The 72,089-nt window shown below is 41.6% G+C and overlaps 1 long non-coding RNA gene across 1 annotated transcript; it reads left to right on the top strand.

The window, feature by feature from the left end:
* Positions 1-34,641: 34,641 nt before the first annotated feature.
* Positions 34,642-61,839, top strand: LOC101441979 (uncharacterized). Its single transcript, XR_011646444.1, has 2 exons — positions 34,642-34,711; positions 52,103-61,839. It is a non-coding gene; the product is annotated as an uncharacterized lncRNA (long non-coding RNA).
* Positions 61,840-72,089: the final 10,250 nt, after the last annotated feature.

Here is a 72,089-nt window from a genome sequence, read left to right as displayed (position 1 = left end):
AGAAAGTTTGTGGAAAGAAAATTTTTATGATTAAAATTGAATAAGATCAATATACAAAAAAAATCTTTTATCAATAGCTTCTTGTGCTTTAACCTCATCATTTCCTCAGTGTTTAAAGAAGAGTCTTACCTCTTTTAAAAGAACATTTATGTTCTAAAAATCAAATCCTGAAAAGTAGTTTTTTATTTCAAACTAACTGCAAGAGATTCATTCTTTTACTTTAAAGGAAAAATTAAGGTAATAAGTTCATTTAATATAAGTCGAATGAAGGGTATTTAAAGGTGTTATAAAATTAATAGGTTTTCAAAAAAAATTAATAAAACTGTAAGAGTTAAAATCATTTATAAATGCATTTATGTTATAAAACAGTGGAAAGGTAATAACTAAAATTATAGCTGGGTGAATTTAGCTTGAAATTATTAAGTGTAAACTCTAAACTAACCTTTCCTTTGTTTATGGTTACTTCAAGGCTAACCTCACCCTTTGCCTTTGCCTATGGTTATTTCATAATTGAGAAGAGCTGGGACATCACTGTCTCCTCTCCTGGTATTAGTAACCCTTTCTCTCATGAATTCAAGTGTAAACTAAATAAATTACTGCCTGATAGAATAAGGTTAAATGACCACTGGAGTTTTATTATCTCCAAAACCAAAAAGGGGGGTAGAGGGGGAAAAGTCTCCTGCCTTGACGGTGAGTGTTCCTAAGAGGGGCAATTCATGAGAGAAAGCAGTCTGTCTCCCTGAGGCTTCAAATAGTCTCAGTAAATATATATAAAATTAATCTTGTTGCTTATCCAAAATTCTGCTAATTTCAAAGTAAAATATAAAGTTCTAAAACAAAATGGTGCTAAGGCATTGAGAACATTTTGGTTATTACAATCCATTAAGTAAGAAAGAAAATTCTTGTGGTAAACTGCATGGTCATAGTGCAAATTAAAAAGAGTTTCAAAAGTCTTTGAAAAGTTTAAAGTAACTAAAGTCATGTTGTTGTGTCAAACTATTCATGTCTGCCTATTTGCTCAAATTGTTAAAGTTAAATATGCAGTTATATAAGTAATATGTATTTCTGAACCCCTAATTAATTAAGCTAAACAGTATATAAAATAATGCAAATTATAAGTAATATCAATGAGTTATGTTTGTGTCTAACTCTTTGTGTCTGCCCATTTTAAAAAAAAGCTCAATGTATGTCTTCATACATCAGGATAAATATCAAATTAACAAATAAAAATTCTTAAAAGAGGTCTATTCAAATTGTTAAAAATTAAATATGCAGTTATATTTATAAATATTCTTAAAGCCCAAATTAAACTAAGCAGGATGAAAAAGTCATAAAAATCTGATTATGGAAACAATTGGGAAAGGGCCTCCTCTTTGCAAGAGCTTTTAAGGCAAGACTAGGTGTGGCAGATTAAACCTTTCTACTAGGCTAGGGAATTAAGAATCAGTTTGCCTGGTAATTTCCCAGTTTAAACCTTTGTCAGCCATAAAATGCAAAAAAAAAAAAAAAAACAAAGATTAAGTTAATTTTCACATAAGAAAAATGTTGATGTAACCTGGTGGCCTGCTGCCTCAGTCTCCCACTCCCGGGTTGGACAGCAGTAGAAGAGACCAGTTTAGGCCAGTCCTATGGGCAGTGGAAGGATGCCCAAGAAGGAGCTAAGTCGGTGCCATTTCAGCACTAAATTCTATTCCTTATTTGACAAAGGGGGGAGCAGGTAAAAACTAAAATGGTTGGAATGTGATAGAGGAAGCAGTTAAATCAAACTTTTGCATGGGAAAGTTAAAATCTCAAATAAGCTGTAACTTCTAAAGTATCCAATCTATAGAAAAACAGAGGAAGAGCTTGCATGCTAGGCTTAGGGGTATAAATTGTGTCATTTTTCTTTGTTCGTGGCACCAGCCATATCTGGCTCTCTGCCCCTTCTTGCAAGATTAAAAATAAATTATTTTCTTCTCCACAATCTGGTGAGCCTTATTTTCTTCCAGAAGATTTCTTTCCAACAAAATAAAGGTAATTAGTGGCTCTATTAACAAATTTCAGTAAGTAAAGGAAAGTCCATAAAAACTATGGAAAAATCTTTCCTGGGTTATGATTTTAAAAAATTAAGTAATTGTGTAATGTGTTTTAAAACCTGGTAGTCAGTATGCATGTGTTTTAAAACCTGGTAGTCAGTTATGCTTTTAAATTAATAATTTTCATAACTTAAAAAAAAAAGTTTTTAGCTTCCTGTAAAGAAAAAAGAGAACATTCCTTGCATAAACTATTATGGTTTCAATTTTATTTAACTTGAGTGTAATCTCCCATAGTTAATTTATAAACTAAATTAACATTATGTACAAAATCTTTAGAGTAATGAAAATTGTAAGTTCACATTAGTAAAATTAGGCTAAAGGAAAAAAATTGTAGATATGCTCTCAAATAAAGAGTAAATTTCTTTAGTAATTGTAATTTAATAAGTTTATTTAAACATGAGGTGTCTAGTCAATGCGGTTATAGTCAATTATAAAAAATTTGTAAAACATCCTCCAACTGAAAATGTTTAAATAGTTCTAGTTCTAGAAAAGTAATTGTTAACTAAAACTTAGATTAGTTATTGGTAGCAGAAATAACTTCATGATAATAAACCTGTCTAAAGGCCACTGCAAAGTACACATTTAAGTAAATGATAATAAAAAGTTATCTTGATTATATTAGAAGTCTTCTGTTTTCATTTTAACAATGAAAAATAATATTTTTCCTCTATTACTAAAGTAAAGTACCTACTGTTATCTTCATAATAAAATTGTGTAAGTAGACAGTCATTTAATATATGATGTGTTGCATTAAATTGTTTAAAATATATATATATAAACAAGGAATAAACGTTAACATTATCAAACTCTTGTGCATTCGAACCAGGCCTTGTATACATTACAGGTGGCCTCTCCATGTGAGTTATTAGCTAGGCTGGTCACTGACCCCTCAATTAAAAATATGTGCTATATCAGTCTCTGGTTCTGCTCCTGAAGTCGATAGAAACTATATTGCAGTTTCAAGCTCCTGCAGCCAATAATGACTCGGTACAGCCAAGTGTACAATGGATATTGCCTCCAGACTGGCACTGTTTCATGGTGCCAAAGAGCACTATGCACCAGGCTAGTAAAATACTAGAAAATCTCTCTAAAATTAAGGATGCTGCAACTTGCTCACTGCATTGAAGAACATGCTAAGTGGAGCCATGATACCAGGATACTGTAAGTGAAACTTAAACACAATTGGCATTATGGCCTGCTCTCATGGAGAGATAACATGTAAGGTATTACAAACCTGAAACTCAAAACTAATAATTGCAACTCTGAATCCTTATGCATTAAGTAATACATTAGTTAATATTAAGTGCTGTACTTTTATCCTGTACTAAATATATGCCTAATAATTGTAATGTTATCTTTTCTATTTTGGATCAAGTGCAAAAGTATATTAGACATGTTAAATTCCTGGTAAAATCATTTTCTAAACAGTTAATAACATGTCTATAGAATAAGGTGGCAGTCTCAGCCAGTCTCAGTCAACTTCTATATTCTGCTGTACTCTGCTGTGTAGCAAAAGTGAGGCTTGCTTGCTGATGGTGAGTCACCTATTGAACAAGTCAAAATTGCTAGAAATTGTACAATGAAAACCAAGGTGTAAAAATCTTTATTCTGTAGTTCTGATCACTCCCACAGGTGAAAACTAAGAGTATTTCCAAATTAGTGTTCTAATCCTGAGTGAAGCCAGTTGCCCAAGGAGTGCCAGTTCACCAGGAGCATCTGACAGAGCGAATGAGTGTCAATCATTAAACAGCTTGGAATGTGTCTTCAGACAAAGCTAAGTGTCTGTTGCAATTTCTCTCTAAAGATGGATAACTTAAAAAGGAATATATATGCTGTTCCCACCAGCTTTTAAGGAATGCCATCTTTATAGGCACCTAACCTTGTCTACCTCTGTAATCCAATGTGTCCTCTTTTAAAAACAGGTATTCCAAATTTTTAATTAAGTTTGTTTCTTTCAGAGTGAACATCTTATTAACCATATAAAAACTTCATCCAACTTCATACAGAATGCCAGATCCATCTTCCTCCAGTTAAAATAAATTAAAGAGTTTTACACCTTATTAGGCAATGACTACAGCCCATGGCCAGCAGGAAGCAGTTACAGAAAAGAGATCGTCTCCCTTCAGCACCCCTTTTAAATTAAAGGTGTAAACTCTTTAAGAGTAAAATAAAAGTAATAGATGGATCTGGAACCTGACTGGAAATCCACGTGAGTGCCAGTGGCAGCAGAATAACTGCGGGAGGCCCCTGCCCAAGATTCTGCTGTCCAAAATGGAAAGTTCTAAACTTCTAAAAACAGTCCTGGATGCTGTACTAAAGACTGATAAATAATCAATCAAGACAACAAACAGCCATCCACCTCATAGCTCCAACAATAATTATGCCAAAGCTTAGCAAGTAAACTTTGGCAAAAGGGGGGGAATGATGTGGGCTATGGGTGGAAGGCTCTGTGTCTCTTCAGAGATAACTAAGTTGTTTGACTTGTGGGTGTGGAATGGTAAGAGGCTGCAGTCCTGCCCTTAGGGACAGTGGCAGCTGCTCCAGTCCCAGGAAATGTTTAACAATGCAAAAGCTATAAACTTTAAGTATTTAGGGGAAACACAAAAACCAAATACACTAAAGGCTTATCTAGAATGTCTGGAGTCCATGCTAAAAGCTTACCTAAGATGTGGAAGATATATGCTAATTGAAGCCTATTGAGAACTGAAACAAAGGGACCATTTGGCCTTTCCTCTCTGTATAAAAGACATTTAAAAATCTTGTTCAGGGCTCAGGATTCAAACTAAAAGCTCCCGAGTCCGGCCGGCCGTCAAACCATTTTTCCTTCTCAAAATCATTCCTGAGTCCTGGCCTCTCTATACTCAAATAATTGAACTTCTCTTAAGTTCCACAACAAAACCTCTTCAGAAGCTTTCTTCTTCCTCCCTTTGGCCCCCCCCAAAACCCCTGAAAACCTCAACTTTGAGCCAGCTGATCAGGCTCCTCCTGCCCCTTCTCCACATATATCTCTGACTTCACCTCCACCCCCACCCTCCTTGTCCTCTGACTCCCCTTCCCCCTCTTCTGGTCCTCAACACCTTTCACCCCAACTTTCTCCCCTCCTCATACAGGCACTGGGGCCAACGCCCACCTCCCCTCCCCACCCCCTTCTGCACACACAAACCCTTCTGGCTCAGATCTCCCTGTTCACGCCCCTCCTCCAATGCCATATGCCTATCAGCTCACCCTAAACTAACCCCACTTTCCTCCCATTCCCCCACAGCTCCCCCTGAACCCACCCTTTCTTCCCACCCACCAGCCATTCTTGAGCCCAACTACCTGCTCTCTAGTTTCCTTCCCAGCGCCTGTCCTCCCGCTCCAGGAAGTGGCCCAGGTGGAAAACCTTATGCATGTTCACACCCCCTTCCCCCTCTGATCTCTCCCAAGTCAAGCACCATCTTGGGTCCTATTCCTCTGACCCCTCTCATTTTATCAATACCCAGCTGTCCCTAATAATCTTACTTAACCTACAATTGCTCGCCTCTTACAAATAAGCTTTTGGCTGATTCCTAAGTCTGTCTAAGTGAACTCCTAAAAGCAATAATCAAAAACGTATGTGCTACGGCAGGATCTATAGTGTCCAGCTGGGCATTATATATCCTGCCATAACCCACTGACTGGACTGGGGAGAGTGTAAAGTACAATGTAAACTATAATCCATGTGGTGCAGCAGTGCTCCAAAATGTATTCACCAAATGCAATGAGTGTGCCACAATGATGAAAGAGGTTGTTGATGTGAGAGGAGTGTGGGGGATGTGTGGAGGATGTGGGAAACTCATATATTTTAATGCAACATTTTTTATAATCTATGTATCTTTTTTTAAAAAGACAATAAAAATACACTTTTTAAAATGTGTTACATACCTGTCTAAACTGCTAAATTAAAGGTTAATTCCAGAAAAAAATCTTTTATTAAAAAAGATTTATTTATTTCCCCCTTCCCCTCCTCCCACCCTGCTGTTTTTGCTGCCTGTGTTGTCTTCTCTTCTCATTTTCTCTCCTCTAGGGCTCAGCAAGATTTGATCCTGGAGACCTTTGATGGGGAAAGAGGTTCCTTGTCAATTGCACCACCTCAGTTCCTGGTCTCTGCTGTGCTTCACCTTGACTCTCCCCTTATTTCTCTTTTGATGTGTTATCATCTCGTGGTGTGACTCACTTGCATGGAGCACTGGCTCCCACACAGGCACTTACGTGGGCACTGGCTGACTGTACAGGCACTCATGTGGGCACTGGCCCACTGTGCTGGAACTTGTGTTCACCATGTGGGCACTTGCACTCACCAGCTCACCACACAGGCACTCACGTGGGCACTGGCTCACTGCACAGACACTTGCACTCACCGGCTCACCATGTGGGCCCTCACACAGGCACTGGCTTGCTGCATGGGCACAATTTCTCTTCTTCTTTTTCACCAGGAGGCCCCAGGGATCAAACCCAGGTCCTCCCATATGGTAGGTGGAAGCTCTATCACTTGAGCCACATCTGGTTCCCCAGAAAAAAATCTTAAAGGCAGTAAAATCAAAGATATAAAATAATGAAAAACCTAAAAATAGCCATACCAAGGGAGTAAGAATTATGAGTCAAATTAATGAGCTTTATGTTTCTGTTAGTGTTGTAACATTTTTGTGTGTGTGTTTGTCTGTTTGCTCAGTGCCAGTCTGAAGTTTAATATCTCAGGATGATAATATTACATTGAAATATTAATGAAAATTAATAAATATTAAATGAAAATTCCTAAAAGAACTCTATTCAAAGGGCCAAAAATTAAATAAGCACTTATATTAATAAATAAGTATAAAAAGTTTGTAAAAGAATTGCTTAAACTGAAATATTCAAATGACTAATTACAGGAAGTCACTATTAAACAGAAACTGAATTGATGATTATCTCTATAACAGGAAAACCTGTCAGAAGCCACCTAAATTTGCATATGAAAGTGATAGGATCTATTAACTTTAATTTTAAAAGCTTTATTAAAAAAAGAAAGTGATAAGGAGAAGATAATTTTTATTCCATTGGGAATCTTAGATTTTCATAAAATAAAGAGGAAAGTAGTTTTTTTTGCACTGCCAAAATAGAGTATCTGTTAATTAATGTAATTACGGTAATGTATGTTGTAAAAAATTTCCTTGTGGCAGTTCCCAAAATCATTTTAATAACTTATGTATGTAGGGTGTATAAAATGCACTTTTAAAAAGTAATTTTGTCACAAAATAAAATGAGTGCTTATAAAGAAAAGTTAAAATATAAAACAAAACCTGAATGAATACAGAAATTTTTGTAGCTAAAGTTGAGTAAAATTTATCGTGTCTATCTATAAAGTTTTAAAAGTTGTAATATCAAATAGTATACTCATGCAAAGTTAAAATTTTGTTCTTTCTCTGTTAAAATAACAAAATCCCCCAAAGGAGTGGTCTATTTCAGCAAAGGTTTGCAAAAAGTTTTTCTCCTGACTAATCAGTATACAAAAGAAAAATCTCTTTTATCAAAATAGCCTTTTAGGGACAACCAGCAAAATGGTGGTGGAGCAAGGCCTCCTGGAGTCAGCTCCTGCTACAGGGCAGTTAGCAAACACCCAGAGCTCTCTGGAGCTGGCTGAAACACCTGTTTGGAGGCTCCAGGAGACCAGAAGAGCATCCTGCAATGTTCTTGAAGAAATGGAAGGAAGAGACTGCCCATCTGCAGAGATGACCCATAAGTAGAGGCTCCATGCCCCAGAGGCCAGTGCCATCCTCCACTGGAGGCACAAGCCACTCAGGAGCTATTCTGTGGCTGGAATCAAAAGCTCCCCTTCCCAAAAACAGGGGAAGAAGAGATGGTTGGGCACCAACTTCAGCTATTGATGAGTAAATTCAGCTAAAGCATAATTCTGAGAATAGCTCAATTTTGAGCCTGTCCAAGACAGAAAGAGGCTGGAAGCTGCCATCTTAACTCCATGCCTGGCATGAGGGGAAGTGGGGTGGACTAAGAATCACAGTACTGGTGGGAACTGGCTCCTTTCCATCCAGGCCAAATTGCAGCTCTAGCGTAGGCCCCAGCCCCACCTTCAACAGAGAGGAAGCTGGGGGACCTGCACCAGCCTCTCCAGGAAATTATTGGCCAAGCTGCAGAGGCCTGTGATTATCCTACTTTGGCAGCACAAGCTGCCCCATGAGCTATTCTGTGGTTGGAATTGGGAGCTCAATTTCCCAAAAACAGGGGAGGAGGAGACAGTTGGCCACTGATTTCAGCTACTGATTGGTGGATTTGGCTGGCTAGAGTATAACCCTAAGAAGAGCTAAAGTTTGAACTTGTCCAGGTCAGAAAGAGGCTGGTGGCTGCCATTTTGACTCTGCCCCTAGAATGAGGGGAAGCCAGGCTGACCAAAAATCCCAGTGATGGTAGGAACTAGTTTCTTTCACCCAGATTGGTCTGCAGCCCTAGACTAGGCCTCAGCCCCACCTCTGGCAGGGAGGAGGCTGGGGGGCCCTGCACCAGCCTATCCAGGTAACTGCAGGTACCTTTGGCTGGCACAGACTGAATAATTAAAAGTCTATCAGGGAAACTATGGTCATCTTGGACCCACACTGCATAGACAGCTGCCCACACCTGCAGCTCCATCCCTTCCACAGGCAGGTGAGAAGGGCATGAAGTTTCTTCAGTCTCTTTGGGCAACTACAGTCTAAGCCTGCATGAATTGAATTATTCTGCACAGATATGTCCCTACCTCTGGCAAAGGAGAAAATTGGGAAAAGATTCATTGGTCTCTGGGGCAATGAGGGCAGCTTGAGCCTCTACAGCTTAGAGCACCAATTACATCCTTGGTTCCTTCTGCACAACCAGCAAGAGAGAAATGGAAGGAAGCCCTAAACTAAAGAGAAAAACTACACCCAGAATAAATAGTAAGCCAGGTACCAAGATACTAACAAAAAATTAAAATCCACACCAAGAAACAGGAAGATATGGCCCAGTTAAAGGAACAAGATAAGTCTCCAGATAACATAAAGGAGTTTAGACAACTAATCATAGATGTCCAAACAAATCTCCTTAATAAATTCAATTAGATGGCTAAAGAGATTAAGGATATTAAGAGATACTAGATGAGCACAAAAAGAATTTAAAAGAATACATAGAAAAATAGCAGATCTTATGGAAATGAAAAGAACAATAAATGAAATTTTTTTTAAAAAACATTGGAATTATATGATAGATTTGAGGAGGCAGAAGAAAGGATTGGTGAACTTGAAGAAATGGCCTCTGAAAGTGAACATACAAAAGAACAGATGAAGAAAAGAATGGACAAAATTGAACAAGGTCTCAAGGAACTAAATGACAGAAAAGGCATGCAAACATATGTGTCATGGGTGTCCCAGAAGAAGAGAAGGGGAAAGGGGGAGAAGGAATATTTGAAGAAATAATGTTAGAAAATTTCCCAACCCTATTGAAGGACATAGATATCCATGTCCAAGAAGCACAATGTACTCCCATCAGAAAAAAATCCAAATAGACCAACTCCAAGACACATACTCATCAGAATGTCAAATGCCAAAGACAAAGAGAGAATTCTGAGAACAGCAAGAGAAAAGCAATGCATAACATATAAGGAATATCCAATAAGATTAAGTGCTGATTTCTCACCAGAAACCATGAATGCAAGAAAACAGTGGTCTGATATATTTAAGAAAAACTTCCAGCCAAGAACCTTATATCCAGCAAGATTGTCTTTCAAAAATGAGGGCAAGTTTAGAATATTCACAGAGAAACAGAAACTGGGAGAATTTCTAATCAAGACACCACGTTTTCAGGAAATACTGAAGGGTGTGGTAGAGCCTGAAAAGAAAAGAAAGAAGAGAGACGCCTAGAAGAGAGTTAGAAATGAAGATTATATCAGTAAAAGTAATTAAAAGTGTTAAGAGTGGTGAAAATATGACAGATAAAACACAAAGCAATAGGAATAAACTTAACCAATGATGTAACTCAATGCTAAAAGAAAGAAAAAAAGGCCTAAATAACTGGAAGAACATTCCATGCTCACAGACTGGAAGACTAAATATCATTATCAGTTCTACCCCAATTGATATACAGATTCAAAGCAATCCCAATAAAATTTCCACCAGCATTTTTTAAAAAATTGAAAACATGATTATCAAATTTATTTAGAAGGGTAAGGGGTCCTGAATAGCTAGAAAAATCTTAAAAAGGAAAAGCAAATTCTCCTCTCTAGGCTTTAAATCATATAACCTAGCTATAGTGGTAAAAACAGCATGGTACTGACCTAAAGACAGACATAGTAGACCAATGGAACCAAATTGATGGTTCAGAAACAGACCCTCACATGTACGGTAAAGTGATTTTTGACTAGCCGGTCAAACCCACACAGCTTGGGCAGAACAGTCCATTCAACAAATGGTGCTGAAATAACTGGACATCCATAGCCAAAAGAAGGAAAGAGGACCCCTATTATACCTTACCCAAAAATTAACCTAAAAATAAAAGCAAGAACCATAACGCTCCTAGAAGAAATTGTAGGAAAATATCTTCAAGACCTGGTGGTAGATGGTGGATTCTTGAAGGAGAAAAGAGGAGGACTGAGATGGACTACTGCGGCTGCTTGCTCGGTCGGTAGAGGTGGGGTCTGGCTGCGGATGAGGGGTCGGTCCAGCTCTGGACGAGGGGTTGGTCCCGCTTGGGACGAGGGGTCGGTCCCACTTGGGACGAGGGGTCGGTCCGGCAGCAGACGAGGGGTCGGTCTCACAGGGGTTGCGCGGTTCGGCTGACGGGGTCGCCCAGCAAAGCCGACGACGAAGGGGTCACCCGGAGAAGCAGGCGACGAACTGGGGACAAGGGAGGCCAGGCCCTTGTCGGGGGCTCCCAGGACTGGAGGGCGCACGGCAGAAGAACCACCGCGGAGACAAGGTAAACATGCAAGTCCACTTTATTGAGGGAGAGGCAACAGTTTTATAGGGGCTGAGGAAGGCTGATTGGTCGAAGCCATGCCCTGTTCTGATTGGTTGCCGGCGAAAGGTCAGTGGGCGGTGCTGGATGGGGGAGGGGTGGTGGTTAGGGATTGGCTGTCGCTGTTGCTGGGGGAAGGGGCAGGGTTTAGGGATTGGTGGCTGCTGTTGCTGGGGTGGAGGGCAGACTTGAGTTTCCCGCCCACGCCTGGCTGTTGCTGCTGTCGGGGGAAGGGAAAAGGGCAGACTGGAATTTTCCACCCTGCGCCTGCACAGGGAGAAAGAAGAAGAAGGGTGCCGCCCCACAGGCATCGTGTGGCGCCATCTGGGAGGAGGGGCTGCCGCGGAAGCATGGCTGCTGAGAAGGGGAGACCCGAGGGCACTCTGCGCCCATGCCGAGCTCCCTTCAGGGGTGGCGGTGAGTCCGACCAGCCACCCTATTATGGGGGCAGCGGCTTGGCCTGCCGCGGCTGCTCCCCCGCCAGGCCAGCAAACCACACTTCAGCCCGAGGGGTGACTGCAGACTACTGATGTTTAATGTATGTAGAAGTTTTAATTAGCTTTACTGTAAAAGTGTAGAAATGGATAGAATGGATGGTAACACATAGTAAGAGCTAGTTTATAAGTAGGGATGTGGCTGAAAATGGTAGTCTAGGGATGTAAATGCCAATTGACAGGATGCTAGAGTATAATCTAGGAACTGAATAGCTCAGTAAATCAAGAGGTGGATGAGAATTGTGGTTGATGGTACAGATGCAGATTGTCTTTCTATGAGCTAGAGCAGATGTACATCACTATTGCAGGGTGGCAGAAATGTGGAGAAGCATGGGAAAAATACAACTGGAGATGATCTATGGACTGTAGTTAGCAGTAATAATATAATATTTTTGCATCTATGCCAAAGATGTACTGTGTTGATAATGGGGCAGTATGGAAAATGTGAGCCTAGTGTACACCACAGACATGGTAACCATCAGATGATATTATATTATTTGTAACAAATGTTCCACCACAGTGTGGTGCATTGATAGAGGGGTGTTGTTTGGGAATTCTGCACATGTGCATGATTGTTTTATAAGTTTACAACTTCTGTCATAAAAAATATATTTAAAAAATAATAATAGGGTTGATTGGGGGGAAAATATACCAAATGTAAGAGAAGGACTATACCTAGTAGTAAGATTTTGAAAATATTCTTTCATAATTTGTATCAAACATCTCACAATAATGCAATGTGTTGGTGGAGGGTTGATGTTTGGGACCCCTGTATAAAGTTATGCATTTTTGCTTTGTAAGTTCACACCTTTCAGTTATTGTTCATGTATGTACATATATAAGTGATATAAAGATAATAATAATGGGGGTTTGGGGAAAATACTTTGGTTAGTAGTAAAATATTGACAATGCTCTTTAATCATTGTTAAAAAGGTTTAACTGCACGATATTGGTGGTAGGCTGAGGTGCGAGAGTCCTGTATGATGTTATATATGTTTGTTTTGTAAGTTCACAACTATTACTGTACACTTATTATGTATGTTTATGTATGAGTGATATACTTCAATAAATTTTAAAAAGAGCCTTTTATCCTTTAACCTTATCATTTCCTTGGCTGTTTAAAAAAATAAATCTTATCACTTTTAAAAGATCATAATATTCAAACCTGTCTTCTCAGGGTCAAATCCTGAAAAATATCTTTAAGTGTTATGAAATTAAAAGAGATTCTTTAATCCTCTGTTAATCAAAGTTGTATCAGTAAAATGTTCATATGAATAAAAAGTGTAAAAATTCTTGAAAATCTAATTTTCTCCCCCATAATATTAGATATAGTCTTGTTAATCTTGGCTTTATTTTTTAAATGGTATGTGTCAGAGAAACAACCTCTTGGCCTAAAACTCAAGGTGGATGCTGTAGCTCATGTTCATCTGATCTGCCTCACCTCCGCTAAAGAAGCTGCTCTCTGGCTGCAGAGAAAGAGTGGCCATTGGGGAGGCCAGAGGTGGTGCATAACAGTAGATTATTTTAGATTGAAATAACAACACTGCTGTCTGCAGTAATCCCACATATTGCAAGTTTGCTGCAAAAATTAATTTCCAGTTGTGTCACTATCATCATGTTTTAAAACTTGCTAAGGCTTTCCTCAGTATCTCTTTGGGCAAATCAATCCACCTGCCTTCACCTTCATATGAGAAGGCCAATGGTGGATTCTGCAGTGCTTCCCCAAGGCTGTGTGCATAGCCCAATCATCTGTCCTGACCTGGTAACAAAAATTCTGGCTGCCTGCACTCAAAGCAGTTAATTATGATAAAATTAAAGAAATTTCACAGAAACCTGATAAAAACCCAGCTGCTTTCATGACTAGATTAACCAAGTCTCTCCTTAAAAACACCAATTTATTTTTTACTTTTATTTTTTCAGATAAAATAATTTAAAAAAATTTTTAATTAATAGGTCACAAGGAATGTTACATTAAAAAACATTTTAAAAAATGTAAAAGGTTCACATATAACCCACTCCCCATTCCCCACCACATCATTTCTGTAAATTGTATTTTTTGAAGATATATATTACCAAAAAAAAGTTACACTAAAAAATATGAGGTTCCTGTATACTCCCCATTCCCCCACCCTACTCCTCCCACTCCAACAACCTCCCTCATCATTGCAGCACCCTCATTGTGCTCAGTGAACACATTTTGGGGCACTGCTGCACTACACAGGTAATAGTTTACCTTGTAGTTTGCACTCTTCCCCCAGTACATTCAGTGGGTTATGGCAGGGTATATAAAGTCCAGCATCTGACACTGCAATATCATTAAGGCAACTCAAAATCCCAAAAATGCCCCCACATCACATCTCTTCTACCCTCTCCCTGCCCTCAGCAACTATTGTGGCCACTTTCTCCACCTCAGTGCTACAATTTCTTCTATTACTCATCACAATAGTTTTATAGTAGAATATCAGTAAGTCCACTCTAGTCCATATTTTATTTCTCCATTCTGTGGACTCTGGTCACTTGTACCTGCACACACACTTTATCACACAATCTTATCAAGATGTCCAGACAGAAAGAAGTTCCAAAATTAGAGGATGGCCTCAAACCCCTCAGAAATACCTAATTAAAGTGGCATTTTCTAGGTCTTTAACAATAGAGGAAGCCAAATTAGAAAAACATAAATGAGATCAGGCCAAAGCCTCCCCCCTAGCTGCTGCCCTCGGGTTTGAGTCTTGAAAACCTAATCTCTCTTCTTTGCAGCTGCCTCCTGGACCCTGTTTTAAGTGTGGAAAGGATGGGTACATCCTGCCTGCATCCCAGGCCCCCACTGGGACCTTGCCCAGTGTGTCATCACAAGGGTCACTGGAAGTCAGACTGTCCTGGAAACCCCATTTCCAGGAAAGCTCCTCCAGCACATCTTAAAAACCCGGAGCTGGGGCCCTCCTTTCCAGACTTCTTGGATTAACGCAGGATACTGATGTGTCCCTGGTTTGAGACGGGCCTACTCTCCATCGGGGAGTCCAGACTGAGGGCAATCACCAAGGTTGGAGGAAGCCGACCTCCTTTTGAATTGACACAGGGCCACATATTCAGTCCTCCTAGAATATTCTGGACCTTTATCCACTTCCTCAGTCTCTATTGTGGGGGTTGATGGTACCCCTTCTCCTTTATTACCAAACCAATCATTTGCTCGATAGAAAATCACACACACTTCCATCAATTCCTTACAATCCCTGCCTGTCCCTCCCCTGCCTTAGGTCTGACATGTTGTCCAAACTCCACTCTTCTGTTCCTTCTCCTCTGGTCCACCCCTCTGCTGCTCCCTAAGTCCTGCTGACATTCCTCCTGTGCTGCAGGCAGAAGCAAGCCCTAGGACTGGAACACTAATTCTCCTGCAGTGGCAACTCACCATCCAGTTAGAATAATCTTAAATAACTGTCCTCCTTCCCAAATGTTCCTCAGTATCCCCTGTCCCTCAGTTCCCCACAAGGCCTTAAACCCACTGTTGACAAACTCTGCTGTTGATCTTTTGTGCCCAACTAATTCACCCGTTAACACCCATCCTGGCAGTAAAAAAAACCAATGGGAGGGAAGTGGTTGTGGCTCAATCAGTTGGGCTCCCATCTACCATATGGGAGGCCCTGGTTCATGTCCTGGGGCCTCCTTGTGAAGGCAGACTCACCTGAGTGCCACCCAGCCCACAAGCGCCATGGAAAGCTGACTCAGCAAGGTGACACAACAACAAAAAAGGGAGACAAGCAAAAACACAGAAGAGTGTGCAGCGAATGGACACAGAGAGAAGACAGCAAGCAAGCTGCAAGGGTGGGAGGGGTAAATAAAAATAAATACAAATACAGAAGAATGCACAGTGAATGGACACAGCAGACAGCAAGCAAAAACCCACAAGGTTGGGGGGCGGGGAGAAAACCTATGGGAGCCATCACCTTGTACAAGATCTTGAAACTGTTAATAACATCACACAGCCCATCATGCCTTTAGTTCCTAATATGTTTGTAGGCACCTTTTCTGGGTGTGTTGAAGCATTTCCAGTCACCTGTGGGCTGATGTTGTAATTAACATCCTGTTAACAGAAATAATTCCCAGATATGAACTTCCCTCCTCCCTGCAGTCAGATAACAAGACAGTCTTCACCTCAGATCACAAAAGGGGTTTACAGTGCCTGAGGAATTACTTGGAAGTTACATATTCCTTCCAGACCACAGTCCTCCAGAAAAGTTGAGCATATGAACAGATCCTAAAACACTTCACCAAGTTAGCAATGCAGGTTAAGACACCGTGGACTGAACTTCTGCTCTTAGCTCTTGCCTGAACCGGTGGGGCAAGTCCAGGGGCCTGTGGGAAGAAGCAGGGGTAGGGGCAGGAGTCGAGAGAAGAATGGAGGCAAGACAGGGTTCTGATTAAGCCTCATTTATTGGGGGTAGAACATGGGAATTTATACTGAGGGAAGGGAGCGTGTCCATAGGTGGTAGGCTGGTTTTGCGGGTGGCAGACGTCCAAGGAGGGGATTGGCTGAAAGTTTGTGCCGGGTCTGCAGAGTTTTGCGCCTTGCGCATGCGTGCTTGCTGTGGTCACCAGAGTTGTGGCGGGAAGGGGAGAACAAAGAAACAAGGAGGAAGAAGAAGAAGGAAATGGAGGGGCAGAGCTGAGGTAGTTGTGAAATCCGCCCATGTTGTTGGAGGCTGTAAATAGATTTCACAGCGGGTAGCTCCCCACAGGTCTCATGAGAATTCGAGCCCTTCCTTGAAAACTGCACCTCCTGAGCCCCTTTGGAATCCTGTATGGATGCCCTTCCACCCTCGTCAATACACCAATCATCAGATTTCAAAACTAATATAGTCAGCCTAACAAAAGCGTTCATTCCTGCATCAGCTAACTGACTTCACTCTTCCTCTGCTGGAACCTTCTGCCCCTCGCTGCCTATTCATCCAGGTGACAGGTGCACCTAAAGGCCTGACACCACAGCCTTTAACCCCAAAGTGGACGGGTCCTTTTCTTGTCCTTCTAACCACCCCTACTGCAGCAAAACATTTAAACTGTCTGTCATGGATACACTTTTCCAGATTAAAGCCTTCTCCTCTGCCTTCTGTAGATAGCAAATTACAAGATCCTGAAGCTTGAGATAAGCACACTTGTGAACCTCCTGGAGACCTTCACTTGAAACTCACAAGAAACCAAGGTGGCAACCTTCCAATTACTAGTAACCCCTTTTCCCTCTAATCTTTCTCCCTTTTTCTTCCTGCCATTCAGTCATAACTACACTTAAATCTGGATGCGCCAATTCCTAAGGTATTACTCAAGGTCAACACATTTTGTATCACTCTCTCCTCACACTTAACTTTGTCATCCCTCTACCCTTTCACTCGAGCAATATCTTGACATCATTCAGGACCTGTGGTTACAAGATTTTTCTGATTTTTACCTGGAGAAATCCTCTTCTTTGCCACCCTATTCCTTTCCTTTACTGATTAAAGTCTTTCTAGGATGGACATCTTTTATTTTACCCTTCCACTCCTCTTTGTACTAACTTCTCAAAAAGCCCCTTATCATCCCCTTACAGACATTATCCTCATTTCTCTCTTACTTCTCCTCACCCCTAAAGTCAATCCTTTTACCCATTTTAACACCATCACTGATAGTATTGCTGCTTCTCCTTTTCGGTCCTTGTCTCTTACAGCTTCTCATCTGATTTATACACTGAATCATGTAGTCAAAAGCTCAGGAATATGTGAACAGCATCTCTTTGCTGTGAGAACAATACCAACCACTGTGGGACCAGAAGCCAAAAGCCATTGGGCAGGTCAGAAGGGAACTGCTCTCCACCCCAACAGCAGGAAGTAGCCAGGTGGAGCTGACGTCCCGAATCCCATCACCCTCCTGTTCTGCCCAGTACTCCCATTACTCAGGTCCCTCATCATATATAGGTATAGTCAAAGAGTTAGAAATGTTAGGGTTTCCCCTTACAAGGTGTGTCATAAGACCATGACTCAACACCTCTGGGACATAAATTGAAGAAAGGCAGCCTCCAGCCAGGAACTCCGCAGCCTGTGGGCCAGGAGCAGCCCATCCCCTCCAAGAATGAACAAAGTGGAGCAGACAAGAGCCTCCACCCCCTTGGGCCCAGGCACCACCCACCCCTCCTGCATTCCAAGGCTTCCTAGCCCACTTCCCCTGGTCATTTGACCCCAGGCTGTACTGAGTTTCCCACCTATTGATGTACTGTAAAAAGTCATCTCCACCATCCTCCAGGGGCAGGTTGAAGTCTCTCTTCAGACCCCTGCCATGCCAGTAAGGGAGCTAAAGTCTGTGCTCCAGACCCCCTCCCTTGGGAGAGCTGCCCAATAAACTTCCTGCCTGTAATCATCAGTCTCCATGTCCCAGCGAGTACTGTTTTTCTCTAACACTTTCACTGTAATAAACCGTAACCATGTATAGAACAGCTCATCTGAGTTCTGTGTATCATTGAACCTGATGGTGATCTTGAGGATTCCCAAACTTGCAGTTGGTGTTAGAAGTGAGAATAGTTTTAGGTTCTCCCAAACTCTACAGGAACTAGCTGCATCTGGTACTGAGAGGGACATAGCATTCGGGTTAGTAGATGAGTGTTACCCTAGTGATTGAGACCAAGAGGAGAGAACTACAAAGGAAAAGGGGCAGGCTTAATACAAAATTTGAGAGAAATGCTGTGACCCTCCCCATGACCTGATGGATCTCAATAAGAACACAACACACATGAGCTTGGTAGGGCTGTGTTTCTTGTGGGCACTTGATTGGGGCAGGGTTTGTAGTTGTGAAGCAGACTAGTGAGATAGGGAATCAACTGATGGATCTGGAACCTGGCAAGAAGTTCATGTGGACATCAATACCCCAAGATGGCTGCTGGAAGACCCCCACCCCCAAGATTCTGCCACTCAGAAGAAGATTTCCTCTGGAAGCCAGGAGAAGCCCTGGATATGCCCCAAAGACTTTATCATTGGGCCCTCCTTGGAGACTGATGGGAGAAATAAGCAATGAAAATGCTAAACAGCTGGAGCTCCTCCCCTGCCATTAGCAATGGGGTGGGATAACCAAGAGTTCAAAATGGCAGACACCAGGCTTGGGCTCTCTCTCTCAGGTGCTCTCCAAGCTGAATTAGTCAGGGTTCTCTAGGGAAACAGAATCAGCAAGCCATATCTGTCAATAGTATGCAATTCTATGAGTCTTTCACACAGCCATGGGGATGCACAAGTCCAGGTTCCACAGGCAGGCTGCAACCAGGGGCTGCAATGAAAGTTCAATGAAGTGTTCTTGATGAGTTCTGGGAGATACTGGCTGTCCAAAGACAAGCTGAGAAATTCTCTCAATGCTGGAATCAATCACACTTCCTGACTTCAAAACATACTACAAAGCTACAGTAGTGAAAACAGCATGGTACTGGCATAAGGAGAGACACACAGACCAATGGAATCGAATTGAAAGTTCAGATATAGAACCTCATGTATATAGCCATATAATATTCGATAAAGCCACCAAACCCTCTCAACTGGGAGAGAATGGCCTATTCAACAAATGGTGCCTGGAGAACTGGATAGCCATATGTAGAAGAATGAAAGAGGATTACCATCTCACACCTTATACAAAGATCAACTCAAGATGGATCAAAGACCTAAATATAAGAGCCAAGACCATAAAGACCTTAGAAAGCAGTGTAGGGAAACATCTACAGGACCTTGTAATAGGAAATGGCTTCATGAATATCACACCAAAAGCACGAGCAGCAAAAGAACAAATAGATAAATGGGACTACCTCAAAATTAAAGCCTTCTGCACCTCAAAGGAGTTTGTCAAGAAAGTAAAAAGGGAACCCACACAATGGGAGAAAATATTTGGCAACCATATATCTGATAAGACACTTATAACTTGCATATATAAAGAACTCATATATCTCGAAAACAAAAAGATAAACAACCCATTTAAAAAATGGGAAAAAGATTTAAACAGACACTTCTCCAAAGAAGAAATACAAATGGCTAAAAAGCACATGAAAAAATGCTCCAAATCCCTAGCTATCAGGGAAATGCAAATCAAAACTACAATGAGATACCATCTTACTCCCATAAGATTGGCAGCCATGAAAAAAACAGTAGAATACAAATGCTGGAGAGGATGTGAAGAAAGGGGAACACTCATCCATTGCTGGTGGGAATGCAGAAGGATCCAACCATTCTGGAGGACAGTTTGGCAGTTTCTCAAAAAATTATCCATAGATTTGCCATATGACCCAGCAATACCACTGCTGGGTATATACCCATCAGATCTGAAAACAAGGACACAAACCGATATATGTACACCAATGTTCATAGCAGCATTGTTCACCATCACCAAAAGTTGGAATCAATCCAAAAGTCCATCAACAGATGAGTGGATCAATAAAATGTGGTATATACACACAATGGAATACTACTCGGCTGTAAGAACCAATACACTACAATCGCACGTGATAACATGGATGAACCTTGAGAATCTTATGTTGAGTGAAGCAACCCAGGCATTGAAGGACAAATACTATATGACCTCAATGATATGAAATAAGTTAACTGCCTCAAAGAGCTAGAGTCTGGAAAAGTGGCTTACTGGAAATCGGGGGGTGGAGGAAGGCTGTGAGTTAATGTCTGTAGGGGTGGAATCTGTGATGAGCTGGGGGTAAGTATGAGCACAAAGAAGGGACAAAATGGGGGCAAGGGGTTACCTTCGGGTGGGGTTTTCTGGGTTTGAGGGGGGCTGGGGATGGGAAGAGGGGTAATATGGTCCAAGAAATAGGTGGGAGGGAGGGGCAACATACAAACATGGGAGAGTGCCAGAAGTTCATTGAGAACTAAATGTTGAGTAAAACGTATCAAAGTATAAGTAGGAGGGTTACCTGGTTAGGACGCTCAGGGGGTATGGTCTGATGCGGGACGGACTCCGGAGGGAATAGCTGAAGGCTCATTTTGCCAAGGTGGGTTCTACCATTGGGTGGGGTGGACCCATATCCTGGGGAAGACTAATGCCGTCGAATAGAGAGAACTGTATCTCTCGTGAGAAAGGACGGCTCCCAGGGCATTAGATTGGCAGGCATTGTGGGCCCTAAGGGGAGGGGAAAATGGACGTGCAATGGATGGAACAAAGGTAAATAAGGGGGCAAAAGAGGAGTTATGTGAGAGTACACGAGGATGAATATAAAACAGCTAATATTACACCAAAAACATATAGGGGACGACAGACTAATAATGAAAACCATAAGACAAAACATAGGATAACTAAAAAATTTAGAAAACTGTACAACCTAAAGTATGGACCACATAGTAAGCACAAATGTTACCTTGTTTGAAAACTATAGTTTCGGAATCTGTACATCAGTTTCAGGAAATATGATATGAATAAGTTAAAAGATTATTGCTGTGGAAGGGAAAAGGTTTTATGGTGGATCTGGGGAAATACTGTATATTGTATATATGAATTTTTGTGATCTAAGACTCTTCTGAAGCTGACATTATGTTGGGATTCACTTTACGGGAAGTTTTGGATCACAGAGTGGTTCAACAATGGCAGCGGAGGAATACTGATATGGGATGTTATTGACAGGATATATATGGTTGACAGGGAGTTATACAGGGCATATGCCCAGGGTATATGGTAATGTCTATATATACTCATAGTGGAAACAATTAAAAACAACAGCTGGGGGGGTACTGGGCTCCTGGCCAGGGGGTCACTGTTGTGGGCCCTAGGAGAGCAACGGCAATCCTCCAGGTGCAACGGCAAGAACCAGGAAGGAAGGAGGGCCCAACAGTGGGCTCTTGATACTAATGGCTACACTTTTGAGCCTATGCACCTGCAATAAGAACAAGGCCTAGAGTAGCATTGTGCCTGGGGGTTTCCTCCTGACAGCCTTCATGTTACTCAAATGTGGCCACTCTCACAGTCAAACTCAGCGTATAGATGTGATGCATTCCCCCCAGCGTGGGACACGACACCCGGGGATGAGCCTCCCTGGCACCGAGGGATCACTACCACATACCAGCTGAAGAAGCAACTAGAAAATGACCTTGAATTAAAGATTCAATGCAGAACAGCAGAATATACCTGTCTACATATAATAACATGACTTCGGGAAGCGGTTTGACCTAATGTAAGGGGGAAATGGAAAGGAGAAATGAGATTATAAGGCTGTGAGTCTCTAAAAAAGAGTCTGGAGGTTGTCAGAAGGAATACCCCTATGTACAACTGAACAGAGTCTAAGAGACAGATAAGGTAGATACAACCCCAGGTATTGGTTCTTTTGAGGGAGAAAGAGACCCACGGGTTCTATGGTCATGGCAGAAGGGGTTCACTGCCATGACAGATGGCCCTTCTTTGGAGCTGGTGTTTCTGCGTGATAGAAATGGACTCAGAGGGGATCTCTTTTCACAAGACTTGCATGCTACTTTATTGGAATTGTAGTTGGTGCTGAGTTTAAGATATTTGTAGGGGATTTGAATCTCTGGACTGATAATATGACACCCAGGCCCAGAGCCTCAACAGACTTCAGCTCCTACACTTTGACTTATTGGACTTACTCCACTCAGCTAACATGGAGTTGAAGAAGGTCAACCACCACAACATGGAGCCTAGAGTGTCTACAACTAGAAGCGGGAAGAGTGTATCCAGTACCCATGTGCAATCTAAGCCCTCACTTGACATAGGTGTGCAATGGACACAACCAATCCAATGTCCACAGAGAAAATGTGGAATGGGTGTGGGAACGGTAGCCATGGGGGTTGCTGGGTGTGGGGAACGGGAGGAAGAGATGAGATGTGGAGGCGTTTTCGGGACGTGGAGTTGTCCTGGATAGTGCTTCACAGACAATTACGGGACACTGTAGATCCCCCCAGGGCCCACTGGATGGAACGTGAGAAAGTCTGGGCTATGATGTGGACCATTGACTATGGGGTGCAGTGATGCTCAGAGATGAACTTACCAGGTGCAATGGATGTATCACGATGATGGGAGAGAGTGTTGCTGTGGGGGGAGTGGGGGGCAGGGGCGGTGGGGTTGAATGGGACCTCATATATTTTTTTTAATGTAATTAAAAAAAATATATTAAAAAAATGCTGGAATCACTTTCCCTTTTAAGACATTCAACTGATTGGGTTAAGCATCACTCATTGCTGATGGCAATCTCCCTGATTGATGTAATTATAACCAGCTATCTAGGATTTACCACTGCAGTAAAGTCAAAGGTGACTAAAGTCCATAAATGCCCTTGTATTACAGTTAGCCCAGTGCTTGCTTGACCAAACAAATGGGCACGATTATCTAGCTGAATTGACACAATAGCCTAACCATCACAGTCAACCCCTTGTCAACTCAGCAACCATATACATTACCTTAAACCATACTTAGTCTCTAAGTAAAAACAGTAACAGACATGCATATATACATATATACATATTTCCACCTAACAACTTTCCTGTGTACAACCAGGAATGCATTAATTCCATAAAGAATAGGGTGCAAGTTCTTGGGTATTATTCACTCTTAAACTTGACATCCTCAAGTATTATGACAGGAAACTAATACAACTTGTTATATGAAAAGGGAAAAGTTTGGGGAAGACAAAGAAATTCATTTTGTGTACATATACAATCATCATCATAAACAAGGAAGAAAGATTCATGACCATTATAGTCCTCATTTCTGTAACTGGTCACGTGGCCAAAGTTCATATTTATCACTACCTTCTTCCACTACCCATTCCATGTTTCCATTACCCTCAGCAAGCACTTCAGCTGGCCATGGTTCTTTGCCTGGTGAGGTGACCCACACTCATTCCTGAAGATTCTGGGTCATTGTTAGTCCTGCTTGAGTTGGGTTGTTGCAATTTTCCATTGACTTTTTTTTAAGATTTATTATTTATTTATTTCTCTCCCTTTCACCACCCCCCCACCCTGGTTGTCTGCTCTCTGTGTCTATTTGCTGTGTGTTCTTCTGTGTCTGCTTCCATTGTTGTATTATTGTCAGTGGCACCAGGAATCTGTGTCTATTCTTGTTGCATCATCTTGCTGCTTCAGCTCTCCATGTGTGTGGCCACCACTCCTGGACAGGCTGCACTTTCTTTTGTGCTGGGCAGCTCTTCTTACGGGGCACATTCCTTGTGTGTGGGGATCCCCTATGTGGGGGACACCTCTGCATGGCAGGGCACTACCTGCACAACATCAGCACTGTGCGTGGGCCAGCTCCACATGGGTCAAGGAGGCCTGGGGTTTGAACCGTGGACCTCCTATGTGGTAGGTGGATGCCCTACCTATTGGGCCAAGTCTGCTTCCCTCCATTGACTTTAATAATAGGGCATGGCAGTACTGGGAAATGCCCTAGAGGATCTCCTATATTCCAGGCAAACTCTTTTTTTACCCGTATTAGGTAGATGCAGTCCTATTTCCCCTTGATAGTCAGGATCAATCACCCCAGCCAGTACAGTAATTCCCTTCTTTGCCTGTTGGTTCAGAGGTAAGAAGACTCCAAAGTGACCAGGTGGCAGTCTTAACTTCCAGTTCAATGGAATCATTGTTGTGTTCCCTGGTGACAGCACTCCTCCTTTTGGGACTAAAACCTGTAGACCAGCAGAGTTTGAGGTTGCAAGGACAGAAAGCAAAAATTTTCCTAGAGTGTCACTAGGGGTAATAGTGAGTGCTGCCACTCCCATTTCCATCCCTTGATCCCTGGACCCATGGATCCTGGTCATGGGAGAAACAGCACCATAGAGTGGAGTCTGATTTAGAGCATACACAGCCTCCTGCAGAACATTGCCCCAGCCCTGCAAGGTATTGCTACCTAGTTGGCAACATAATTGGCCCTTGTGGACCCATCCTGCCCTCTGCACACTGCTCTTGTCATTTTCCTCTGCCATGTGGCCATGCAAGTAAACCTAGGCATTTATAATCTATAATGGGGAATCGTAGTCTGTAAATCAGCCTGCTTTACCACTTTTCAGCCCCTTCTTCTCTACCTGGGACCCCTGATCTGTTATCTTCTCCCATTTCTCTTCCCTCTCTACCTGAATAAATTACTGGCCTAACTCACCTGACATACTCTTGAAATTCATTTCTGCAGCACAGTCAAGAACTCAAATAAAATTTGATAACAGTAGGGAAAGGCCCTGCATGTTCTGGTCCCCATCACCTGTCTAAATCCATCCCATCCCATTTCCCCCACTCCATTCCAGCCATACTGGCCTTCTCAAACTTGCCAGGCATGTTCTCACCTCGGGGCCTCTGCAATGATGGTTCCCTTTGCAGGGAATCCTCTTCCCCCAATTCCTGTGGGCTCACCCCTCTCCCTTTGCAGCTCTTTTCTCAGAGATCACCTCCTCAGTGAGGCCTTCCCTGACCTATTTAAAACTGCAACCACCCCACCCAACACACATCTCCCATCCTCCTTCCTTGCTTTATTTTCTACCAAGGCATTTACTGTCATCTGATACATGATGTATTTTATGTTTGTCTGCCCCCACTGGACCATAAACTCCTTGCCTATTTTCTGCTATATTCCCAGTCCTTAATATATTGCACATAGCAGTAGTCAGTAGGTGGTTGTTGGAAATAAAAGATTGACATGGAAGTGAACAAGTATGAATGAACCATGTATGTATGGTCACGAACCATACATCAGGGTGCATCAGGGTGCATTTTCTGATTCTTGAGTAATCCTTTCTTATTGAAAGAAAAAAAATCTGGGATGTTTAGAAAAGTATGAAACTAAAATAAAAATTTTAAATCCAGACTCTCACTTGCCAGTAGCAATCATTGTTAATGTCTTCCAGTACATTCATCCTATCAACAGAAGTTCAACGAGCATCTCAGTTGTCAGGGACTTTGCTTCTTTGTAAGGGTCTAATGGTGGATACCATAGACAGTGTGTTTGGCCTCATGGAAATGGACATCTAGAAAGCATGATAGGTGTTTATCAATCATGAAAACAGTCAACCATAATAGGGAAAAGAACAGAGCAGAGAGCTGCACAAGGAGGAGGAATCGATCACGGGTGTAGGGAGTGGAGACTGCTTGATGCAGGGATTATGCTGATGCAGGAGGCGATCTGGAGCAGACAGTGAGGGAGCAGTGCAGGGAGAGGTGGACAGGGGATGGGTCACACAGAGGCTTGCAGGCCTCAGGAAGCTAAGGGCGGCAATTTCATGGACCAAAAGAGGACTGAGTTTAGGGATGAGAGGTCTCTTCCCCAGGATATCAAATAGCAGGGAGGGCAATAAGGCCATGGGTGGAAATCTTCATAGGAAGTAGCAGAAGTGGCTTCAAAAGGAAGGACTGCTGTAAGAGCCAATCGCTAGGGTGTCTGTCAAATAAAAAATACCCAGACAGCAAGAGATGCATGGGTCTAGAGTATGAATAGACAAGTCTCAGCAAAAAGAAATAACAAACCATATATAAACGGATGCATCTAGGCCTAGAGTAACCAAGGGAATTCAACTTAATCAATGGCCATTTCTGGCAAAACGGACATTTTTTAAAAAGAGTACAATTCAGTGTTCTGTTTTCTTTTTTTTTTTTTTTAAGATTTATTTTTATTTATTCTCTCCCCCCCCCCCATCACCTATGCTTGCTGTCTGCTCTGTGTCCATTTGCTGCATGTTCTTCTATGCCTGTTTGTCTTCTCCTCTTGACTTCTCTTAGGAGACACCAGGAACTGATCCTGGGATCTTCCGACATGGAAGAGAGGCATCCAATCACTTGAGCCACCTCAGCTCCCTGGTTTGTTGTGTCTCTCTCTTTCCTGTGTCTCTTTTTTTGTTTTGTTACCTTGTTGTGTCAGTTTGCTGTGCAGGTCTGCTCTCTGCAGCACAGGCCAGCTTTGCCTTCATCAGGAGGCCCCAGTAACCAAACCTGGGACCCCTCCATATGGTAGATGGGAGCCCAATCATTTGAGCCACATCCACTTCCCTCAGTGGATTTTATTATACTCACAAAGCTGTGTAACCAGAACATTTTAATCACTCCAAAAAGAAACTCCATGCTCCTGAAGAGTCACTCCCCATTCCCTCCTCCCCCAAGCTCCTGGCAAACATTAATCTACTTTCTGAATCTGTGGATTTGCCTATTCTACTCATTTCATACAAATGGAATCAAACGATTTGTGACTTTTTGTGCTTCTTTCACTTAACATAATGCTTTCAAGGTTCATCCATGTTGTAGCATGTATAAATGCTACAACATGGAATATTTCATTCCTTTTATAGCTGATTCCATTGTACATGTATACCTCATAATATTTATCCATTCATCAAACGATGGACATTTAGGTTGTTGACACTTTATGGCTATTATGTATAGTGCTGCAAAGAACATTCATGTACAAGTTTTTGTGTGGACATACATTTTCATTTTTCTTGGATATATACCTAAGATTGGCATTGTCAGGTCATATGGTTATTCTATGTTTAACTTTTTTAGAAACTTTTCCACAGTGGTTGTACCATTTTACATTTCCACCAGCATATATGAGGGTTCCAATTTTTCTACAACCTTGCCAATGGTTGACAAGGTTATTGTCTATCTTTTCAGGTATAGCCATCCAAATAGGTATGAAATGGTATGTCCTTCTGGTTTTGTAAGCTTTTTTCCCCATCTTTATAAATCGATGTGGGAGGAGTGGGGTGAGGGAGGTAGGAGATATATGGGGACCTCATATTTTTTTAATATAACATTAAAAAATAGGGAAAAAATAAAAATAAATTGATTTATATTTACATTTTATATAACTGGAATCATACGATGTTACACAATATATTTAGTTCAGAGTAACACAGTCATACAGTATTTGTCCTTCTGTGTCTGGCTTGCTTCAACATATTGTCCTCCAGGTTCATTCATGTTGTGATATGCTTAATGACTTCATTTCTTACAGCTGCATAATATTCCATCATGTGAAACACCACATTCAGTCATTGGTTGATAGACACCTGGTTGTTTCCAACATTTGGCAATTATGAATAACATCACCATGAACATCAGTGTGCAGATGTCCATTCATTTCACTGCTCTCAATTCTTTTGCATATATACCCAGTACTGGTATTGCAGGGTCAAGTGGCAAATCTATATTCAACTTCCTTAGGAACTGCCAATGACTCTTACACAGTGCTTGTACCATTCTACATTCCCACCAACAGTGAATAAATGTTCCTATCTCTCCAATTCCTCTCCAACACTCGTAGTTTTCTGTCTTTTTAATAGTGGCCATTCTGATAGGTATGAAATGATGTCTCATTTAGTTTTGATTTGCATCTCCCTAATCATTTGTGATCTTAAATATTTTTTATGTGTTTTTTTTTTTTGCCATTTGTATTTCTTCTTTGGACAAATGTCTATTCAAGTCTTTTTGTCCATTTTTAATTGGGTCATTTGTCTTATTATTGAGTTGTAACATCTCTTTACATATCATGGGTATTAAACATTTATCAGACATGTAGTTTCCAAATATTTTCTCCCATTGAGTTGTCTGCCTTTTCACCCTTTTGACAAAGTCCTGTGAGGTGCAAAAGTGTTTAATTTTGAGGAGGTCCCACTTATCTAATTTATCTTTTGTTGCACATGCTTTGGGTGTGCAACCACCCAAAAGAAGAAACCACCACCTACCACAAGCTCTTTAGGATAGTTCCCTGCATTTTCTTCTAGTAGTTTTATGGTCCTGGCTTATATATTTAGATCTTTGATTCATTTTGAGTTGGCTCTTGTATAGGGAATGAGATAGGGGTCCTCTTTTCTGTCTTTTGATTATAGATATTCAATTTTCCCAGTACCATTTGTTGAAAAGACTGTTTTGTCCTGTTAACATGGACTTGGTAGGTTTGTCAAAACCAGTTTACCATAGATGTTAGCGCTTATTTTTGGACTCTCAATTCTATTCTGCTGATCAATGTGTCTGTCTTTATGCCAGTACCATACTGTTTTGACCACTGTGACTTTGTAATATGTTTCAGGGTCAGACAGTGAAATTCCTCCCATGCTGCTCTTCTTTTTTAGAATGCTTTTGGCTATTTGTGTGCACTTTTCCTTTCAAATGAATTTGGTAATTGCCTTTTCTATTTCTGTAAAGTAAGCTGTTGGAATTTTTATTGGAATTGCATTGAGTCTATAACTCAGTTTAGGTAGGATTGACATCTTCATGATATTTAATTTTCCAGCCTATGAACACGGAATATCTATTTGTTTAGGTCTTTTAAAATTTCTTTTAGCCTTGTAGTTTTCTGCATATAGGTGTCATACTTCTTTGGTTAACTGATTCCTAGGTATATGAGTCTTCCTGTTGCTACTGTAAATGGAATTTCCCCCGATTTCCTCCTGAGATTGTTCTATATTAGTGTACAAAAACTTTACTGATTTTTGTGTGTTAACCTTGTATCCTGCCACTTTGCTGAACTCATTTATTAGCTCAGGTAGCTTTGTTGTAGACATTTCAGAATTTTCTAAATACAGGATCATATCATCTGCAAATAGAGTTTTATGTCTTCTTTTCCTATTTGGATGCCCTTTTTTTCCCCTTGTCTAATTGTTCTATCTAGAACTTCTGGTAAAATGTTGAATAACAATGGTGGCAGTGGGCATCCTTGTCTTGTTCCTGATCTTAGACAGAAAGCTTTCAACCCCAGTGAGTACAATGGTGGCTATGGGTTTTTCATATATGCCTTTTATCATACTGAGGAATTTTCCTTCTATTCCTATCTTTCAAAGTGTTTTTATCAAGGAAGGATGCTTTCTTTTTGTCAAATGCCTTTTCGGCATCATTGAGATGATCATGTTTTTTCCTCCTTCAACTTGTTAATATGGTCTATTACATTGATTTTCTTATATTGAACAAGCCTTGCATACCAGGAATAAATCCCACTTGGTCATGATGTATAAGTCTTTTGATATATTGTTGGATTTGATTTGTAAGTATTTTGTTGAGAATTTTTTCATGTATGTTCATTAGAGAGATTGGTCCGTAATTTTCTTTTCTCAGAGTATCTTTATCTGGCTTTGGTATCAGGGCAATATTGGCTTCATAAAATGAGTTAGTTAATTTCCCCTCTTCAAATTTTTGGAACAGGATTGGTGTTAATTTTTTTTTTGAAATTCTTGGTAGAATTCACCTTTGAAGCCATCTTTGGTTTTCATGTGTCATATTTTTGCCTGTTTTTTAAATCTTTTGGTTATTGTTTCTACTATTCTTTCTTCTATACTTTCCCCCAAACCTCCCTCTCTTATCTTTTTCTTTTAGGCTTTCAGGCCTTTAATATTTCTTGCAAAGGTGGATTTTTAAAAATGAACTTCCTTAGTTTCTGTTTGTCTGTGAATATTTTATAATCACCTTCATATTTGAAGGACAATTTTGTTGCATAAAGGATTCTCGCAGACAGTTTTTCTCTTTCAGTATCCTAATTGTATCATACCACTGTCTTCTCACTGCCATGTTTCTGATGAGAAATTCACATTAAGTCATACTAGGTATCCCTTGTATGCGATGGTTTGCTTCTCTCTTGCTGCTCTCAGAATTTTCTCTTTATCTTTGACATTTGACATTCTGAGTAGTATGTGTCTTGCAGTAGATCTATTCAGACTGTGGTATGGTGTACTTTTTGGATATGTAAGTCCATTCCTTTCACAAGAGTTGGGAAATTTTCAGCTATTATTTCATCAAATACTCTTTCTGCCCCCTTTCCCTTCTCATTTCCTTTTGGAACTCCCATGACATGCATGTTGTTGTGTTTCATGTTGTCATTCAACTCCCTGGGTCCCTGCTCAATTATCTCCTTTCTTTTCTCTCTCAGTTCTTTTCTCTCTTCAATTTCAGCTGTTCTGTCTTCAGTATCACTTATTGTTTCTTCTTTTATTTTTGCGTCTGCTGTTGTATGCCTCTATTGTGTTTTTTATCTCACTTATTGTGTCTTTCAATCCCATGAGCTATGATACTGTTATATTCAGGATTTCAATTTCTTCTTTGTTCTCACTCATTGTTTTCTTAATGTCATTTATCTTTTTAGTCATATTACCTTTCAACTCATTAATTTGATTTTGGAAATTTGCATGCATCTCATTAAATGAATTTTCTCAAATCTTCTGTCTCTTCTGGAGTTTTGATACATTCCTTTTCTTTGGCCATTTCTTCTATTTTCTAAGTATGGCTCATAAATTTTTACTGATTTCTAGGCATCTGATTAGGATGGTAGTTTACTCAGATGTTCAATTTTTTTCTCTTTCATAGGGATTTAGTGGTAGGAAGCTGTGTGTTACTGGTGCTCTTTGATTCTTGGTTTGACCTGGATTGTTAGTTCCTCAAAGCTGGGCTCTGGACCTAGTAAAGGATTGCAGACCTGCTTCCTAGGGTCTTGCGAGGGAGGCTATAAAGGTCAGAAAAAATCCTCTCATATTTTTTATTTTTTCACATGCACTTCCTTGATCTGCTCTTTGGCAGCCCTCTCAATTCAATGCCTGGTCAGAGTGTGTTTTCTGCAACACTGACTGGATCAATGTAGTATAGGTTCCTGCTTGGAGGCTAAGAGCCCAGTAATTCAAACTTTCTAAGAGACAGCTCTCTAGCCTTTACTAGTAGCCCCCTTCCTTTTCCCAGGTAGGGGTCCTCAGCAATCAGTCCTGATTAGTGGAGAGGGAGATTGAGTGGGTCAGATCACTTTAGTCCCAGATCTCTTTACTCCAGAGCTGGCTCCAAAGTCAAATAATGGTACAGCCCTACCCAGCCTGGAAAGGCTCCTGGGACACAGCAGACCAGATTTATAGATCAAAAGCTGAATTAGCCTTAGGCTGTGTCCCTCTCTCTCCCCTTTCGTGGGGAGGAGCATCCTCAACTATCAGTCCTGGTTACTAGAGAGGGAGATTTAGAGGGTCAGAGCTCTTTAGTGCCATGCCAACTCCCAAGGCAAACAATTATGTGGCCCCACTGGCCTGGAAGGGCTCATGGGGCACAGCAGACCAAATTTGTGAGTCAAAAGCCTTAGGTTGAATCCCTCTCTCTCCCTTTTCCTGGGGTAGTGGATCCTTGAGGCTCCCTTTATCTGCAGCCAGCACAGAGGCCAGAGAATTCAAGTGTCTTTAGTGTGGGGGAGGGTGCTGGCAGTAGCAGCTTCTGGTTTTAACTCACAGTTTTGTCATCACAATTCTTTTCCTTTGTCTCTGTCTCTTCTGGGCAGTGTCCAGCCTTTGCCTGGTGTCCTAAAACATATAAGATTTTTTTTCAGGCTGCTTCAGCCTGTCCTCTAGCTAATTTTCTGGGAGTCAAGAGAGTCCTGTGTCTTTCTAGTGCACCATCTTCCCAGAAGTCCTATAAACATTTTTCTTCATTTAGATTGTGTGATCCAAGGTGGGTCTTAATTTTCTTACTGGGATACATTTTAAATGGAGAAATAAAAAGTTGTAGATACTGAAAAAAGCTTCAGACACAGAGGAACCCAGAAGCCCCCAGAAAGCTGAAATCAACGAAACAGGGAGCAAGAAAAGCCACATATGGAGCAGCCTTGCGGTCGGTACATCCTGTCTGGTGGACGACGGGGCAGGAGAGGCCTAGGCTCCTGCGGGGGCTCGCAGGCGTGGAGGGCGCGCGGCGGAAAAACCACCACGGAGACGAGGTGAGCACGCAGGTCTAATTTATTAAGGGAAGTACATGTGTTTATATAGGGTTATGGGGGAGTGAGCAGGGGACTGATTGGCTGTGGCCAAAGGGGGATTGGATTGGTGGTGGCGAGCAGTTGGTGGAGGGAAGAGGCAGATTCTAGGTTGGTGAAGGGGCGGCACCGGCGGGAAAGGGGAACGGGGCTGGGAGTGATTGGTAGGGACTAGTTCCTTGCCTTTTATGGTGCGGCTTGTGCTGCGGCTTGACAGTGCGGGAGGGGGGATGTGAGCGTAGGCAGCTTCTGCTGGCTATCAGCAAGCCGGTGTCGGTTGCCTGGGCGGGGCCGAGGGCAGTGCGCCCGTTCCATGGCTGAGGGCACAGCCTAAAGGTGAAAGCAATAAGGCCCATAGCAGAAGGGAGAGACAAGCAGACACTGCCATGTCCCTGATTAACCTCAGCTGCCGTTTGGGGAGAAAAGATCTTCTGATGATGCCTTGAGATGGATACTTCCACAGCCGCAGAACTGTAAGCTTTTAACCTAGTAAGTCCCCATCATAAAAGCCAACTCATTTCTGGAATATCGCTCCCCGCAGCTTTTAGCAAATAAAAACACAACTCAAGTAAGGTGTTGTAGCCCAAAAGCAGCCACAGAAGACAAGATGTAAGCAAATGGGCAAGGGTGTGGTTTTTCATTTGTTTGTTTTTTTTTTTAAGATAGGCCAGTAAAAGGAATTTACTGGGAAATGGGGGAAAGTAAAGATATTGCTAAGAAATGGGAGAGAAAGATGAAAATACACACCAAGATTTGATGCAGACTCCTCTAGGCAAAGAGAGTCAAGGCTGTTTTAATTAAAACTCTATTTATGGAGTCTGAAATTCAAATTTTAGATAGCTTTCATGTCATGAAATATTATTAATTCTTTTCAACCTTTCTTAGCTTGGGCTATACAGAAACAGTATGTGGGGAGTAGATGTGGCTCAAGTGGTTGATTCCCACATTCCACATGGGAGGTCCTGGGTTTGGTGCCCAGTGCCTCCTGAAAAAAACAAAAACAAACACCAAGCAAAAACAAATGGAAAAACCAACTCAGGGAAGCCAAGATGGTCTACTGGTTGAGCGCAGGCAAGGTCCCAGGTTCAATCCCTGGCCCCCGTTACCTCAAAAAAGCAAACAACAAAAAACAAAAACAAAAAACACAGGGTATGGACAAGATTTGCCCTGTGGGCACTAGTTTGCTGACACCTGCTACACACGAAAATCAGTCCTGAGAATTGTAGGTCAAATGTGAAAGGTAAACTAGGAAAACACACACAGAACATTTTTGTGACCTTGGTAGGCAAACATTTCTTAAACAAACCAAGGAAGATTGATAAACCTGGCCACACTAAAATTAATTACTTGTGTTAATGTGAAAGCACTATTATGCAAGTGAAAAGGCAAGCGAAGGATTGTGAGATGATTGTTAGCTCATAGATCTTACAAAGGGAGGGCATCCAAAATTTAGAAAGAACTTGGCATATCAGTAAGATAAGCAAATCCAATAGAAAAATCAGCAAAAGACTTGAACAGGCCCTTCATGAATGAGGAAATCCAAATGGCCAGTAAGTGCATGAAAATATGTCCAATTTCATTATTCAACAGGGAAACCACAAGGTGATACAATTTCATGCTTCCCAAATGACTAAAACACATGTGCCAGATAATACCAAGTGTCAAGAGGATGTGGAGTAATTAGGACCCTCTTGCACCACGAGGGGGTGGAAACAGTCAACCACTTTGGAAAACAGTTTGCCCTTATCTCCCCAAGCTGAACATAAGCCCCCAGGCAGTTACACGCCTAGGCATTTACCCAACAAAATACAAACATGCTCTCCATAGACAGGTACATGGATGTTTATAGAAGTTTCATTCGTAATAACCCCAAACGGAAAAAGCACAATTGTCCATTCACAGCAAGAAAAGTGAACACATTGTGCAGTATTCACGCAGTGGAATGTTATACAACCTTGTTAAAAGAATGGACCGTGGGCACCGGTGCAACCCGGACGACACTCACAGGAAGAAGCCAGACACAAAGGAGCACACGCTATGTGATTCTGAGTAGGTGTGGTTCACAGTGGGGCCACCCACATCCGTGATGGTCCAAGGCAGAGCAGTGGAAACCCTGTGGTATTAAGGGGGCACCAAGGTGCTGTAGAGCTCAGCAAATCTGGGGGACACAGGGTGCTCGTCTACAACGGCCCATTGGCCGCCCACGTGTGCTCCGGGATTTTTTTTTGTCTGTTACACCTTAGAGAAAAAAGAAAGAAACCGCGGCGCTCACCGCTGCGAGACAGAACTCAACCACTGGTTCCCAAGGCTCTCTGACCCCCACGGCCCGCCCAGCCTGCAGCGTCTCCGGGGCCCTTACGTCGGGGATGGGAGTATCCGGTACCCAGCGCACGCATGCGCAGAGCCGGGGGGCTGCATCCGAGACCCAGCGCACGCATGCGCAGAGCCGGGGGCACGCAGACCGGGACTGGCGGGCCCCGGGAGGTGAGTTCGGCCTGTCGGGCCTGTGAGCGGGAGGGACTGGGGTTCACGGGTTGGGGCGGGGCGGCGCTGTGCTCGCGGCCGCACTGCCCGTCTGTGAACGCGCCCAGAGGCCTTGCTCTGCACGAGCCCGGGGCGAGGGGCGGGTGAGGCGGCTTTGCGGTTAGGGCCGGCGGTGCGACGCCGCCTCTCCTGTCGGCTGCCGCGGGGCTCGGATTCCCGCTCCTCGCCCCCCACCTTTCTTTGCTGGCCACAGGTCCTCTCCACCTGCTCTCCTCTCGGTGCGGTGCGGGTACTTCCCGTGCCCTCTCGCCTGCAGGAGGCGGGCGCCTCCCTGCCCTTGGGGCGTGGACCCGCCTCCTCTCCCTTTGGCCGGGTGGCGTGGGCTTCCTCCGCCTCTTCTCTTTCGTGTCCCACTCCCAGTGACCTTTCCCCGCTTTGTGTCTCTCTCTGCGGACAACCCAGTCTCCCCCTAAACCTTGCTTCTCCTCCTCGAACCTTTGGGGAGTCTGTGGATGCTTCCTTCCCTTCTGCCCGCTGTGAGCTCTCCTTCCCAGGCCTCCTCCCCTTCCTGCTGACGACTCCTCTTCCTCTCCTGCATACCCCAGGATCCTGGGCTGCGTTTCCTTTCCCACAGGCCTCAGGGGCCTGGCATCTCCGACTTAAGGGTCCTCAGCTGAGCTGTCTTTGCTAAACCAGGTCCTCCTGTTTCTGGCCTCTGTAAATGGTGGCTCCTTTTTCTGGCCACAGTCCTGACAGTCTTGAGGATTTTCTTGTCCCCATAACCCACATCCTCCCCTCAAATCCCATGCCTCTACTTTCCTCCTCCCTCAGTTTTTCAGCATCTTCAAGGAGCATCTTGAAAGGGATAAGCGTTTTTCTCTAGTCTGGTGATTTTCAAAGTTCTTTAATCCAATTTTTTTTTTTTGGTCTTTGTAGACCCACATACTTAATTTTAAGTAAAATAAAATGGCCTCTGTGTTGGGTGTTGCTGGGGAAAAAACCCTTCTTGAGAAAGGCTTTTCCAGAAGACAAAAACAATCTGCAGGGGTTTCTGAGAAAATGAAATGTCCTATCGGATTGCTAATCAGCAATACCTGGTGATAAAACTAGTTTCCTTCTAGTAGAGATAGCCTATCAGAGTGGACAAACATACCATACTAGTCAGTGTATATCTGCTCCCCACTTTGTAAGACACCCCCTATGTAAAATGGAAACTTAATTTCAGCCAATTAGAACATTTCCTTACTTCCACGTTTACCCTCTATGAGCTTCCCATTTCTACCCCCTTGATGGATCTCCTTTCTACTTTCTGAGTGGGATTCATGAATCGCTCAGTAAAGCTGTGCTTGAGATCCTAAATTGCATGAAAAGTTTTTATCGGTATGTAACTGGAGCAAAAGTTTGATGAAACAACACTTATGGAGTGTGAGGTCCTCTGATATTACTATTTATTTTTTAAAGGTTTATTTATTTATACATTTATTCCCCCCACCCGCCCATTGTCTGTTCTCTGTGTCTATTTGCTGCGTCTTCTTCATCCACTTCTGTTGTCAGCAGCATAGGTATCTGTGTATCTTTTTGTCATGGGTATCTGTGTTTCTTTTTGTTGGGTGGGCCAGCTCCACACGGGTCAAGGAGGCCCGGGGTTTGAACCACGGACCTCCCATGTGGTAGACGGACACCCTAACCACTGGGCCAAGTCCGCTTCCCTGATATTACTATTGAGTTTTTCTTTTCTTGTGAAAAGAATGTGCGTTGTGACTCCCTCCTCTCCACATTGCTTTACCTAGAAGTGACTAACTGGCATTTGCATTTTAAATTTTGATTTCAACCTGATATTTCTGAATTGTTCTCCAAAGTGACCGCTGTTTTTTATGCTAACGAAGAAATTTTAATTGTGGAAAATACCCATAATGTTAGCTGGGAAAAACAAAAATAGGGCGCAAAATTGTATGTACAGTTTGGTTCCAAGGATGTCAAAATATGATTCTCCAGGAAGAAAATAGGAAAGACATGGTGAGATTACAGATGACTTTTATTTCCTTTTTAGGTATATTTTCCAAATTTTCTATGAGTGTGTTTTATATTAATTTTACCGTCCTTGTAACAGCAAAATATTTAAATGAAATGTGATGCAAGTTTTATAAATAGTAAACTACCCTTTTGAATCTAAAATGGAATTTTCCTTGCCCTACTTTCATTTATTTGAAGTAAGTAAATTTGCTTTTTTCATAAAACCAAAGAGATTGAATAATTAAACTTGGATCAGTTGCCAGCTGCCAAGAGCAGTTGGAGGAATAGGTAATTCTGGAGACAGCCAGGGGAAATAGTGAAGTGGTTTAGAGAGCTGGACCCTGCAGGAATTGAGTTCTTACAGGCACACACCCCTGGCCTGCCTCTTCTCTCCTGCATTTACTCTCCATTTACTCTCCATTTAGGCCTTTAGGAGTCAGCATTTTCTGGGGAGTGGTAACTCTGTGGTTTTCTTGTAGCTCCCAGTTAGCAATTAGCATCACATCTACCCCACCCTATCTCCACATCCCCATAAAATACCTGTAGGTAATTCTTGAACACTTAAACACTTATAAATTCATTCCCACCAAGGTGTTACTTATTTTTTATATAGTGTCTTTACTAGGAGACATATTTCCCACTTTCTCTTTGAAAATTTTCTAAAATATTGTAACAGAAAAGTTGGAAAAGAGTGTAATGAATACCCATCACCCACTGCCTAGATTCAGCAATTAATATTTTGCCATATTTGCTTTATACACCTGCATCATATATTTGCATGTTATATGTTATGTGTATGTGATATGTATTGTGTATGCATAAGTTATATGTGTACATTTCTGTGTGTACATATGTATAGATGTAGTTAGCTATATTTAGTATATGTGTATATGTATGTATATTTGTGTGGAGGTGTGTGTATATATGTGTGCATGTGTATGTGGGTGTATATATAACGCACATCTCTGTGTATGTGTATATTTGTGTATTCATGTGTATGCGTATATATATTTATGTATACCTGGTGATGTGCATATATGTATGTGTATTTATGTGTGTGCATGCATATGTATATTTTATGCATATATGTATATGTATGCATATATGTGAATTGGTGTATGCATATAAAGCCATTTGAAAATTAGTGGTTATTGCATTTCACCCCTAAATGTTTTAGCACATATATCCTAAGAATTCTTCTTCTGCACATTCTTCTGCACAACCATAATACCTTTAACACATCCAAGAAACCTAATAGTAATTCCCTGTTATCTGATATCCTATGCATATTCAGATTTTCCCAGTCCTTAATTCCTTGAATGCTTTCATTTTCAACCAAGTTGTGTTGTCTCTTGCATTGATTTTGGTTTTTAGGTTTCATTTATTTATTTATTTATTTATTTATTTTTTGAAGCTACATGGATCACACAAAATACTTTTGTTTTTTTAAATCTAGAAGTTCTTCCCCCACTTTTTTCTGCCATGGTGTTGCCTTTTGGAGAGGCCAGCTAGTTGTGTTAAAGAATATCTAACTTTCTGAATCAGCCCGTGTCTCCTTGTGGTGGTGGTAACTTACTCCTGCAGACCATGTGCCTTCTGTAACCTGGAGCTTCTAGAGCAGGGCCCCTTACTAAGTCCACACTATGCTAGGTCTTATTTAATAAATATATCACATCTGCACCAACACAAGAATATTGTTTTTTCTGAATTTCAGTTCAAGCTCAGACCCCTTGTTAAGAACCCCTGCTCTAGAGGTTGAGCATCATGATGCTTTGTGGGTCACCGTGCAGCCTATCAGGAGGCACATGGGGTCTGGTTGGCTCACTGTTAGTGAGGCTGAGAGGTTCTCGTGGTGAAAGTCAGACCACCAGCACTCTCTGACATAAAGGAACTTTTGAGACTGCAACTATCCTGTTCCCTAATAACCTTTTGCCAAAAGAGACAGGGTAAAGGTTTGATCGTTGTTCTCTTTATCAGTTTTCAGAGTAGGGATTTGTCTTCAGTGGTAGTGTATACGTTTCCTAAGCTTGCTGTAACATAATACCACACACTGGGTGGCTTAAAACAGTTTATCCTCTCACAGTTTTGGAAGCCAAAAATCTGCAATCAGTGAAACTGGGCCAAAATCAAGGTATTGGTAGGGCTGTGCTCCCCTTGGAGACAGTGGTGGACCTGTTCCCACCTCTTTTAGGTGCTGCTTCAGTTTGTGGCCACATCTCTCAATCTGTCTCCCTGATCACCTTGCCTTCTCTTCTGTGCCAAATTCCCCTGAGCCACCCTCGTATAAGGACTCTTAGGATTGTGTATATCACAATTTAGGGCCCATCCAGGTAGTCCAGGATAACCTCCCCATTTTGAAATCTGTAATCACATCTGCATAGTCACTTTTGCTATATAGGTTAACAATCACAGGTTTCAGGGATTAGAGCGTGGATGTATTTGGGACCATTATTTCAGTCAACTGCAGGTAGCAAATGAAGTTTTTTGTTGTTGTTTTGTTTGTTTGAATTCTCTTCCTTTTCCTTTATGAAACTGTATGGAGTCCTGGGTTAATTTTTATTCATTCACTGTTTTCAGTCATTGACACTTTTTTCTTTTGGTGTCCAAATTTTCCCAGATTTGGCTGCTTCAGACTAGCTGTTATGTCCTTTTGACATATCACATCTCCCTCATTCTCTGGACATACATAGTGTTCCATACTCACCCTGGACTTTCACTGCCCCAGCTCTGACATAAGACCTTTCTCCAAGGAGTCCTGTACTCTTTCAGTGGGGAATGGTGTTTAGAGACCACATATCTGTGTGCCAGGTTTGTTATTTCTCCTAGGATGTCATTGCTTCCAGGCTCTCCCAGAGAACAGAGATAGGATGTCAGTGGTATTTCTAATTCATATTTAACAATGTAAGCTCTGTTTTTATTTTTATATTAAACATACACATTTTTCTTACATTAAAAACCCTGGAATACTAATAATCACATATTTACTTATTTGCTCTACCCTGTAATATGCATGGTAGTTTCACAATTGCACCAATATTATTATAATAATAAACCTCTTGAATAAAATTTAAGCTTGCTTTCTAGTTCTTTTTGTCCTTAGAATATATCCCACCAAGAGTGTAAAGTTGGGAAGTGGATGTGACTCAAGTCATTGAGCTCCCACCTACCGCATGGAAGGTTCTGGGTTCAGTTCCTAGTGCCTCCTGGAGAAGATAAGACAGCATGCTGGCGTGGTGAGTTGACACAAGATGACACTACAAGAGACACAAAGAGGAAACTCAATGAGAGAAGCAACAAAGCAGGGAGTGGAGGTGACTCAAGTGATTGAGTACCTCTCTCCTACATGAGAGGTCGCAGGTTAAGCTCCCAGTACCTTCTAAAGAGAAGATGAGCAGACACAGAGAGCACACAGTGAATGGACACAGAGAGCAGACAGCAAGCACAAACAATGATGGGGAGATAGTAAATAAAATAAATCTTTAAAAAAATATGAGAGTGGTGAATTCATAAGTCCCTTTAAATAATATTTTTTCTCTGTAATTATGTTACTAACTTAATATATGGTTAGGGTAATGTGTTTCAGTTCTCAATTTTAGGGCCAATTTTGTTTCTCTTTGGTTTAATTTAATTCTTAAAATAATGTAAATGTCTTACCTGGCTGAAAAGTTAAATTTGTATAAAATGATACACCTGAAGAAATGAATCAGCCTACTGTTTGTACTGTTTTGTACCTTGCAGTTTTCTTTGCACTGCGTCCTGGTGATCATTCAATTTAGTATATCAAAGTTATCCTGATTTTCCTGCTTTGTAGTGCTCCACTGAGTACCTCGCATAACTCTCTCCTATATGTGAGCATTTGGTTTGATTGCAGTCTTTTGCAATTATAATCAATGCTGCAATGACTAACTTTGTACATATGTATTCTTAGAGTGTTAAAGTTGTAGCTTCACGGTGAATTCCTAGGAGTTGAATTGCTGGGCACAAACGATGAATGCAAATGGTTTTGGTAGCTGTAACTAGCATTGTGATTTTTTGCTTCCTCAATATGTGAGAGCACTTGTTTCCCCTTACCCACAGAGTATGGTGCCAAGCTTTGGAATTTGTGATCATCTGATTGGTGACTGACTCTTCTCACTCTAGTTCTAATTTCCATTTCTCTTACCCTGAATAAGACTTAGCATCTTTTCCTGTTTTGAAGGACCTTTTGTGTTTTTTTCTTTATGCTTTCTGCCTCATTTCACCCTCCCCCCCAAAAAATGTCTCCCTTGTCTTTTTTCTCATTGTCTGCTCCTTGTCTTTGTATTTTTTCTTTAGGAGGCATTGGGAGCCAAAGCTGGGATCTCCTGTGTGGGAGGTGGGCGCTCAGCTGCTTAAGATACATCTGTTCCCCTTGCTTCATTTTTTTGAGGCCTCTGTTTTACCTCTACACCAGGTAAATTAAAGACTTGTTATTTCCTTGACCTATTGTCCACATGTGAAAGTGTGAGGCCTCTTACTTTTTGCCAATTTGATGGCTAACAAATGTATCCTTGTTTTTTTTGTTCATTTGTTTGTTTTTATAGATTTATTTATTTATTTCTCTCCCCTTCCCCCTCACCCCGGTTGTCTGTTCTCTGTGTCTATTTGCTGCGTCTTCTTTGTCCACTTTTGTTGTTGTCAGCGCCACAGGAATCTGTGTTTCTTTTTGTTGCGTCATCTTGTTGTGTCAGCTCTCCATGCGTGCGGCACCATTCCTGGGCAGGCTGCACTTTCTTTCGCACTGGGCGGCTCTCCTTACAGGGTGCACTTCTTGCACGTGGGGCTCCCCTACTCAGGGGACACCCCTGCCTGGCAGGGCACTCCTTGCACGCATCAGCACTGTGCATGGGCCAGCTCCACATGGGTCAAGGAGGCCCAAGGTTTGAACTGCGGACCTCCCAAGTGGTAGACAGACGCCCTAACCACTGGGCCAAGTCTGCCGCCTGTATCCTTGTTTTGACATTTCTCTGTTTACTAGTGAAATTGCATTTTTTGTTTATTGCCATCAGGTTTCTTTTTTTTGGAATTACCTGTTCATATTCTATGCCCATTTTTCTATTTTTTTTGTTTTTGCCTTTTGCTATGATTTTTTAAAATGTATTGAAGTATATCATTCATACATAAACAATAAGTGTATAATAATAGTTGTGAACTTATAAAACAAACATATATAACATACAGGACTCTCATAACTCCCCCACCACCAATTAACTTGCATTGCTGTTAAAGCTTTTTAACTAATGAATAAAGAGCATTGTCAAAATATTACTACTAACCAAAGTATTTTTCCCCCAACCAACCCTATTATTATTATCTTTATATCATATATATATGAACATATGTAAACAATTAAGTGTATAGTAAAAGTTATGAACTTACAAAACAAACATGCATAACATCATACAGGGTTCCGATACATCAACCCTCCAACACCTTTCACTGTCATGAGACGTTTGTTACAAATTATGAAAGAATATGTTCAAAATCTTATTACTAATCATAGTCCTTATTTTACATTTGGTGCATTTTTCCCCAAACCCACCCTACTATTTTTTAAATATATTTTTTATGAGAGAGGTTGTAAACTTATAAAACAATCATGCAAATGTGCAGAATTCCCAAACAACACCTCTCCCCCCATCAATACACCACACTGTGGTGGAACATTTGCTACAGATAAGATAATATCATGTGATTGTTACCATTTCCATAGTGCACATTTGGCTCACATTTTCCATATTGCCTCATTATCAACACAGTACATCTTTTGTATAGATGCATGAATATTATATTATCACTATTAACCAGCCCATAGGTCACTCCAGCTGTATTTTTCCCATACTTCTCCACATTCCCAACACCCTGCAGTAGTGATATACATTTGCTTTAGCTCATAAAGGACACTCTTGCATCTGTACCATCAACCACAATTCTCATCCATCTTGGTTCACTGTGCTATTCAGTTCTTAGATTATTCTCTAGCATTCTATCAGTTCGCATTGACAAGTGACTATTGTCTGTTGTCTACTATTTTCAGTCACATCCCCATTTATAAACTAGCTATTACTATGTGTTACCATCCACTCTATCCATTTCCACACTTTTACAGTAAAGCTAATTAAAATTTATACATACATTATACGTAAGTAGTCCACTCAGTCCTCCTCTTATCTCCTTTAAGAATCTACAAGGTCTTGGGAAGCGGACTTGGCCCAGTGGTTAGGGCGTCCGTCTACCACATGGGAGGTCCGCGGTTCAGACCCTGGGCCTCCTTGACCCGTGTGGAGCTGGCCCATGCGCAGTGCTGATGCGCGCAGGGAGTGCCGTGCCACGCAGGAGTGTCCCACGCGCAGGGAGTGCACCCGTGGGGAGAGCCGCCCAGCGCAAAAGAAAGTGCAGTCTGCCCAGGAATGGCGCCTCCCACACTTCCCTTGCTGCTGACTACAACAGAAGCGGACAAAGAAACGACACAGCAAATAGACACAGAGAGCAGACAACTGGGGGAGGGGGGGTGATTAAATAAATAAATAAATAAATAATACCTTCTAAAAAAAAAAAAAAAAAAAGAATCCACAAGGTCTTGACGATATTTTCCTATTTCCTACAATTTCTTCTAGGAGTTTTATGGTTCTTGCTTTTATTTTTAGGTTTTTGATCCATTTTGAGTTAATTTTTGGATAAGGTGTGAGATAGGGGTCCTCTTTCCTTCTTTCAGCTATGGATATCCAATTCTTTCAACACAATTTGTTGAATGGATTGTTCTGCCTGAGCTGTGTGAATTTGACAGGCTAGTCAAAAACCACTTGACCATACATGTGAGGATCTGTTTCTGAACCATCAGTTTGGCTCCATTGGTCTATTGTATCTGTCTTCAGGCCAGTACCATGCTATTTTTACCACTATAGCTAGGTAGTATGATTTAAAGTCTGGAGATGAGGGTTCACTTTGCCTTTTTAAGATGTTTCTGGCTATTCAGGACCTCTTACCCTTCCAAATAAATTTGATCGTGTTTTCAATTTTTTTTTAATGCTGGAGCAATTTTTATCTGGATTGCATTAAATATATATATCAGTTTGAGTAGAATTGACATCTTAATGATAGTCTTCCAATCCATGAGCACGGAATGTTCTTCCAATTATATAGGCCTTTTAAAATTTCTTTTAACATAGAGTTGCAGTTTTCTGAATACAAGTGCTTTACGTCATTGGTTAGGTTTATTTCTGACTATTTGAGTTTTATCTGTCATATTTCATTTTCACCACTCTTTCAATACTTTTAGTTACTTTTATTGATATAATCTTCATTTCTAGACTCTCTTCCAGGCCTCTCTCTCCTGTCTTTTCTTTTCAGGCTCTAGCACACCCTTCAGTATGCCCTGAAAATCTTTTCTCTTGCTTAGAAATTCAATTTCTGTTTATCTGTGAATATTCTAATCTTGCCCTCATATTTGAAAGACAGTCTTGCTGGATATAAAATTCTTGGCTGGAAGTTTTTCTTTTATAGCAGCTTAAATATATTAGACCACTGTCTTCTTGGCTGCATGGCTTCTGGTGAAAAGTCAGCACTTAATCTTACTGGGTATCCCTTATATGTTATGCATTGCTTTTCTCTTGCTGTTCTCAGAATTCTCTCTTTGTCTTTGCATTTGACATTCTGATGAGTATGTGTCTTGGAGTTGGTCTATTTGGATTTTTTCTGATGGGAGTATGTTGTGCTTCTTGGACATGGATATCTATGTCCTTCAATAGGGTTGGGAAATTTTCTAATGTTATTCCTTCAAATATTCCTTCTTTCCCTTTTTCTTTCTTTTCTCCTTCTGGGACACTCATGACATGTATGTTGGCATGCCTTTTGCTGTCATTTAGTTCCCTGAGACCTTGTTCAATTTTTTCCATTCTTCATCTGTTCTTTTGCATGTTCACTTTCAGAGGTCATTTCTTCAAACTCACCAATTCTTTCTTCTGCCTCCTCAAATCTGCTATTATATGATTCCAATGTTTTTTTAAATTTCATTGATTGCACCTTTCATTCCCATAAGATCTATTATTTTTCTGTGTATGCTTTCAAATTCTTCTTTGTGCTCATCCAGTGTCTTCTTAATATCTTTAATCTCTTTAGCCATCTCATTGAAATTATTGAGATTTGTTTGAGCATCTATGATTAGTTGTCTCAACTCCTTTGTGTCATCTGGAGACTTACCTTGTTCCTTCAGCTGGCCCATATCTTTTTTCTTGGTATGGATTGTAATTTTTTGTTGGTGTCTTGGCGTCTGTCTTACTAGAATATTTATTTTGGGTGCAGTTTTTCTCTTTAGTTTAGGGCTTCCTCCCCTTTCTCCCTTGCTGGTTGTGCAGTAGGAGCCAAGCATGTAGTTGGTGCTGTAAGCTATGGAGGCTTAAGCTGCCCTCACTGCTCCAGGGAACAATGAAGCTTCTTCCAACTTTCTCCTTTGCCAGGGGTAGGGACAGAGTCAGAGCTGTGTGGAATAATCCAAGTCATGCAGGCCTAGACTGTAGTTGCCCAGAGAGACTAATGAAGCTTCACACCCCTTTCTCTCCTGCCTGGGGCAGGGATGGAGCTGCAGGTGTGGGCAGTAATCTGTGCAGTGTGGGTCCAAGATGACTGCAGTTGCCCTGGTAGACTTCCGATTTTCATCTGTGCCAGCCAAAGTTACCTGCAGTTCCCTGGATAGGCTGGTGCAGTGTCAGAGTCGACAGACCCAAAGGGTATTGGGAATGAAAGACAGAGAGAAGGGAAAATGAAACAGAAAAAGAAAGAGCGAGAGAAAAAGAACAAGAGAGCTGGGATCAGGGGATCTGCGAGTAGAGACTCATCAGACAACTTTATTGATTGCAAGGGGCTCTTTATATACCACAGTGTACGTGTCTACAAGCAGGACCACGACAGCCTACGTGCCAATAAGCACAGACCTAGTAGAAACATAGCTTACCTGACATTAAGGAGCAACTCGTATTAACTATCAGCATTACCTATAGTCTAAGGAATTTTAGAAAAAAACCTTATCTCAAGGTACAAAGTCTAAGTGTTCTATACATTACAAAAGGTATGAGCTCATCTTTTCCTTCAGCCTTTAACAGCTTCAGCCCATTTGCCGGGAACTCCCAATCACTGCATTCCTTAGGTTGCAAGCGTAGTCATAGAGACAGCATGTCTCTCCTTGAGAGGCCACTGTGCCTCAGTTTCCAACAGTGTAGGGCTCCTCAGCCTCCTCCCTGCCAGAGGTGGGGCTGAAGTCTAGCCTAGGACTGCAGGCTGATCTGGATGAAAGAAACTGGTTCCTATTATCACTGTGATTTTCAATCATGACCTCCACTCATGCCTAGGGGTAGAGTCAAAATGGCAGTCACTGGCCTCTTTCCTGCTTGGGCGTATTCATACCCCAGCTGTTCCCAGGGTTATATGTTAGCCAGCCGATTCTGCCAATCAGCAGCAGAAACCGTCTCTTCCTCCCCTGTTTTTGGGCAATGGAGCTTCCAATTCCAGCCACAGAATAGCTCCTGGGGTGGCTCATGTTGCCAGAGTAGGATAATCACCAGCCTCTGTGGCTTGGCCAGTAATTTCCCAGAGAGGCTGACACAGGTCCCTGCAGCTTCCTCCCTGCTGGAGGTTGCACTTGGGCTTAGGCTGCAGCTGAACTCTGGCCTGGATGGGAAGAAGCCAGTCCCCACCAGCACTGGGATTTTCAGTTCGCCCCACTTGCCCTCGTGCCAGATGTGGAATTTAGATGGCAGTTCCTGGCCTCTTTCTGACTTGGACAGGCCCAAACTTTAGCTGTTCTAGGATTAGCCCACTGAATTTACTCATCACATAGCTGAAGTTGGTGTCCATTCATCTCTTCTCCCCCTGTTTTTGGGAAGTGGAGCTTTCAATTCCAGCCGCCAAACAGCTTCCAAGGCAGCTTGTGCCTCCAGTGAAGGATGGACACCAGCCTTCATGGGGTGGAGTTCTCTACTTAGATGGGCAGTTGCCTTCCATTTCTTCAAGAATGTTGCAGGATGCTCTTCTGGCCTCCTGGAGCCCCCAGGTGCTTCAGATAGCTCCAGATAGCTCTGGGTGTTTACTAACTGCCCTGTACCAGAAGCTGACTCTAGGAGCTCCTTCGTCTGCTGCCATTTTGCTGGTTCTCTCCTGTTTTTTTTAATCCATTCTATCAGTCTGTATCTTTCTTTAAAAAACTTCTCCCCACCCCCCTCTTTGTTTACACTTGCTAGGTCTGTTCATTTTCCTTGTTTCTTTTGAGGAGGCACTGGGAGCCAAATCCAGGACCTCCAATGTGGGAGGGAGGTGCCTAATCCCTTGAGCCAACTCCACTCCCTGCTTAGTTGTGTTTCTCATTGTCTTTCCTCCCTATATATCTCAAGGATAGTTGTGCCAGCTAAAGCATTCTTGGCTGGCAGTTTTTCTCTTTCCATACTTTAAATATATTGTATTGGTTTCTGATGAGTTTATCACTTAGCCTTTTTGAGGCTCCCTTAAGTAATACATTACTCTTCTCTTACTGCTCTTAAAAATCCTCTCTTTGTCTTTGGTCTTTGACAGTCTGAATAGTAGATGTCTCAGAGTAGGTCTGTTAGGATTTATTCTGTTTGGGGTACATTGTCCTTTTTGAATATTAATATTCATGTCTTTCATAAGGGTTTGAAAATTTTCAATCAGTATTTCCTCAAATATTTTCTACCCTTTTCCATTCCTTCTTCTTCTTGAACACCTGTAATGCATATGTTTGTACATTTCATGTTGTCTTTCAATTCCCTGAGACCCTATTCATTTTTTTGCATTCCTTTCTCTCTCCTCCTATTTTTTATGTCAAATGTTCTGTTCTCAAATTCACTTATTCATTCTTCTAAGGTTTCAAATCTGTTATATGTCTCTAATGTAATTTGAATGTCATCCATTATCTTTCATTCCCATAAGCTCTGTTGCTTTTTTTTTTCAGGCTTTCAAATTGTTCTTTATGCTCACACAGTGTCATCTTATTATCCTTTATCCCTTTAGTCATATTTTCTTTCTTCTCCTTAAATTAAGGAGGTTTGTGTGAACATTTATTAGTTGTCTTAGATCCTGAGTCTTATCTAGATTCTTGGCTTGTTCCTTTGATTGGGCCATGTCTTCCTCTTTCTTAGTATGGGTTGTTACCTTTTGTTGATACCTAGCCATTTGTTTATGTTGGTGATTTTGCTCTATTGATCAGTTTCTCTCTTGCCTAGTAGTTTTATTCACTATTGTTCTTTGACTTTTACTTTAATTTTTTCTCAAACTTTAATATTGCCCTGTTTAAGTAGTCGAAACGGGCAAGGAACTGCTGATGGGGCTCAACCAAGGCTACCATGCCTGGGAAAGAATTGGGAGAGATGAGCCTGTCTTCCTTCACTTTCTTGGCTGGCCAGTAAGTGGTGCTTCTTGGCAAACCCTTTTTTTTTTTTTTTAACTTTATTTTGTACTTTGAATAACTGAAAACATAATTTAAAAAGAAAACAGTTGAATAAAAACATACATTTCTCATTTATCCACTAGTTTTTCTGAACCAGCAAGTTATGGTAGTTACATTGAGCTGAAGAGAAACCACATTCTGCCCTCTACTGCCCCCTCCTTCTTCCCAAGAAGGAATCTGTCCTTTCCCCTCTCTGTAGGGCCTCTTAACCCAGATTTTACCAAGGCCATTCCCCTTGGAGGGTGGGGAATGAGTAGTGTTCCCAGCCATGTGGGTATCAACTCACGATTTTCCTCTGAAATTCTCTGTCTCTCCATCCCCTGTCCCTTTAGACAATGTGTGTGGCACCTGGTCTGTGGGGGTCCACAAGGTAGCTCCCTCAGATGACTTCTCTCCTTCCCTTTTTTGCAAGAGAGCTGTGCCCTTGTCTGAGCTATGCTATCTTTGATCCTTTTCTTCATATTTTTTGTCTTTTTTATGTGTTGGAGTGTGGGCGTGCCCCTGGGGCCGTTAGCTAGATGGCTTTCACCTCAGTGAGGCGCACTTCTCGAACGGGTTGTGAGTGACGACGGGGCCCCCGGTATCACACAGCCAGGTTAAACACACAGTAACCACCCCGGAGGCACAGGCTCAAGGCGCAGGTCTAGTTTATTGGGGAAGTGATACAGCTTATATAGGCAGGGGTGGGGGCTTGAGGTGACGCGTCAATTATAGATAGGCTAAGGGGATTGGGATAATATGAAGCAGCTACTTGATTGGATGAGGTAGTTTTGAAGTTGGCACATGCTGGCTTCTCTGGTAGGAGACTGGCTAGGAAGAAGGGAGGTGCCTTTTGTGATAGACATTGTGTATGCTTAGCGGCCATTTTGGCTACATGTTGTTTGCCAGCAAGCTCACCAACATTGGAGTGTGATTTTAAACATTCTGTTTGTATCTCCCAGATGTGAATTCCAAGCTTATTATGTGCCTAACAGATATACTCTCTATCCAGATTTTCCAGTTGTTACTATTTTACTATATTTCTTTGTGTTTTTTTGTGGCTGGGAACATTACCCATCCCCCACCCTTCAAGGGGAATGGCCTTGGTAAAATCTGGGTTAAGAGTCCCTACAAATAAACATTTCTCATTTTTCAGACCCATTTGAGAGTAAGGTGCAGACATTGTGTTCCTTTCCCCCTAAATTCTTCTATATATATCTCTCAAAACAGAGGCATTTTTAAATTTAGCTACAGCACAAGAGTCTGATTTGTTTTTCTATTCTGAGTCTGGTAAACCAGATCCAGGAAATTCATCTCCCAGATTGCACCTTCAGTACCTAGATATTTGGGTGTATTCTACTCTACTTAAATCCCCTGCAACCTCAAATCTGCTAGGTTTCCTGGCTTGCTGGGAGAGATCTCTCCTCCTACCCTGTACCTTCCCACCTGGGGTCCTCTAAGCCACAAAACAGGTTCCAGGCCATTTCCTGGTAAAACCTTTCGAGTTGGTGCTACAGAGGAAGTCCAGTCTTTGCTCCTTTGTGGTGGGCTTGTCATGTGGTAGAATTTATTCTCAAATATCACACTCCACATATGGGCTTGATTGTGCAATTTGTCCACTTATATCCTGATAAAAATGAAGATCACGTCTCATAGAACCTCTGCAAATAATCACATTACTGTTATAAGAGGCTCAAGGAAAGTGTTTAATCCAGAGTTGTGAAGGGCCAATGAGAAGAGGAAACCATTTAAAGTATGTTTTACTAAAAATTAAAAAAAAATTTTTTTTATTTCTCTCCTTCCCCCCACGCTCCCCCCCCCCAATTGTCTGTTCTCTGTGTCCATTTGCTGCTGTTCTTCTTTGTCCTCTTCTGTTGTCAGCCGCATGGGAATTTGTTTCTTTTTGTTGCATCATCTTGTGTGTCAGTTCTCCGTGTGTGTGGCGCCATTCCTGGGCAGGCTGAACTTCCTTTCGTGCTGGGCAGCTCCCCTTACGCATGGGGCTCCCCTACATGGGGACACCCCTGTGTGGCAGGGCACTCCTTGCTCGCATCAGCACTGCACATGGGCCAGCTCCACACAGGTCAAGGAGGCCCAGGGTTTGAACCACACACCTCCCATGTTGTAGGTGGACGCCCTATCCACTGGGCCAAGTCTGCTTCCCAAGTACGTTTTACTAAGGGAAGGGTTGGAAGTAGATCAGAAAGACAAAGAGTCCTCATGTAACATAAAATAAAAGAGTAAAAATAAATGCCAAAATAAATTACTACCATGTGAATCAGTTAATTCACCCAAGTCTTAATTCTTGTTCCAGTGGATCTTGGGTCCGCAGGCCACATTCATGAAGTCCTTGCCTGCTTTGGGACTAAAAATAAACCTGGAGATTTGACTCCATCTGCAGGATTAATCTGACAGTTGCCTAGACAAGGACAGCTCAAAACCTGTATCACAAAGTATCAGAAATTAGAAGCACCTGGATCACTCAGCCACAGAACTTGTTTGCACAGAAGACCCATTTTCTGTTTTATGGCTTTTAGCAGAGTCTTGAGGAAGGAACGCAAAAATCACCAGTGGCAATGAGAAAATGGAATGGCTCCAGTTTATTCATTGTAGGAGCCGGCAGAAGCAGTATGGAGGAGAAGAAATGCTCCATTGAGGTGCAGTGCTTTGTGAGGATGGGGCCACCTCCCCCCAGGAATGTAGATGGTTTGTGCACAATGAGGCCCTTGCAAATCTCCACCTCCCACCTTTCCTATGATGTGAACAATCTCTGGAACATATTTCTATTATTCACACTTTGCTATTATAGAGTTAAGTAGATTAGGTGTCAAAGGCACCTCAGAAAATTTTGCTCTTCTGAATATATTGTCTGGTCTTGGGAATGCAAAATCAAAAGAGCTACCAGAGGTGATTTTTCTCCTGCTGAGAGGAGCATGTCTGCCCAAGGACAGTTAATGCCATAGCTGGGCTCCTTCTTAGTGATGACCTGATGTTTAAAAACCTGTATGGTAGAAAGCTGCATAGTTGGGAACCTTGGCTCTTTCAAAAGCGAGGACCTTTTGTTTATTTTTCATAACCAAAGGATTAACAAAGTCATTCGGAAGCAGAGAGAGGTATTTGGTCCAGTGTGGAACTTGTGCTTCACAGAAGGGAAAGTGAAATGTGTGGTGGTGTGGAGAGTAAATGAGAGATAAGAGCATCAGGAGGAGCTGTAGGTGGAATGTAAGTCTAACCAGAGACACAAGACTTCATGCTTTCCATGTGTACTATATACACCCTTTAATGAAAAGTCTTTTTCATTTGGATGGAGTTAGAATCCTAAGGAAATATTTAAGGCATTAAGAATTAATAGTACCCTGGAGATGGGATGGAGGTGGTTGTGGTTATAGCACAGTAACATAAGGAATCTTTTTAGTTTTGGAAATATTCTTTTCCTTTTGTTGACTCTAGTAGTGGATACCCAAACCTACACAGATGATAAAATTATATATAGATCTTCCACATAAAAATGAATACAAGTAAAACTGAGGAAATCTGAATGGAGTCATAGAGTGGTGAATTTTGGATCTCTCACTCAAAATTATGTTTGAAGCATTTAACTGTATTGCTTTGTATACTTGTAGTTTAAGCACTCATTGCTGTGTAGTCCATTTTATGAATAAACCACAATTTATCCATCCATTCTCCAGTTGGTGAGATGTTTGGATAGTGTTCAGTCTTGGGCTGTAATGAAGTGTTGCTGTGAAAATATGTATGCATTTCTCTTGATTGTACACCTATGACTGGAATTGCTAGCCCATAGGGTAGGCATATGGTCAGTTTTAATAGATACTGACCCTGGTCAGTTTTAACACATGCCACCCTTCTAACTCCAGCAGTTTCATTTCTCTAAGGATTAAATTATCCCCCCCCCCTTTTTTTCTTGCCAGACAGGGAACCAAATTTAAAATGGAAGCACCAACTCAGAATATTATTGAGGAAGAACCCCCCAGCTTTGTGAAAATGGAAAGACTCACTGGAGATGAATTGCATTTATCCTTAGAAGAACTCCAGGAACATGAGGATCAGGTAGAAATCCACCACAAAAACCTGGAGGAGCATTTGAGGCGAGTGGTAACCACCCAGGAGGATGCAGAGGTTCTGGTGAGAAGTTATGGTCATCCTGAATCTAGGGAAAATGTGAGTCTCTATCCAGTTCTTGCTCCACTTCCAAGAGGTCCTGCAACAAAAGCTTTCTGTGAGTATCACTCAGATGTTAAACATTCCAGTTATGTATATAATCGTCAGAAAAGCTCTGCAGGCCACACACTTGATGAAAATGATGGTTATGGAACAGCCTTCAGGCAGGCCAGTCAACCTGGCCATGTTGGTACATATCTAACAGGAAATAAGTCCTCTAAATATACTGAAAGTAGTAACTCCTTCAACCATTCTGCACCCGTTAGTGAACAGAAAATAATCAAAGAAGAAAATCAGTTACACAAAGGGAAGGGATATGAGGTGTTTGATCAGGGCACATGTCCTGATGAGCAGAAGAGAACAAACTCTGGACATGAAAACTACAACTGCAATGAATGTGGACGATCCTTCAGACAGAAATGTCACTTCATTGGGCACCAGAGGACTCATACTGGAGAGAGACCTTTTATCTGTCGTGACTGTGGAAAATCTTTTTCCAAGAACTACAATCTTATTGTGCATCAAAGAATCCATACAGGAGAGAAACCCTATAAATGCAACACATGTGGGAAAGCCTTCAATGCTAGCTCTGCCTTTATCAAGCATGGGAGGACCCACACAGGAGAGAAGCCCTATGAATGTGACAAGTGTGGGAAGTCCTTCAGCTGTCAGTCTTCCCTAATTTTGCATCACAGAACTCATACTGGAGAGAAACCATTTAAATGTAATGAATGTGAAAAGCCCTTTCCTGATATCTCCCACCTTCTTATCCATATGAGAAGTCACACAGGAGAGAAGCCATTTGTATGTACTGAATGTGGAAAGGCCTTCATCAATGGTTCATGCCTTATTAGGCATGGGAGAATTCATACTGGAGAGAAACCCTATAAATGTACAGAGTGTGGAAGATCCTTCAATCGGAATGGTCATCTTGTTGTGCATAAAAAAATTCATTCTGGAGAGAAACCCTACAAATGTAAAGAATGTGGGAAAACTTTCACCGAGAGCTCTTACCTTATCAGGCACCATAGGATTCATACTGGTGAGAAACCCTATGGCTGCAACCACTGCCAGAAACTTTTCAGGAATATCAGTGGCCTCATTCGGCACCAGAAGACTCATACTGATGAGAAGCCCTACAAGTGTAATCAGTGCAGCAAAGCTTTCAGGGATAGCTCTTGTCTGACCAAGCATCAGAGAATCCACACTAAAGAGACCCCTTACCAGTGTATCAAATGTGGTAAAGAGTTTCAGAACAGCTATGCTCTTATTAGACACCAGAGTTGGCACACTGGAGAGACACATGCGGGGATGCAATGAATAGAGCAATGATTGTCCTCTTTCCTTACACATCATCAGAAATTTCTTAGTGAAGAGCAGCTGTTTGAAAATAATCCATTCCTTACTTTTGGGAACATCAATCCTTGAAGTATCTTGTCTGCATAAGAAATGAGAATTCTTTTGCCACATTGCTAAACTTACTGAAGAGAAACCCTAGGGATATAACAAACATTTTTAAAACCTTCAGAGGTTGTTTAACCTTGGTTAAATGAGTCAACACACCACAGCAAAACCTTTACAATATTGGTGACAGCTGAAAGAGGAAACTGAATGCCTGGGAGAGATGTACTTTTCACTGCATTTCTTTCTGAAGTTGTATGATATACCTATATTTATTCAATAACATTTTTAAACAAAATTTATGATTGTAATGAGTGTGGAAAGTATTTAAAGTGGAACTCTTGCCTTTTCTGCATCAGAACAGTGAATGTGATGAGTTTCCATTTTGGTATTAACTAATATAGGGTGATGTAGCAGTTTGATATGGTTATGAATTCCAAAAATAGATATTGGGTTATATTTGTAATCTGATCTGTACCTCGACATGATTGAGTTATGATTAGGGTATAATAGGACAGATAGGGAAACGGACTTTGGCCCAGTGGTTAGGGCGTCCGTCTACCATATGGGAGGTCCGCGGTTCAAACCCCGGACCTCCTTGACCCGTGTGGAGCTGGCCATGCGCAGTGCTGATGCGCGCAAGGAGTGCCGAGCCACGCAAGGGTGCCCCCCGCGTTGGGGAGCCCCACGTGCAAGGAGTGCGCCCGTGAGGAAAGCCGCCCAGCGTGAAAAGAAAGTGCAGCCTGCCCAGGAATGGCGCCGCCCACACTTCCCTTGCCGCTGATGACAACAGAAGCGGACAAAGAAACAAGACGCAGCAAAATAGACACCAAGAACAGACAACCAGGGGAGGGGGGGGAATTAAATAAATAAATCTTTAAAAAAAAAAAATAGGACAGATAAAAGGCATGACAAAGAACAGAGTTGAGGGTTTCTGATGTTGGAGTTTTGATGTTGGAGTTTGATGCTGAAGGCTGGAAAGTAAGCTCACAGAGGAAAGAGAAGCAAGCCCCAGAAAGAAAAGAACCTTGAACCCAGAGAAAAGCAAGACTTGCGAATGTAGGAACCCAAGAAGCCTGAACCCTCGCAGACATTGGCAGTGGTCTCGCTCCAAATAGACTTTGGTGAGGGAAGTAACTTATGCTTTATGGCCTGGTATCTGTAAGCACCTACCCCAAATAAATACCTTTTATAAAAACCAGCCAATTTCTGGCATTTTGCATCAGCATCCCTTTGACTGACTAATATAGAATTTGGTACTGAGGAGTGGGGAAGTGCTTTTGCAATTACCAAAATGCTGAAACAGTTTTATAAATGGGTAAGGGGTATTTTTTGGAGGAATTGTGAGATGCTTGGAAGAAAAGACCTACAGTGCTTTGAAGAGACTGTTGTTAGCAATATGGATACTAAAGAGACTTTTTATAATTCCTTAGAAGTAAATGATGAAACTATTACTGGAAACTGGAGGAAAGGCAATCCATGTTTTAAAGTTGCAGAAAACTTAGCAAGATTAACTCCGGGTGTTTTATGGAAGGCAGAATTTGAAAATGGCAAGTCTGGGCATATAGCTGAAGAACTTTCCAAAGTAAACTTGGAGAATGCAGCTTGTCTTCTCCTTGCAGCTTGTGGCAAAATGCTAGATGAGTGAGATAAGCTGAGAACTGAATTGTTGGGCACAAAGAAACAGAAACTGATTCTGAAAATTCCAATCCTCTGCAAATCAGTCTTCCAGATGAAAGTGCCCCTTTGGAGGACTTAACTAAACTTGGAACATGTAAATCAGGAGGGGAGATGCAGTTATGTTGGAAAGACTTGTGGAAAGTCTTACTGTCTGATGGCTTGGACCCCTGCTTCCTGTATGCTAAGCCAACAGACTTTTTGAGAGAGCTGTATAAACAAAACCACTGTCATCCTGGAATAAAAAGGACATGGAAAGGAGAGATTGAAGGAGAAACAGCTTTAGGAGGAAAATCATGGAAGCTGAGATCTAGAATTAAGACTTCACCTTGGGCCAAGAGAGGAACCCCACCCATGTGTACAGAGAAGGTGAGTTTGCCCCAGCAGTTGAAGAGTGGATGTTCCTGTCCGATATTCTGGGAGAGTTTTGCTGCCTCAGGGTACAGAGAGGGTGGAGCACATTCCCCAAGAATTAGGGTGGTTAATGTCACCACTCCACAGGTCTGAGAGGGGTGGGCCTGTCCCCCAAAGGTTAGGGAAGACCAGGTGGTCAACTCATTGCTCTGATTGAGCCTGTATGCCAAAGGTTAGGGGGAATGTTGTCTTCACATCACTGTACTAGGGGGTTAAGACTCTAACCCAAAGATTGGGTGAGGTGTGGCAATCACCCCAACACTCTTGGAGGCAGAGGTCTGGAGCTTGGTCAACACCTAGATGCTTGATGAGGGTGGAACCAAGAAAATGGCTGTTGCACAAGCCAGTGGAAAGGGTGGGTTCCCATATGGCCCCAAGGAGAAGAAACCATCTTAAGAATGACTTTCAGACTTTGAAATCTAATGGAGGATGCCCTGTAGGTTTACTGAACTGTAGAGGACCAGTGACTCATGTTTCCCTCCCAGTTTCTCATTGTAATGAAAATGTTTATCCTATGTCTGTCCATTTGTGTATTGGTTACAGATAAATTGTTTTGTAAGTTTCAGAGGTCTACAGCAGATGGAACTTTGCCCCAAGAAAAACTGTATTTCTTTAAATTGATTGTGATATGATTTAGTACTTGCATTGTTACTGATTGAAGGTTTTTCAAATATTGTAATGTCATTTTGGAATTCAGAAGGCGGAGTGTAGCTGTTTGATATGATTATGAGTTCCAAAAAGAAATATTGGATTGTATTTGTAATCTGATCTATACCTGGACATGATTGAGTTATGATTAGGGCTTTGAGTTCCCACCCCTTGGTGAGTACGGACTCACAGATAAAAGGCATGGCAAAGAACAGAGTTGAGGGTTTCTGATGTTGGAGTTTGATGCTGAAGACTTAAGCTGGAGCCCTGGGAAGTAAGCTCACAGAGGAAAGAGAAAACAGCCCCAGGAAGAAAGGAACCTTAAATCCAGAGGAGAACAAGACTTGGGAATGTAGGAACCCAGAAAGCCTGAACCCTCGCAGACATTGGCAGACATCTTGCTCCAAATAGACTTTGGTGAGGGAAGTAACTTATGCTTTATGGGCTGGTATCTGTAAGCTCCTACCCCAAATAAATATCCTTTATAAAAACCAGCCAATTTCTGGTATTTTGCATCAGCAGCCCTTTGGCTGACTAATATAGGTGATAATACAGAAAAGTTACTTAAGAAAGTGCTAACCTTAGTGTGATAAGATAACTCATACTTGAGACAAACAGGAAAATATCCATGTGGGATATTTTTCCAGTCAGAGATCTGATCTTCCAGAGTAGCACTGTCTGAGAGAAATATATTAGCCACACACCTAATTTTAAATGATACAGTGGTTACATTTTTTCCAAGAGGTATAAAGAAACAGTTGAAATTAATTTTAGTAACACATTTTCTGTTACCCATTTTCAACATGTTTGAGAATGTTCAGACATTCTCATGTCTAGCAACTGGTTACTGCATTAAACAACACAGCTCTAGTATGTCAGAAATGAGTTCCAGTGAAACCCCTCTTACAGGATATTTGTCCTATTGAAGTTTGAAGTCAGGTTTTTATCACATTCCTAGAGAAAAAGTGTGTGCCTAGAAATTAATCCTGACACGGAACCCTGAGAACTGTTTGTATTTCATTTATTCCAAGACATGTTTTCTTCTCACATTTTAATTTCTGAAATAGGGTTAGTTGATGATATTTCATAGTTTAATAGGCAGCCTCTTCTTGATAGCACATAAAGGTGTGACTTACCAGCAACTGTGTCTTAGATTTAGTTAGATTAGTCCACTTGAGGAGAAACTAGAACTATCAAGGAAAGGGCTATTCTGAGATGTTAACAGTTAACATTAACATATCTTTTGGAACAAAAGATGGAAAGCCAGTGTGCCACTATTTCATATAATCCCTCTGATATTGCTATTACTAGATGTTTAATGATACCTGATTTCTTTCTTGTAGCCTATATCAGCTGTAATACTTATGGAGATTTTAATGTAAAATTGAAATCACTACTAATATGGAGGGAAGCAAAACAGCACAGGCTATTTATTACAAGCTTAACAGATGTAAACTCTGGCCTACATGGAGCTTCTTTTCTAGCTAGTATGTTGAAATATCTTTATGGCTATTATCATGTATATGTATGTGTGTGTGTGTGAACATGTATACTTTGGACCTTTTATTTATAAAAGAGAGCAGAATGTGCTTAACAGCCAATAGGTGCTTATTTAAATGGTAGATTCCTGGCTGCTCACAAGTCCTATACAGGAAGCCCAATCCTGGTTTAAAAAATTGTGTTAACTTGCACAAGAACATTGAACCAGGACCATGTCAATTTTAGTTTCTGTCAAGGGTTCTTAACCTTCTTTTGTTCCACAGACCCCTTTACCAGTCAGGTGAAAAAAACAGACCCCTTCTCAGAATGTAGTGGCAGATAGTTTTCTGATACCCAACATTGGAGGTCAGAGAAAATAAAGATAGTTGATTTTTTTCAATTCAAGCTCATGGGCCCCCTGAAATCTTTCCATGAACATCTTGGGGGTCTGTGGACCCCTGGTTAAGAACCCCTGATTTAAATCATGGGTCTGCCTTCTACTGGCTTTGTGATCTTAGGTAAATTACTTTACCTTTCTGTGCCTTAGCTCCTTTCATGAAATTCAGATTAGTTCTACCCATTAGGATTAAAGGAGGTGAGGTATCTAGTGTGCCTAGAATGTGGCAGCATTCAGCCTGAGCTGCTCCTGATCCTGCTATTGTTCCTGCTTTTGCTGGTGGTAGGGATGCTTTGTGATAATTAAGATTTTGCTATTGGGAAGCGGACATGGCTCAACTGATAGAGCATCCATCTACCAATATGGAGGGTCCAGAGTTCGATCCCCAAGGCCTCCTGAACAGTGTGGTAAGCTGGCCCACGTGCAGTGCTGCTGCATGCAAGGAGTGCCATGCCACGCAGGGGGTCCCTGTGTAGGGGTGCCCCACGTGCAAGGAATGCACCCTGCAAGGAGAGCCGCCCCATGTGAAAACACAGCCTGCCCAGGAGTGGCACCACACACAAAAAGGAGGTGCAGTTTCCCAGTGCCACAGGATAATGCAAGCAGACGCAGAAAAATACACAGTGAATGGACACAGAGCAGACAATGGGGAGGGGGAGGGGAGAGAAATAAGTAAAAATTAAATCTTAAAAATTTTTTGCTATTGATTATGATGTTTATGTTATTCCTATCTTCTTGTTCAGGAGACTGAAAGAAGGGAAAGGGTCTTCCAAGTCTCTTTTGACTCCCAGAACCTATCACAAATAGTTGATAGCATTGCCTCTCAAACTCTAGTCTATACCATTGGAATGGTAGAAAACAGAGGCCAGTTCACTGGAGGCCTCCTGAGACAGGTAGAGTTGACGGATTGAGAACATGAGGTCTCAGTGGGTTGGCCATTGGGTCTATGTTCCCCCAGAATGATGACATATATTGGGCTGAGGAAAAGCAAGCCCAGTACCCATTCCATTGTGCTTCTTGTCCCTCACAAGGCAGTTTGAAAGGGCCACATCCTGCTTGAACTCCTAACTCCTGAACTCATGACCACAAGATCTGCCCCATGCCATGGTTCTTCCCACTTGCCCAAGACTCCTTGAAGGCCATGCTCCAGGAACAGAACCAAAGTCACATGATAAAACTAGCAAAACCAAGCCCCATTTGTTCACTGTAGTCCAGTCTAAAGCTAGACTTCTCATGAGATGTGGCCTCCTTGGGGTCACATGAAGAGTGAGACTTGGTTGAGTTGAATGAGGTCAGCCTTGTTTGCCCACTGGCTCACCTAGACAGAGGCCAGTTCTAAAGCTCCTTATAGCCCAGCCTTTCAGAAGCCTTCAGGCCCTCTATTCCTATAAGCACTCTAAAGGTCAACAGAATTTGCCCAGCTCCACCAGAGAACAGAACATCCCCCGTCTTCCATCCACCAAGTACCTGTGGGCACCACTATGTTCATTCTGGTGATAGGAGTATCACTACTAGGGCCCCAGTTAGATTATGCTGGAGGGCAGTGAATTCTGCATCCTTATTTCCTTGGTCAAAATTGATGGGGTTGGAGGCCCTGATGCAGGCTTCTCTTAGGAATGTGTCTTTGAACTTAAGATCTCTAGGCAGTTATCTGTGAGTGCTGGACTGATGAGAACAGGACACCTTGGGAACTGAGTCTGCCATTTCCTGGTACCCTTTTCTACCACAGGCAAGAAGAGTGAAGTAGAAGCAGAGAAGGACAGAGTAGGGGTCAGATTGGCCAGTTAGAGAGGAATGTCTGAGAGGGAAGTAGGAAGGAGAACTATTTACCAGATTCTCAGAGGCCAGCCTGCACTTACACTGCGAAATGCCCTGATTGATGCCCTCATTTCTCCTGTTTTGCTCAAGGCTTGTTCAGCTATGTTGTCACTTGTATCTGACATAGCCTTAACTCTGTTCCTATGTTTGGGTTTCACAATTCCATTTTTGAACCAAATATTTTTACTTTATTTGAAAAAGTAATCCACGCACTTGGTAACAAATGCTGCAACATTCTGTGTTATGACATTTTGCATACATATGCATATTTAACTGTACCTGGATAATACTTGGATATATTTGTTGGAGTGGAATTTGCTAGGTAAAATGTATACATTTGAAATTTTTGAGAGACACTGCCACATTGTCATCCAAAAAGGTTGAACAGATGCGTAAACAGCAGTACCTGGTTATTAATGTTCAGGACTGTTAAACTTTTCAGTCTGATATATGAAACATATCTTGCCTTAATTTGTGTTCTGTTTATTATGTAGGAAGTCGAGCCTCTTTTCATAGGATTATAAGCCATTTGTATTGCTTTTGCTGGTATTAACTATTTATGTTGTTGGTCCATTATTCTTTCTTGGGTTGTTGATTTTTTCCTTATTGATTTGTAGGAACTCTTTATGTAGAAAGGACAGTTCATCCATTGCTTGTCATATGTCTACAGATATTTTCCCTACAATTTGGTTTTTTGTTTTACCTTTTTAGTGGCAATTTTTTTTTGCCATGAAAAAATATTTTTTAATGTAGTCAGATTTATTACTTTTTTCTTTTATGGTTTCTAAGTTTTGGTTCTTATTTACAAGGCTTTTCTTATAAGACTTTAAAGTTCCCTATTTTCTTCAAGTCTTTATTTTGACTTTATTTTTTACATTTAAATCTCAGGTCTGTCTGGAATTTATTTTGAAATAGTGAGTTATCAGGATCCCACTTTATTATTTTTTTCTCCCCATAGATTGTTATTTGTCCCAAGACCATTTTATTGAAAAATGGATTGAAATTCCATTAGGCAGAATCCACATTCCATTGACTATTCTAAACTGTTTCTGAACTCTGTTCCATTGATATATTCCTTTATTCCTGTCAAATATACTGTACTTGTAATAGTATTTTATTATATGTACTAGGTCTGCCCATAAAACAAGCCACAACAAATTCATTTGTAAATATACAGAAGTATATAGAATAAGAAATTATATTTTGTCTTCCCCATTTTGCCCTCCCCAAAGCTATACTGTGCTAATAGATGCTTGTGGACATTTTCCTAATTTCCTCTATGCACTTACATATATCCCTTCATGCAGAGGTAGTATAGCCTAGAGATTAGGAGCAAGGATTCTGGGGCTGGTCAAACTGGGTCATGCCCCCTTCCTGCTACTTTATACTTGTAGGACCTTGGGCAAGTTACTGAACCTCTCTGTGCCCCCATTATCTCATCTGATAAATAAGGATAATAATATTACTCATCTCAGATTACTGTGAGAAGTAAATGAGTTAGTATATATAAAATCCTTAAGACAGTTCCTACCTACTACAGAAATGCTATATAAAGGTTATGGAAGTAATCACTGCTATAATTTTTATACAAGTATATACACATATATGAGGGAGTTTGTGTCAATTTCTAAATAAAATAATTGTTGCATTCTACTTTGCAGTATAATGTCTATGCTTTAAATTTTTTTCCTGCAAAATTTAACATGTATGTGGTATAAAAAGTCAAATGATGCAAAAAGTTTATAAGGAAAATGTTAGCCCTCTTTGCCCTATACCCTGCCCTCACCATATCTCACCATAGGCAACTACTTCCTATTCTTTCAATTGTCCTGGCATTTACTTCTGTAATTCTAAATATGTAACACGTGCTTTTCATTTCTTACAATGAAAAAGAAAACAAAAAGATCAATGGAACATAAAGCTGGTTCTTTGCAGAGATCAATAAAATTGATAAACTTCTATCCAGTGGGATTAAGGAAAAAAAAAAAAGACACAGATAACTAAATCAGGAATGAAAAGGGAGATTTATAGACCTTACACATGTCAGGGATAATAAGGGTATACTGTGAACAATTCTGTACACATAAATTCAATAAATAAAATGGAACCAATTGTTTGAAAGACAAATGACTGAAAAAACCCTCACTTCAAACTAACAAACACCAAGCCAAGATAGTTTCATTGGCAAATTCTACCTAACACTTAAGGAATCTCTTCCAGAAAATAAAATAAATCATTTTATGAGGCCAACCTTACCTTGATACCAAAGCCAGATACAAACAGTACACAAAAACTACAAAATGATATCACTCATGAATATAGACACATAAGCTCTCAGGAAAATACCAGCAAGTTGAATCTGACACTGTATAAAAAGAATAATCTGCTTACCATATGGGAGGTCCACGGTTCAAACCCCGGGCCCCCTTGACCTGTGTGGAGCTGGCCCATGCGCAGTGCTGGTGTGCACTCAAGGAGTGCCATGCCACACAGGGGTGTCCCTCAGGTAGGGGAGCCCCACATGCAAGGAGTGTGCCCCATAAGGAGAGTGCAGCCTGCCCAAGAATGGTGCTGCACACACGGAGAGCTGACACAATAAGATGATGCAACAAAAAGAAACACGGATTCCCAGTGCCGCTAATAGATAGAAGTGGTCACAGAAGAACACAGCGAATGGACACAGAGAGCAGACAAATTGGGGGGGGGGGGGAGTGGGGAGAGAAAGAAAGCTTTTAAAAAAAAAATAATCCAATAATAAACATCCTAGGAATGCAAAGCTGATTCAGTAGTTGAAAACCAAGCAGTGTAATCCTCCATAGGAAAGAGAATAAAGAACAAAATGAAATGTTATCAATAGCTGCAGGCAGAGCATTTGACAAAATGCAGTAAAATTTCATGTTAATAACTTGGGAAACCAGGAATAAAATGGAACTTCCTGAAACTGAAAAATTGTATGTATAAATAACATATGTAGGGAAATGGATGTGGCTCAACAATTGGGCTCCTGTCTACCATACAGGAGGTCCAGGGTTTGATGCCCAGGGCCTCCTGATGAGGGCAAGCTAGACCACATGGCAGGCTGGCCCACACAGAGTTCCAGCCCAGGGGGGAATGCTGCCCCTTCAGAAGTGCTGCCCTGTGTGAGAATGCCACCCAATGTGGGAAAGCCATCCTGTGCAGGCATGCTGGCCAATGCAGAAAGCTGGCACAGCAAGATGATCCAACAAGAGAAAGGAGAGAAGATAAGAAAACATAGCAGAATAGGGAGCTGAGGTGGCACGAGAGTAATTGCCTCTCTCCCACTCCGAAAGGTCCCAGGATTGGTTCCCAGAGATGCCTAATGAGAATACAAGCAGACACAAGAACACATAGTGGGGGAAACGGACTTTGCCCAGTGGTTAGGGCGTCCGTCTACCACATGGGAGGTCCGCGGTTCAAACCCCGGGCCTCCTTGACCCGTGTGGATCTGGACCATGCGCAGTGCTGATGCGCGCAAGGAGTGCCGCGCCACGCAGGGGTGTCCCCCGCGTAGGGGAGCCCCACGCGCAAGGAGTGCACCCATAGGAGAGCCGCCCAGCGTGAAAGAAAGTGCAGCCTGCCCAGGAATGGTGCCGCCCACACTTCCGTGCTGCTGATGACAACAGAAGCAGACAAAGAAACAAGATGCAGCAAATAGACACAGAGAACAGACAACCAGGGGAGGGGGGGAATTAAAGAAATAAATCTTAAAAAAAAAAAAAAAAAAACATAGTGAATGGACTCAGAGAGCAGACAACAGGGGGAACGGGTGAGGGAGAAATAAAATAAATCTTTAAAAAAATAGATAACAATTAATAGGGAAAGACTGATTTCACCCTAAAATTGTGAAAAAGACAAGGATGCCTGTTTTTTCTACCACTATTCCAAATCATTGTGGAAGTCCTAGCCAATGCAATTCAGCAAGAAAAAGAAACAAATACTATACATATTGCAATTACTATGGAAATTCCAGCAAGTCTTTTTTTTTTTTTTTTTTGGTAGACATAGGGTGTATTAGCCAAAGGGGTACTGATGCAAAATACTAGAAATTGGTTGGTTTTTATAAAGGGTATTTATTGGGGGTAGGAGCTTAGAGATACCAAGCCTTAAGGCAGAGGTTAATTCCCTTACCAAAGGCTATTTCCAAGTGTTGGAGCAAGGTGGCTGCTGACGCCTGTGAGGGTTCAGGCTTCCTGGGTTCCTCCCTTCCTCAGCCTTCTTTTTCCTGGGCTCAAGGTTTCTCTCTTCCTGGGGCTTGCATCTGTTTCCTCTGTAAGTTTACTTCCTGGAGCTCCAGCTTAAGGCTTCAGCCTCAAACTCCAACATCAAAAAACCCTCAACTCTGTCCTTTGCCATGCCTTTTATCTGTGAGTCCCCACCTACCAAAGGGGACTCAATGCCCTACTGGCAATTTACATAATTACTTAAGTAAACCTATGAATCCAAAATAATCTAATATGCCCAGAGGAAAAGATCAGTTTACAAACAGAATCCAATATTTCTTTTTGGAATTCATCAATAATATTAAACTGCTACATAGGGTTATTCTAAAACTTACATGGGAGATCACAGGACTTAGAAGAGCTAAATTGATTTTGAGATGGAAAAAAGGGGGGAAGGGGAACCACTCTACCCAATGTAAAGTCTTACTATACTGTAGCTATATGCTACAATAATCAATAGTTTGGTATAGGTCGACAGATGGGCACATAAATCAATAGAACAAAATAGAGAACCCACAAAAATATGCCCACCTGATTTATGAAAGCACAGTTATCAGTGGAGGAAGGATAGCCTTTTCAACAAATGGCACTAGAGCATTGGACATCTGTAGGGGAAAAAATCAACCTCAATAAAAATTAGCTTAAAATTGAGAACTGATTTAAATGTAAAATTATATAACTGTAGGTTTCACTACATGGAGGGTAGTAAGAACATAACAAGTCCTGCCACCAGGAACACCAGCCCGAACATTCCAACCCACTCCATGTTTTGCAAGTGGGCTCACCAGCAAAAGCACAGCTTCCACTGTCTCTGATAGAAAGGCATTTACACAGAGACGAGGCATCAAGGCCAGCTTCACTAGTGGCCATCAGTCCCTCATAGCCAGCAGGTGTCAATTCATGGACGACCTCAGGAATTGTCCTAAGTGCAGGTTGTGCAATAGTGGACAAACACTGAAATAGATGCACCATGAGGGGATGAGCTGTTTGCCATAATGGACATGCTTTAGCCAGGCTGTCTCCAGTGAACGTTTACACATGCTTGGGACAAAAGGGGAAGGAATATGCTAGGGGATGTGTTTTATCTCTAGGTACTAGAGTCAGCCCACATTCATCATACTAGTAGCAAGGCTAATGGTCCCAAGCACTGGGTTTATCTGTAGGTCACAGGGGAATGCTGCAGGCTGCTCTGGGACCAAAGTTTTAGCTGCTAAAATAAAAACAATGGGTTTTCTTAAACAATGGAGATTTATTGGCTCAGTAGTTTCAGAGCTTCATAGGCTTGTTTCCTTCTGTGGGATCTTCTGGCTTCCTGACAGTCGCGGGCTTCCTTGGTTTTTAAGGCACATGGAAGTGTCCTCTCCTTTCTCTTTTGGGTTCCATTGACCTTCCAGCTTCTAGCTGCTCTCTATGTCTTCTCTCTATGGCCTTCTCTGTAAGGCCATTCTGATTCATTTGGGCCACACCTTAACTGAAGGAACATCAACAGTTTCTATTTACAATGGGTTCACATCCTGGAGGAATGGAGTAAGATTAAGAACAGGTTTTCCTGGGGTACATAACTCCAAGCCACCACAATCCTCTAACACAAAGACTTTTAGGGGAAAATTTTATATATATATATGAATGAATGAAAATCTTTTGGACCACTAACTGTAGTCCTTATCTTACATTTGGTGTATTTTTCCCCCAACCCACACTATTATTATTTTTAAAGTATACTTTTATTACAGAAGTTGTAAACTTACAAAACAATTATGTACATGTGCATAATTACCAAAAACACCCCTCTATCAATACACCACACTGTGGTGGAACATTTGTTACAGATAAGATAATATCGTCTGATTGTTACCATGTCCATAGAGTACATTTGGCTCACATTTTCCATACTGCCTCATTATCAACACAGTACATCTTTTGTATAGATGCATGAATATTATATTACTACTAACTACAGTCCATAGGTCACTCCAGCTGTGTTTTCCCCATGCTTCTCCACATTCCCAACACCCTGCAGTAGAGATATACATTTGTTCTAGCTCACAAAGGACACTCTTGCACCTGTACCATCAACCACAATTCTCCTCCACCTCTTGGTTTACTGTGCTACCAGTTACTAGATTATTCTCTAGTATTCTGTCAATTGGCATTTATATCTGTAGACTACCATTTTCAGCCACATTCCCATTTATAAACCAACTGTTACTATGTGTTACCATCAACTCTGTATATTTCCACACTTTTACAGTAAAGCTAATTAAAACTTCTACATACATTAAACATCAGTAGTCCATGCCCTCCTCTTATCTCCTTTAAGAACCCACCACCTACCACCAGGCCTTAGAGATTTTTTTCCCTATATTTTTTTCTAGAAGTGTTATGGTTCTTGCTTTTATGCTTAGGTTCTTTTTAACATTTTGAGTTAATTTTTGTAGAAGGTGTGAGATATGAGTCCTGCTTCCTTCTTTTGGCTATGGATACCCAGTTCTCTCAGCCCCATTTGTTGAACAGACTCTTCTGCCCAAGCTGGGTACATTTGACAGGCTAGTCAAAAACTACTTGACCATAGAAGTGAGGGTCTGTTTCTGAACCATCAGTTTGGTTCCATTTGTCTATGTGCCTGTCTTTTATTCCAGTACCATGCCGTTTTTACCACATATGATATAATATGTGGTAATTTTACCATATAATATGATATAAAGTCTGGAATTGAGAGTCCTCCAACTTTGCTTTTCCTTTTGAAGATGTTTCTGGCTATTCAGGACCCCTTACCCTTCCAAATAAATGTAATAATCCTGCCTTCCATTTATTTTAAAAAATGGTGGAATTTTTATCAAGATTGCATTGAATCTGTGTATCAATTTGAGTAGAATTGACATCTTAATGATATGTAGCCTTCCAATCCATGAGCATGGAAGGTTCTTCCAATTATTTAGGTCTTTTAAAAGTTCTTTTAACAATGAGTTGTAGTTTTCTGAATACAAGTGATTTACATTGTTGGTTAACGATTAATATTTGGGCTTTATCTGTCATATTTTATTTTCCTGCTCTTTTTTATACTTTGTTACTTTTATTGATATAATCTTCATTATACACTCTCTTCCAGGCCTCTCTCGTCTATCTTTTCTTCTCAGGCTGTTGCACACCTTTTAGTATTTCCTGTAAAGCCAGTCTCTTGGTTACAAACTCTCTCAGTTTCTGTTTATCTGGGAATATCCTAAACTTGCTCTCATTTTTGAAAGACATACTTGCTGGATATAAGATACTTGGCTGAAGCTTTTTCTCTTGTAGTATCTTAAATATATCATACCACTGTCTTCTTGTTTCCATGGTGTCTGATGAGAAACTGGTACTTAATCTTTTGGAGTATCCTTTATATGTGATGCATTGCTTTTCTCTTGCTACTCTCAGAATTCTCTGTCTTTGGCATTTGACATTCTGATTAGTATGTGTCTCAGACTTGGTCTATTTGGATTTATTTGGATGGGAGTATGTTGTGCTTCTTGGACATGGATATCCATGTCCTTCAATAGGGTTGGGAAGTTTTCTACCATTATTTCTTCAAATATTCCTTCTGCCTTTTTTCCCTTCTCTTTTCCTTCTGGAACACCCATGAAATGTATATTTGCATGTTTCTTGTTGTTTAGTTCCCTGAGACCTTGTTCAATTTTTTTTCTTCATCTTTATGTTCACTTCCAGAGGCCATTTCTTCAAGCTCACCAATCCTTTCTTCTGCCTCCTCAAATCTGCTATTATATGATTACAGTGTATTTTTTAATTTATTGCACCTTTCATGCCCATAAGATCTGCTATTTTTCTATGTATGCTTTCAAATTCTTCTTTCTGCCCATCTAATTGTCTTTTTTTTCTTCCTCTCCCCCTTCCCTGCCCTGCTGTTTTTGCTGTGTCCATTTGCTGTGTGATCCTCTGTGTCTATTTCTCTTTTTGTCTTCCCATCTTTCTCCTATAGGATTCACCAGGATTCAATCCTGGGGCTTCTGATGTGGAGAGAGGTTCCCTGTGAATTGCGCCACCTCAGTTCCTGGCTTCTAATGCACTTCACCTTGACTCTCCCTTGTCTCTTTTGTGTCATCATCTTGCTTTGTGACTCACCTGTGTGGGCACTGGCTCACTGTGTGGGCACTTGATTTTGCTGTGCGGGCACTTGGCTCACTATGTGGGTACTAACTTACCATGCGGGCACGGGTACTCGGCTTGCCATACAGGTACTTGCATGGGTACTCAGCTCACTGTGTGGGCAGTTGGCTTGCCACAGTCACTTGGTTCATCACGCAGGCACTCAGCTCTCCACTTGGGCACTGGCTTGCCACTCAGGCATGCTTTCTTTTTTCAACCAGGAGTCCCCAGGGATTGAACCCAGGTCCTCCCAAATGGTAGGCAGAGGCCCTATCTCTTGAGCCACATCTGCTTCCCCCAAAGTCTTCTTAATATCCTTAATCTTTTTAGCCGTCTCATTGAATTTATTAAGGAGATTTGTTTGAATATCTATGATTAGTTGTCTCAACTCCTTTATGTCATCTGGAGGCCTATTTTGTTCCTTTAACTGGACCATATCTTCCTGTTCCTTGGTGTGGGCTGTAATTTTTTGTTGGGGTCTTGGCACCTGTCTTACTAGAGTATTTATTCTGGGTACAATTTCTCTCTTTAATTTAGGGCTTTCTTGTCCTTTCTCCCTTGCTGGTTGTGTAGTAGGAGCCAAAGATGTAGTTGATACTGTAAGCTGCCCTCATTGCCCCAGGGTCTGATGGAGTTTCTCACAAATTTCTCCTTTGCCAGGGGTAGGGACAAAGCCATAGCTGTGTTGAATAACCCAAATCATGCAGGCCTAGACTGTAGTTGCCCAGAGAGACCAATGAAGTTCTACATCCCTTCCTCCCATCTGGGGCAGGGATGGAGCTTCAGGTGTTGGCAGCAATCTGTGCAGTGCAGGTCCAAAATGACTGCAGTTTCCCCAGTAGACTTCAGACTATTCAGTCTATGGCAGTAGAATATACCTGCAGGGCCCACCAGCCTCCTCCCTGCCAGAGGTGGGGCCAAAGCCTAGGCTAGGGCTGCAGGCCAATCTGGGTGAAAGAAGCCAGTCTCTACTGTCACTGTGATATTCAGTCAGCTGGGCTTTCGCTCATGCTGGGGGCAAAGTCAAAGTGGTGGCTATTGACCTGTTTCCGACTTGGACAGGTTCGGACTTTAGCTGTTCTTAGTGTTATACTTTAACCAGCAGGATATACTCATCAGTAGCTAAAGTTGGTGGCCAACCGTCTCTTCCTCCCCCATTTTTGGAAAATGGAGCTTCCAACTCCAGCCATAGAATAATTCCTTAGACAGCTTGTGCCACCAGTGGAGGATAGGCACCAGCCTCCATGGCATGGAATGCTCTACCTAAGAATCTGCTCTGCAGATGGGCAGTCTCCTCCTTCCATTCTTTCAAAGATGTTGCAGGATGCTCTTCTGGTCTCCTGGAGTCCCCAAACAGGTGCTTTAGATAGCCCTGGGTGATTACTGACTGCCCTTTAGCACAAGGTGACTCTAGGAGCACCTTACTCTGCTGCCATCTTGCTTGTCCAAAATGTACGGATTTGAATAGAAGAAATAAAGCTGTCCTATTTTCAGACATAGAGAAAATTCCAGTGAATCTAGAAAAGCACATACAACTAATACATGAGTTTAGCAAGACTGCAGGATACAAAGACAAGCATTATTCAGAAATCAATCTCATTTCTACAAACTAGCAATTTACAATTAGAAATTAAAATTACAAAGCAGTACCATTTATAATTCCTTCAAAAATGTTAATACTTATGCAAAAATCTAAAAAAAATATGTGCTAGATCTGTTTCTGAAAACTACAAAATGCTGATGAAGTAAGTTTTTAAAAACCTAAATAAGGGAGGCAGATGTGGCTCAAGTGATAAGGCCTCCACCTACCATATGGGAAGACCGGGGTTCAATCCCTGGGGCCCCCTGGTGAAAAAGAAGAAGAGAGAGCATGCCTGTGCAGCGAGCCAATGCCTGCATGGCAAGTTGAGTGCCAGGGCAGTGAGCCAGTGCCTGCATGGTGAGCCAAATGCCCACATGAGTGCCTGTGTGGTGAGCCAGTCCCCACAGAGCAAGCTGAGTGCCTACACAGCAAGCCAAGTTCCCATGTGATGAGCCAGTGTCTGTGCAATTGAGTCACGCAGCAAGATGATGATGCAACAGAAAGAGAGACAATGGGGAGAGTCAAGGTGAAGTATGGCAGAAACCAGGTACTGAGGAGGTGCAATTGACAGGGAACCTCTCTCCACATCAGAGGTCTCCAGGACTGAATCCCGGTGAATCCTAGAGGAGAAAGACAAGAAGACAAAAAGAGAAACAGATACAGAAGATCACACAGTGAATGGACACAGAAAGCAAAAACAGCGGGGGGGGGGGGAGGGAGGAAGTGAGGGAGAGTGAAAGGGGGAGGGGGAGGTGAGGAAAATAAACATTTTAAAAAAACTAAATAAATGGAGATATATACCATGTCCATGGTGTCTAATAGTTAATACAGTTCATATCAGTTCTCCCCAAATTTATAGATTTATCATAATTCCAGTCAAGATCCCAGAAGGCTTTCTTTTTTCTTTGGGGATTTATTTTATTAATTTATTTCTCCCTACTCATTCATTTTTTTCACTTGCTGTGTCTATTCATCTTCCTTGTTTCTTTAGGAGGCAGTGGGAACTGAACCTGGGACTCCAATGTGGGAGGGAGGTGCCTAATCACTTGAGTCACTTCTGTTTCCTGCTTTGTTGCATCTCTCATTATGTTTTTTTCCTTGTGTATCTTGTTGCATCATCTTGTTTTGTTAGCTTGCCATGCCTGCCTGTTGCATCAGCTTAGTGTCTTGCTCATCTTTTTTTTTTGCTCATCTTCTGTAGGAGACACTGGGAACTTCTGTTCCCTGCTTTGTTGTGCTCTCATTATGTTTTCCTTCTTGTGTCTCTTGTTGCTTCATCTTGTTGTGTCAGCTTGCCACATCTGCCCATTGCACAAGCTCACTCTCTTCTTTAGGAGGCACTGGGAACCAAGTCATGGACCTCCCATGTGGTAGGTGGGAACTCAATTGCTTGAGCCACATCTGCTTCCCAAAAGGATTTCTAAGACACAGATAAGCTGATTATAATATTTATATGAAAAGGCAAGCAATTAGAATATCTAAAACAATATTGTAAAAGGACAAATTTGGGGATTCACACATTTGATTTGAAGACTTCTAGGACAGTAATCAAGGCACTGTCTAAAAGATAAGACAGATCCATGGAAGAAAATAGAATCCATAAAGAGCTTCACAAAATTATGTCAATTGCTTTTTAATAAAAGGGCAAATGCTATTCAATGGAGAAAGGACAGATTTTCCTATAAAAAGTGCTGGAACAGTTCTTCCATAGAGAAAGAAATGAACCTTGACCCATACTTCACTTCTCATAGATAAATGAACTCAAGATGGATCAGACTTAAAACTATAATTCTTTGGGTTAGGCAAAGGATTCTTAGATATGATTACAAAAGCACTATCCATAAATGAACAAATTAATGAATTGCACTTCATGAAAATTAAAACCTTTTGTTCCGTAAAAGATACTGTTTAGAGAGTGAAAAAACAAGCTATTGACTGGG

This window comes from Dasypus novemcinctus, chromosome 18 (assembly GCF_030445035.2).
Source record: "Dasypus novemcinctus isolate mDasNov1 chromosome 18, mDasNov1.1.hap2, whole genome shotgun sequence".
NCBI lineage: Eukaryota > Metazoa > Chordata > Mammalia > Cingulata > Dasypodidae > Dasypus > Dasypus novemcinctus.
This window is presented reverse-complemented; position numbering and strand designations above follow the sequence as displayed.